This window comes from Staurois parvus, unplaced genomic scaffold, assembly GCF_062004578.1.
Source record: "Staurois parvus isolate SC_StPar_1 unplaced genomic scaffold, SC_StPar_1.0 ptg000549l, whole genome shotgun sequence".
Taxonomy (NCBI): Eukaryota; Metazoa; Chordata; class Amphibia; order Anura; family Ranidae; genus Staurois; species Staurois parvus.
In genome coordinates, this window is record NW_028318345.1 from 1,388,743 (window position 1) to 1,460,831 (window position 72,089).

The following is a 72,089-nucleotide window of genomic DNA, read 5'->3' on the forward strand; positions in this document are numbered from 1 at the left end:
GGGATGGGGACTCTACTGCTAGGGTGTGTGCTGGGGAGGTTGGTCTGTGTTGGGGGAGAGCCTGTACTGAAGTGTTTGTGCTCTGCAAGTGCCCTGAAACTGCCTGTAATGCAAGTGGTTGCTGCGCTCTATTGCAGGATCAAGGGGTTAAAGCAGGCAGGGAGTATGCCACTGATCCAAACTACAACATGTGGGCCAATCTGGACCACTGCAAGATTTTATCTGGCCCTCTGATGGAAGGGGGGGCTGTAATAAGGACTCTGATGTAAAGGGGACTCATGTAAGGAGTAGTCCATTGAACTATGATGCGTTCATTTACAACATTGTATTTCATTATTAGACCTGCGAATATCTGTGAAATATACAATGTGGCTGTCGTACTGAAGTTTGGAGACCCCTGAAGTACATCATGCTAGTGTTACTACAGAGAAATGTCATGCAGAACAACCTGTGGTAGTGGTTGGTGATCCCCTCCCTCAGATGACTATGTGCTCCCACTACATACAAAGGACTGGGGGCAGCTCCTCCCCGCTGCATTCAATGTACACTTGCTGTTCTCTTGCTAATCACGTTGTCTCTTCTTTACAAGCCTGCATAGTAATTGTCAGTGAAATCAATGAGGATGAATCGCCCGCCAGCCATCCATGTGACAACACCAATCCATTCCAGTCACTGTGCAGGGACTACATATCCAGCACTGGCGGCGGAGGGATCCCGAACACATGTAACCGGTTAGCGTCTCTGTCACCATGGAGACCAGGGAAGAGTCCGTATTCCTGCTGGTTTTTTGTTCCCCAAAACAAAACTATCGGGTCACCAGTTTGTTTTTTGTGCTCTCTGAGTTCTCTCTGATTTTATCAGTAATAAGGTGAGTTCTAGTGTGCTCTATGTAGGAGGCAGCAGTGCGGATGGACACGTGTAGTGAATACAGTGCAGTGTCCTGCGCTGCTGACAGGTGTGTACGGCCATGGCCATGTATATGGTGGACGATGTATTCAGGGGGGATATGCTGGAGAGGAAAGGCTCGCTCTACCTGCGATCAAACAACATGCACTATGACAAGCGCACCATGGTGTCTGGCTGGTAAGAGCAAACCTCCTGGCATGACGGGCTTTGAAGGGTTAATGTATCCAGGTCATGGCATAGTCAGGGGCGGACTGACAACTCATGGGGCCCCCGGGCAATAGGGGATCATGGGGCCCCTGTGTCCTTGCCCAAACTCAAAAAAGCCTATGAAAAAGGTACCAGGGGCATCTCATGGGGCCCCCTACTGACCCCGGGCCCTCGGGCAGTGCCCGAGTTTCCAAATGGTCAGTCCGCCCCTGGTCATAGTATGAGCATGGGGATTGGGTTGGATTCAAGCGAGACCTGAATTCAAAACATTGGAATTTGCTGTGTTCAGGGGCAGGGGCGGACTGACAACTCATGGGGCCCCCGGGCAATAGGGGATCATTGCCCAAACGAAAAAAAGCCTATGAAAAAGGCACCGGGGCATCTCATGTGGCCCCCTACTGACCCGGGGCCCTCGGGCAGTGCCAGAGTTTCTAAATGGTCAGTCCGCCCCTGTCCAGGGGTCTATTTACCACAAGGCAAACAAGACATTTGCCTAGGGTGACATTTCTCAGGGGGGCAGCACTGCTCCCTGGAAGAAGAGACAGAAGAAGGGACACATGCGGCATGGGGACCAGGTGGGGCTGCTTGACCATGTATGCAGAGCCTGACTCTCATTCCAGGGAATGTCTGGAGCTGTGAAGGTGAGTGTCTTTCTCTCGCTTGCTGGGGAAGGAGGGGGGGGGGGGGGGGGGTTGGCCGGTGTATGGAGGATGGTGATAGTGGAAGGCTTTCTCCGGGAGGGGGGGGGGTGTTGGTTGATGTCAGGCTCTCCCTTAGGCCTGGGTTCACACTGCTGCAGTGTGGTATACCGCATGTGATTCACACAGGGACCATGCTGGTGCAAATCACATGCAATTTATGTGCAGTGCAATTTGAGCCATACATTTTCCACACCAAAAAAGTGCAGGACCCTTTTTTGTCTGCATCAGAATCGGATCGCATGGGTGTTCACACCCATGCTACCCGATTCTGCACGTTTCATCACGTTTTGCGAACTGATTTCAGGGTGTCATTAACTTAAAATGCACACCCGCAGAAGTTCGTATGAACAGGGTGTGTTTATAATCGCATACAACTCTGTACTGCATCAGTGTGAACCCAAGCTAAAGCTTAAGTCTAAGCCTGGGTTAACACTTGTGCGGTGTAACATACCACATGTGATTCACACAGCAACCGCACCACATTCCTTTGTTAATCAGATGCGAATTCTGTGCGGTGCGATTTGAGCCATACTTTTTGTATGGCTCAAATCACACCACATTCGCACCAAAAAGGTGCAGGACCCTTTTGTTGGTCTGCAGTAGAATAGGATCACATGGGTATTCACACCTATGTGATCTGATGCTGCACATCTCACCATGTTTTGTGAACTGATTTCAGGGTGTCATTAACTTAAAATGGAAAAAAGCCCAGTTCTGTTAGGCCGCATATTTGTGCGTCAAGGGGTTAAACGTTGGATAGAGGCAGGAAGTGTTATAACCTCAACGGGGCGACTTCACTTCCTGTCCCATAGCCAAAACATTAATTGAGGGGGAATCTTTGTTTGTCCCCAGAAGTAGTGTCTCCATTGGAAGATTTCCCCTCTATTCTTGTTTTGGTGACCACACAAAATTTGGGATTTTCTCTCAGTCTCTGTGATAATGGTCACCAGGACAAATAGAGAGATTAAATCTCCCTAATGGGAAACAAACAGGATTAAAAAAAATCTGACAGGTGTTCTAATACTACAAAAAAAGTTCAGTATGAGGGCTGCATTGTGTATTTTACAAATATTTGCTGGTCAAAAAAATCCCCATCAGGGTACTTCTTACATCAGAGTTCCAACCAGAGTCCCCCTACATCATGCAATGCAAGCCGGGAAGGAATGTCTTGCAATGTAAGTTGGGAAGGAATGTGTTGCAATGCAAGCCGGGAAGGAATGTGTTGCAATGTAAGTTGGGAAGGAATGTGTTGCAATGCAAGCCGGGAAGGCATGTGTTGCAATGCAGGCCGGGAAGGAATGTCTTGCAATGCAAGCCGGGAAGGAATGTCTAGCAATGTAAGTTGGGAAGGAATGTGTTGCAATGCAAGCCGAGAAGGAATGTCTTGCAATGCAGGCCGGGAAGGAATGTGTTGCAATGCAAGCCGGGAAGGAATGTCTTGCAATGCAGGCCGGGAAGGAATGTCTTGCAATGCAAGCCGGGAAGGAATGTCTAGCAATGTAAGTTGGGAAGGAATGTGTTGCAGTGCAAGCCGGGAAGGAATGTGTTGCAATGTAAGCCGGGAAGCAATGTGTTGCAATGCAAGCCGGGAAGGAATGTCTTGCAATGTAAGTTGGGAAGGAATGTCTTGCAATGTAAGTTGGGAAGGAATGTGTTGCAATGCAATCCGGGATGGAATGTGTTGCAATGCAAGCCGGGAAGCAATGTGTTGCAATGCAAGCCGGGAAGCAATGTGTTGCAATGCAAGCCGGGAAGCAATGTGTTGCAATGCAAGCCGGGAAGCAATGTGTTGCAATGCAAGCCGGGAAGGAATGTCTTGCAATGCGAGCCGGGAAGGAATGTGTTGCAATGCGAGCCGGGAAGGAATGTCTTGCAATGCGAGCCGGGAAGGAATGTCTTGCAATGCGAGCCGGGAAGGAATGTCTTGCAATGCGAGCCTGGAAGGAATGTGTTGCAATGCAAGCCGGGAAGGAATGTGTTGCAATGCAAGCCGGGAAGGAATGTGTTGCAATGCAAGCCGGGAAGGAATGTGTTGCAATGCAATCTGCATTCAGTGGAGACCCTGCATGTTTCATTAAAGAGAACCTGTCACCTTAAAAACTTCACATTGTAAAAAAATAAAGTTACACCCAAGCACATATCATCCCCCCCAAGCAAATATTGAGGTCCCTCCCACCCGCACATATATGTACATACGAACGTAAACTCACACGTCAGGGGTGCCTACTTGTGACAACGTTGATTGCCATGCACATGTTACATATGGCTGCGCACTCCAGAGTGAGAGCAATAATTCTAGCACAAGACCTCCTAAACTGATGATCTGTAGGGGCTTTTGAATCATCTCCTATAGACAATATAGGGTACTGAAGTTTGTCGCCATTGCAGTGAAAGGGTAATCCTAAATCAGTGCACATTGAGGATATGCCACTGACTCTAGCTGCAGGCCAGATAGAATCTTGTAGCAAGCTGCATGCGGTCTGAGGGCCATATATTTGGAGACCCCTGGTCTAGGGGAACAAGTAAATAACTTTTACATCTTTAACCCTCCTTTCCTGCAGGTTGCCTTCAGGCTATAAGACTGGTCTCGGCCGCCCCTTCTCCCCCAGGTTTTGGTGGTCACAGTCCTTTGTTCTCTGAGGGACAGTTCACCACTGGAACGTAGGGGAGCACCAGCTGTTGTGGGAGTGGAGGATCAGGCAACTATACTTCTTTTCCCATCCCCTAGACCTAAATGAAAATGTAACTGTTGCAGTGCAGGGGCAGATCCATTACAAAGGAGTATTTTTATTTTCCCTGGAGCAGGACTTTAAAAATGTACCTGTTGTGTCTTGAATTGCTCTTGAAAAGTATCATTCACTTCCTGATACGTGATTGTGCCTAGGTACCTCCATTCGGTAGCCAGTATATCTGCAGTTAATGCAGTGTGAGAAAGCACTGTTTCTTTGACTGCTAATTTTCAGTAAATTTGGAGTCAAATTTGGTGATGTCACTACTGCTCTGCTCACTGTTCTCCTTACTGCAGAGGAAGCTTTACCCGAGGGCCTGCAGTGCAAGGATCCCTTGCTTCTGATTAATCAGTTCTGCACAGATCTTGCTGCTTCTTGAAATTACCCTACTTGTCATAAAATTACCTTTCATTAGGGAGGCAGATTTGACATGAGGAAGCAAACCCCTGCTTCCCAAACAAGATTGCCATCTACACAAAGACATAGTGGAGAACAAGGCTGTTATGTCAATTATTTGGAAAAGATCAGCTGAAGGGAGCCTATTGGCAATACTGTGGCTCTTAGAATTTGGGCCAAGATGAGCATTTTTTTTTTGTTAAAGGATAAGTTCACCTAAAAAAAAAAAAAAAGCATATTTTTTTTCAGGTAAAAAAATGTGCATTTATTATTTTTAGTTTCTGGAGCCTCTGAAGCACTGCATCAGAAATCAGCAGATCACTGGTACCATGCAGGTCTCCTGCAGACCTGTCTGTGTATCTGGGTGTCTGTACATCGTATAGAACTACAGTTGTGACCAAAATTATTCAACCCCCAATGCTGTAAAGGGGTTTAGGGACTATAGTGTACATTTGGAATTGTATTCAGAATCAAATCCTACAAGGACGTTGTAACTACCCAAATGCAACTAAAATGACATCAATTGTTTATGTAATACAGTAGTAAATGGTTCTTATGTGGTTTCTTCATTGCCACAATTATTCAACCCCTTAAAGACTACCACTCTGAAGAACAGAGGTTCATACAGGTGCTTTCCATCAGGTATTGAAAACACCTGTGGATGTCACCGAGCAGCAATCAAGCATAATAAGCACCAATTAGGCAGCTTTAAAATGACTGTGATACTCAGCTCCTTCTAGACATTTACTGGTGTGGTTACAAACATGGTGAAGGCAAGAGAATGGTCCAGGAAGACAAGAGAAGAGGTGATTTCTCTTCACAGGAAGGGCAATGGCTATAAGAAGATTGCAAAGATGTTAAACATACCAAGAGACACCTTAGGAAGCATCATTCGCAAATTCAAGGCAAAGGGCACTGTTGAAACGCTACCTGGTCGTGGCAGAAAGAAGATGCTGACTTCGACTGCTGTGCGCTACCTGAAGCGTAGAGTGGAGAGAAGTCCCCGTGTGACTGCTGAGGAACTGAGAAAAGATTTGTCAGATGTGGGTACAGAAGTTTCAGCCCAGACAATAAGACGCACACTGCGTAATGAAGGCCTCCGTGCCAGAACTCCCAGGCGTACCCCCTTGCTGTCTCCAAAGAATAAGAAGAGTCGACTGCAGTATGCCAAAAGCCATGTGGACAAACCACAAAAGTTGTGGGATAGTGTTCTGTGGACTGATGAAACAAAATTAGAACTGTTTGGGCCCATGGATCAACGCTATGTTTGGAGGAGGAAGAACAAGGCCTATGATGAAAAGAACACCTTGCCTACTGTGAAGCATGGTGGAGGGTCAATCATGCTTTGGGGCTGTTTTGCTTCTGCAGGTACAGGGAAGCTTCAGCGTGTGCAAGGTACCATGAATTCTCTTCAGTACCAGGAGATATTGGATGGAAACGTGATGCAGTCCGTCACACACCTGAGGCTTGGGAGACGTTGGACCTTTCAACAGGACAATGATCCCAAGCATGCCTCCAAGTCCACTAGAGCATGGTTGCAGAGGAAAGGCTGGAACATTTTGGAGTGGCCATCGCAGTCACCAGACTTAAATCCGATTGAGAACCTCTGGTGGGACTTAAAGAAAGCAGTTGCAGTGCGCAAGCCTAAGAATGTGACTGAACTGGAGGCCTTTGCCCATGAAGAATGGGCGAAGATACCCGTAGATCGCTGCAAGACACTTGTGTCAAGCTATGCTTCACGTTTAAAAGCTGTTATAACTGTAAAAGGATGCTGTACTAAGTACTAAGATTGAATGTCACTTGGGGGTTGAATAAAACTGATAATGCTGTGAGCACAGAAAAGACATTTGTGGTTATTTCATTATAACTGTTATGTTATATTTGTCTGACCTACAAGTGCCTCTTTAATGTAAATGTAAGCAAGATGACTGAATGATCAAAAGCAATGTCAAACTGGCCAAAACACTCAATTTCAGTGGGGGTTGAATAATTTTGGTCACAACTGTATATCCTAACCCTTGAATTGTATCATAACTGTACTGTCTCCCTTTATAATATTATGCACCACACAGACTGTTGGTGTTATATGAATCCTGCATGATATAATATCAGGACTTTTTTCATCCGGAACCTACTGGAAGGGGGTTCCTCTACCTCCGGTGCTAGCCCCTTGCCTACCACTCACTGCTGTCACTTGTACACACAGAAGCATAGCTTATGTATGTACAGGTGACAGGTTCCTCTGCCGGTAGTTCACACGCTGTTTTCCCAACAGTGTATACCTCTCTCTGTGATGTGCACACAGCCCTCCCTGCTTTGCATGAACCTGCACGCAGCCTATACAAGCCGCAAGTTGTAGCTGCCCCTGTCTCCTCTCTATGGTACTCTCTAGATGGAGGAGAGAGGATTTGGATGAGAAGGGATGCTTTGTACTGGAAAGGTGTGGTAGGTTTATTTGGAGGAGAGCTCTGTACCTGGGGTGGGAGGGTTGCTGAGAATTTTAGGTAAAATGACCTGTGAAATATGCAGTTGTTAACTCTGCACCCTGTACACAGCAAACTCCTAAGCCTTGCAGCCTGTACAAAGCACATTCTGAACACTGCATCTTGTACATTGTGCACTCTGAACCTTGCACTCTGTACTTAGTGCACTCCTAAGCCTTGCACCCTGCACGTAGCTCACTCCTTAGACCTGCACCCTGTACGTAGCTTACTCCTGAGACCTGCACTCTGTACGAAGCTCGCTCCTGAGACCTGCCCCCTGTCTGTAGCTCACTCCTGAGACCTGCACCCTGTACATAGTGCACTCTTTGACCTTGCACCCTGTACATAGCACACTCTTGAGTCCTGTACCCAGTACATAGTGCACTCCTGAACCTTGTGCACTGTACATAGCACACTCCTGAGCCTTGCCCCCTGTACACAGTGCACCCCTGAGCCTTGTGCCCTGTACATAGCACACTCTTGAACCCTGCACCCTGTATGTATAGAATGTAGGATGTCTTTTTGCTGGATTGGGGATGTTTTTTTACTGGATAGGGATGTCTCTTTGCTGAATATTTTGGGATGTCTCTTTGCTGGATTGGACTGTCTCTTTGCTGAATGTTTTGGAATGTCTTTGTTTCATTGGACTGTCTTTTTGCTAAATATATGGGGTTGTCTCTTTGTTGGATTTGGCTATCTCTTTGCTGGATTGGGTATGTCTCTTTGCTGAATATATGGGGATGTTCTCTTTGTTGATTGGGCAGTCTCTTTGCTAAATTGTTGAGGAAAGTGGAAAGATAGCGCTGGATCTGTTGGTTTATTATACTGGTATTGTTATCTTAAGTTATTAATGTTGCTGTAAATTATCTGGTTCCTGGGCAGGTAGCTTCTACACCCCAGAGGACCTCCACGGTCTCCTTGGTTTGTAGTGTAGTGTAAAAAGAGTTTAAATTGAAGAGCCACACCACTGCTAAGAGGTCCAGATACAACTTTATTCCATGAAAGGTCAGGGGTATATTTCAACAAGTGCCCCCTTCATCAGGGCTTGATTCTTTGCTGGATTGGGCTGTTTCTTTGTTGAATATATGGGCATGTGTCTGCTAGATTGGGGATGTCTCTTTGCTGAATTGGGCCATCTCTGTTGAATATATGGGGATATCTCTTTGTTGGACTGGGCTGTCTCTTTGCTGGATTGTGGATGTCTCTTTGCTGAATATGTGGAGATGTATCTTTGCTGAATATTTTGGGATGTCACTTTGCTGCATTGGGCTGTTTCTTTAGAGATATGGGGGTGTCTCCTTGCTGGATTGGCCCGTCTCTTTGCTGGATATATAGGGATGTCTCTTTGCTGAATATATGTGGATTTCTCTTTGCTGGATATATGGGGGCTGTCTCTTTGCTGAATATATGGGGGGCTGTTTATTGTTGCTGGATATGGGGGGGCTGTCTATTCTTGCTATAGTGGGTCTATTATTGCTTTTACTTCAATAACAAATTCTAGGGGCTAATGCTAGCCCCCAAATTATACTTGGTTCTCAGTACTCTAAAGGGGGCAATTCTTGGGACGGAGACAAGCATGACTTAAGGGAGAGGGGTGAGTTAATGTACCTTTTCTTTGAGAAAAAAAAGTCATGTATAATATAATATATATATAAATAATATTGTAAACAGAAACACTGTGGCCCCAATAAGTAATGGATAGACAGAGGAACAACTGATAAAACAAATGGATATGTTTTACAAAGCAACATCAGTGGGAGACAGTAAGCTAACCAAAGAGCATCTACCAAACCTTCTCCACCTCCTCTCTGGTAAAACTGGCCATCAATGGATACATTTCTTTTATTCAGCTCATGAACTAGACAATATGGATGTAGGAATCTGTACCATTGTATTCAGGCGCCATGGCACCTACTGCTGCTTGAATACCAAGCAATGACTGCAATTTTCCACCCAGGTGGTCAATTTTTGTGCAGCCAAGTGCTACAGGATTTAGCAGAGTGCAGCTCAAATTTGAACCATATTTGGCCAGCTTTAGTTTTTTTCATTCAGCGAGCTCTCTGGAATCCCTGTATTCTGACAGTGGCAACGGACACTGTCAGCATGCACTAATCATCAGCTGCAGCCAGTCAACAAGTTTTCCAGTATGCCTGTTCAGCAGAAGGTAACCAAATTTTTTTGTCGGGGCAGGGGGGGGTTTGTTGGCCACACACAGATCAAAATGCGGCTGGTGCAAATTCGGCTGTTCCTTTCGGAACTGGTGCATTTCAAGTTATCTTTTGACAGGTTAAGGCTTCTAAAGGGACCAGCTTAGGCACTACCCACTGGCCAGCCACAGAACTTTATTCTGTCCCAGGTTGCTCCATGCCTTTCATAATCCTAGTTTTCTCACATTTTACCATGCAGACTTGACTTTTTAATTGTAAAGCTAGGCAGATTACTTGTCATGTGTATTGTTAATGTTTACATATTGTTTATAATGTCTAAAGGCTAAGTTTGCCTTTAGAAACATATTATGCGTCCTCTGCCCTGCTGACCCCCCGTATACTTCCCTACTGACCCCTGTACGCTCCCCTGCTGACTGCCTGTCTTCTACCCTGCTGACCACTGTCCTCTGCCCTGCTGATCCCTGTCACCTCTCTGCTGACCCCTATCCTTTTCCCTACTGATTCTTGTACTCTCGCCTGCTGACCTCCCATCCTCTGCTCTGCTGACCCACTACACACTGCTGCTGACCCCTGTTCTTTGCCCTTCTGACCCCTATCCTCTGCCTTACTGACTCCTGTCCTCTTGCCTGCTGACCTCCCATCCTCTGCCTGCTGACCCACTGCACATTGCTCTGCTGCCCCCTGTCCTCTGCCCTGCTGACCCCCTGTATAATGCCCTGGTGACCTCCCATCCTCTGCCCCCTTGACATTTTTACTGCACCACCACATCAGACAGGCTAGATCCAGCCACGAGTAGCATTATAGCTGTGAAAGATCTCCCTCTGATTGGTGGTGCCATGAGAGAAGTGCTTCTGCAGTTCACTTTCACTGTGCCAGCGTGGAGATCAATGTGCCAGCACTCTATCTATCTATCTATCTATCTATCTATCTATCTATCTATCTATCTATCTATCTATCTATCCATCCATCCATCCATCTATCTATACAGTGTACTGTGTATGGGCTGTTTTCACTGCAGAAGGAAAACTGTTGTCACTCAGTGTGAAAAGAAAAGCATATACAATAGTTCAGCTGGCAGAATCAGCAGGTATTTGCAAAATATTCTTGGGTGTAACAAAGAGCTTTGTCTTACAGTTATGGACTGTCTGCTTCAAATAACTGATTTTATCATTTGATCTTATTTCTACTTTATAAGCAACCATATGCTGGTGTTGTGATGCTGCAAACTGATGACGCACGTCTTTGCTTTTTTCAGCCTGCTTGCAATCAACAAGACAGCCAGGTTCTAAATTGTGTAAATTGCATCTAATTTATACTATCGTGTTCTAAATATTTAGAGCGCTTCTAAGTATGTTTGATGTTTTCTAACACTTGTTTTGCTGTTATAGTCAGTAGTGCAACCCATTTATCACTGGTACTGAGTCAGTAAGTTCCATTTGCTTATATGGCTTCATAAGTCTGTGCAGCTAAACACCTACAATTACACAAACAACTATGTATTACATTAAAATACATTTCAGTGATATATATTTTTGTTTGCGACTTTAACTTTTGTTTCCATTTGGTTTCTTTTCTACACTAAGGCATCAAAATCGTGAAGCTGAACCTAAAGACTATGACGTTAGTGAAGTTCCTTTGGGCAAGAAGAATTTATGTCATTCTTCATATAGGAGATTTGGAAATGCAGATTCAGAGGTAAGTAGAAATATGACTTCATATAGCTACCCCCCTCCCCATGCACATTTTGAAATTTCAGTACATTTCTGTTATAATTCAAACCTCATAAGGGAAGACTGCAGGAAACAATCTTTTTAAATACTTTATTTCTTTATTGGGTGTTTTAAGATAAATCTGATAACATTTCAAGCATACAAACAACAATGTAACATTCTAGTATTATATCTTGTGTAAAAGAATGTTCTTCAGATATCGTATGTACTCTCCAGCGCCTCAGGATATGCACAGCCAAAAGGGAAGCCAAGGGTACCAGGACAGTGACAACCAAAGGAAATGTTCCAGGGGTGCAGCCCTCCTCAGATGAGGAAATCAGAGAAAACAGGTGGCGCACACACCTAGTGCATTATCCAAGGTTTATTGTAGGAATGAAATAATAAAAACATACTCACAAATGAAGCATGTATCTAAAAAGCATAGAAAAATGACAATGGCCACAACGGCAGGCAAGGTGTTCTCACTGTCAGTGCGGTCAAATGGCTGACGCGTTTCGGGGACGAATCCCCTGCCTCAGAGCTGATGACCAGCGAGGCTCTTTCTGTCCAACCTCTGATGACCAACCTCTGATGCTGATGTATGGACAGAAAGAGCCTCGCTGGTCATCAGCTCTGAGGCAGGGGATTCGTCCCCGAAACGCATCAGGATTTTTACCGCACTGACAGTGAGAACATCTTGCCTGCCGTTGTGGCCATTGTCATTTTTCTATGCTTTTTAGATACATGCTTTGTTTGTGAGTATGTTTTTATTATTTCATTCCTACAATAAACCTTGGATAATGCACTAGGTGTATGCGCCACCTGTTTTCTCTCTATCCAGTGGCTGATTTCCCCATCTGAGGAGGGCTGCACCCCTGAAGCATTTCCTTTGGTTGACACTGTCCTGGTACCCTTGGCTTCCCTTTTGGCTGTGCATATCCTGAGGCACTGGAGAGTGCATACGATATCCGAAGAACAGTCTTTTACACAAGATATATAATACTAGAATGTTACATTTGTTGTTTGTATGCTTGAAATGCACTAGGTGTGTGCGCCACCTGTTTTCTCTCTAAAAGACTGTTCTTGTTTGTAGATATGTAGATATTTAGTAGTTCTACTTATGCACAGAAAGTCTTATCATAAATAAAGGGGTCGGGAAGCATTACACCCTAAAAGTAGAACTCAAGCTAAAACCATGTTTTGTTTGGACAGAGTGGGTGTTGCTGTCCCCTTTCTCTGGCAGTGGTAGCCTTCCCAATTGTTTGCAGCTTGGCCAGTAAAAATCTAGCGTTGGGCTTCCCACAACTGCAGTGACCTCCCACATACTTCAGTGAGATGTACCCGTACTGCAAGTGTAAAATCCCAATAAAGTCTGTAGGATATTAGTGTGCAGGTGTGGGTCCCGCATGCGAGGCTTTCTTATTTCATACCAAAGGCAGTTGGCAGTTGCCTCCCAAAGACATTTATTACTCTCATTGACAACCAACACAGGGGCATTTTTTACTCCTAATAAACACTGATGTCATTGCAATTTTGTATTTCCTCTGTAGCATATTTTATTCCCATTGACCACTGGTGCATGAGCATTTTTACTCCTACTGACCTCTTAAGAAAGGACTTTTTTTTTTTTTACTACTAATGGCCAGTGATGCAGAGACATTTTTTTTTGTTTTTAACTTACCTATGACCCCATGCCATTTTATTATTTTAAACTTGTTTTTTGCACCAGGACATTTTTTTACTCCTACTGCCAACAGCCCTCAGTCCCCCAACAGTCTGATGGACAGTGAGCTGGCCCTTTGTGTAGAAATGTTGATGACCCCCACATTGGCATTACCAAATCAAGTATTCCTTGCTTCCCATCCATAACAATTGCTGCCCCAGGCTGTTAGTCTAGGTAAAAAATTCAAAAGACTACAGCTCCTCTTTGTGAGTGTGTTAAGTTTTAATTGAACATTTGGCATTGGAACACAGGGGATGCAGCCCGCCTTTGGCTTACATTTAAGAATTATGTTAGTATACATTGAAACCCTAGCTACAAAATCTCCTTATTACAGATAACCTGATGTTCTAGAACACCATCTCCATGGCCTTTCAAATATAGAGGTCAAGTATGAAACAGAACTAAACGAAATACCTGTGAGTAAGTAGCTCAGCCTGACTTTGTCTGGACCATCTAAATATCCTATTCCTATAGTACATAGACAAACGCAATATGTTTATATTTAGTACATAAACCATTGCAGTATTATTACATTATATATTATATTATATACAGTTAATAAGTGTGTGTATGTGTATATATATATATATATTTACAGTATATATATATATATATATATATGTATATATAGTAATAGTTGTCATCTTAGCAATAAATGACTACAAAAAGGAATTCCACTTATTTATTGCATTTCAGCCAATGAATCTAAGTGTTATCTCTGCCTAAAATACAGGAAAATATAAAGACATAATTGTTTCTAACCTTATCTGAGTTTTCCCTTCATTGTCTTTTGTTAACACTAGGGGGAGTACTAACACTTGATGCTAAAGAGGGTTATGATTACTCAGCTCCACATTTATTTTTAGTAGAGTTGGAACAAAGAATTGTCCTGTAAAATATTTTATAAATGTGCTAAGAAATATGTGGAACTGGCTAATTTTACAGTTTACTGCAAATGATTGAAAACATTCAGATGTAGCATATTATTAAGAGATGAAAATGTGCTATAATGGGATCTAAAATATCTTGGACTGTGTCTAAGTTTTTGTTGTTTTCAAAAAAATTTCTGTATTTTCTATGCTGGTTTAGCAAAGATTTTATCTGGCTCGAAAATATGTTCAAGTGTATATAAAAGTAGCAATGAATTTCACTTATTTGCTTCCTTTTGGTCTGCCAACATGTCATTGAAAGCATTTTTGTTATATCTATTTGATAGCTGATAAAAAATACTTGGTGATCTCACCTGAAATCCATTGGTGTCCTGTGCACTCTACAGTCATATCTCACGCAGTCTTAGGTGTCTGTCCTGGTTACCTATGTGAACTACAGAACACCCTCTGTATTAGAGAGGGAGGTTTTCTGTAGTCCTATTCACTTCCTGCCATAAGGTGACAGTGCTGCTTTCCCATAAATATAGTGTAGTGAGTGAGTATTTTCACCCTAGAAAAGGAAATGTGTTACTGACAAAATCACTAGGTGAAAATAAAGGGGGAAAAAGCCCAAAAAAGAAATCTAATGCAGCCACCACATCTAAAGACTGATAAGCTGCAATATAATATTTTTGTTTTTGGGTTTAGATACTTTTTTTTTTTGACAATTTTGTATATTAGTTATGAGGGGCAATGCCAAGCTGTAGTTTCTAAACCGAGCAAAATCCTCTCTTGTATTAAAAGAGGTATAGACTCCAGAGAGAGAGATATCATATTACCCTGTACACATCATTAGTAATACCTCATCTGGAATATGCAGTTCAATTTTGGGCACCAATTCACAAAAAGAACATTGGGGAACTGGAGAAAGTACAGAGAAGGGCAACCAAACTGATAAGAGGCATGGAGGAGCTCAGCTATGAGGAAAGATTAGAGGAACTGAATTTATTCTCTTGAGAAGAGGAAATTAAGGGGGATATGATCAACATGTATAAATACATCAGTGGTTCATACAGTGAACTCGGTGTAGAGTTGTTCATCCTGAGGTCATCAATGGTTCATATAGTGAACTCGGTGTAGACTTGTTCACCCTGAGGTCATCACAGAGGACAAGGGAGGCACTCTTTATGTCTGGAGGAAAAGAGTTTTAATCTTCAAATATGGAAAGTTTTCTTCACAGTAGGAGCTGTGAAAATGTGGAATAGACTCCCCAAAGAGTTGGTTCTGGCCAACTCAGTGAATTGCTTTAAAAAAGGCCTGGATTCTTTCCTAGATACACATAATATAACTGGATATTAACATTTATAGGTAAAGTTGATACAGGGAATATCTGATTGCCTCTCGGGGGATCAGGAAGGAAATTTTTCCCCTGTTGGAGCAAACTGGATCATGCTTTGCTGGGTTTTTTGCCTTCCTCTGGGTATAGGATTATAACTTGTTTTTTTGTTTTTTATATGGTTGAACTGAATGGACTTTTGTCTTTTTTCAGCTAGACTAACTATGTAATTATGTAACATGTGGAAGGTGGTGGAGCTTTTAAGGAGAAAGTGGGGGAGAAGATGGTGGCAGTGGAGGGGAGGGGGTTGCATCTAGAGGTCAAAGCTGAAGAGGGGTGCAAGTGAGATGTGGATGGGGGATACAGAGGTAACAGCTGTGGAGGAAGGCTGAACTATGGGCTCTGTGTGTAGTGCACCCCTGAACGCTGCACACTGTATGCAGCTCAACCCTGAACTCTGCACCATTTACTTAGCGCACCTCCAAACTCTGCACATAGTGCACCCCTAAACTCTGCATTCTTCACAACTCTGTGTGTAAACCCCCACCCGAATTCTGCACTCTGTACATAATGCACTCCTGGTATTTAATGTTCCTTTAAGACCCTCCCACTCTTAGTGAAATTTGACCACACCCACTAATACAGTTTGGAGGGTGTGTGTGGGAGGGGAGGGGGGTTTGGGGGGTTGTGCTTGAGATTCTGCATCTATTTTCTGAGAAAAAAATTAAATGAAAAAATTTACAAAATAAAATGTAAAATCAGCCCAAGACACATTACGTACTATCAATGTGATATGTACCTTGTGTTGCCGGCTCTTGCTTTAGTTGATGTCTTCCTCCATACAAATATTACACCATTTTGACATTCCTAGCAGTTTGGTTGATCATTCTTGTTTTGTATAGCCCAAGTTTACTCCATATGTATTTTTATTCAGGACTGGAACACTACAACACAACAGCATTTATCCCAGATTCAGTTAAAAGATGACTATCAAGTCAAAGAGGTCCCTAAGCAAATGATCAATGAGGACAACATCAGTATTCTAGATATTAAGAGGTAACCCTTTATTTGTAATTTTTATGGAATGGTGCTTTATGCTTAAATTAAAATTCCGGATACCTCGTATATTTTTTATTAGACATACAAGTATACAGTATATGTCTAAAATACATATATTTTTACTGTACTCCTTGCCAAGTTTACTGCTTCCCAGCCAGCTCATTGGGCAGAGGTGAACATATCGATTTCCTATCCAGTCTAAAGGCTGGAAATATAGAGTTGACAAAGTAAACTGAATTGCTTAAAGTGTGTATTTATCAAGAACCTTTCCTGAAGTTTGGATAGAGAAGGGTAATGGTTAGAACCCCTGTCAGGTTCTTTTTATGTTATGTGCCCCATTTTAAGATTTATCAACACTTGTCTGGAAACACAACAGGAAGTGAGACAAAATCTCTCCAAAATATGGGGAAAGCCCATATAAGACTTCCCCACACCTTCTGTTCCAGTAACAACTGTAATTTGTATGATTTCCCTTCACTTCCTCTCTGGGTCATCTGGGCTGGTAGATCTCCCCAACAGGGGCATAGACATAGACTTCCAACTTTTTCTCTCTCTATTCAAAACAAAACATAAAAAAGTTCAGGATACACTTTATTCAGGAACCGTCACCTGTCTTAGTGTGGAAGTGTGTGTACATCACAAAAATGGCTGCAGAGAATTACAAATCCTTTGACAGATAAAACATATATGATTGTGTTTAATGAGTTTGACTAGGTTCTGTTAGTGCACAATTCTCCATCTTTTTCAAAGCAGAACTTTTCCCAAAAGAGGAAGTTCCACTTGTTTTCCTCCCCCCCACTGCCACATTTGGCACTTTTATGGGGGGAGAGGGAGTGGGTACCTGGTTTTGACAGGTACCCACTCCCACATTTGGTCAAATGCGCCACGATGATCTGAACCAGAAGTTTGGCCCCCTCCATCCCCCATAGCCTTCTGGGACATTTCACAGGTCCCAGAAGGCTGCAGGACCATGCACACAGTGCAGCGCTTCGCGCATGCGTAGTATGAAACCAGGCAAGTCTAGGAAACTAGCCCAAGGCTTCACTGACGGTTTCCCTTAGCTAAGATGCCAGTGCCTGCACCTGAAGCCGATTGAAGAATCGGCTCAGGTGAGGACGTTGCTGGATCCCTGGACAGGTAAGTGTCCTTATATTAAAAGTCAGTAGTTATAGTATTTGTAGCTGCTGACCTTGATTTTTTTTGGGGGGAGCCTGGAGCTCCAATTTAAACTGTTTATTTAATCCGTTTATTTAGTCTGTGTGGAGAGCTGCAGATATATCTTGGGGGATGTAGAAATATCACTAAGGGGTTCAAGGCAAATCAGGGGACTTTGTGAGTGAGAGTGGAAGAAGGTGTGTGTCTGCAGGTCACATTCTAGGCTACACCTAAGCGCTGTAGTTTTTGCTGATGACTATATCCACATATTTTGTGCACTATGCATGCATAACCTGTGTTTTCCCATTATTCTGTACGCTATCCCCATTATTCATTATACTTTTCCCATTAATCTGTACGCTAAAGAAGAAAATACCAAAATGTCACAAGAACCATGTTGCAGCTCCAAGAAGTAACATACATGATTTATCCTTTTCAGGTCAACTGGATGTCCAGAAAAAGGATTCGGAGCTGTTTTGCCACACCATAATAAAGATCACATGAAAATGTGAGTTTACAGAATGTCAAAACTAAAAATTTCAAAATGTATTTTCTTTCTTGTCCATTAAGAGACACAGTTGTCTTTAACATTCATATTATACTGCCACCTACAGGAAGACTGGACACTGACAAACTGTACGGCAGTCCAGGATAACAGTTCCATGCCTCTTGGGAGGATGGACACAGGGCCGGAACAATGGGTAGGCAGGAGGGGTGGCTGCTCTGGGCACAGTGATATTATGCGAGGTGGGGGGCTGCTGCAATTTGTGTTGGAAGGGGGAATTTGGGGGGTGGCAGGGTGTAATAAATGTTCAAGGAGGAAAAGTTTGGGGGAGGCTAGGAGAGGAAATTTGGGAGGATTTTTTTGGGGAGGGGAGATGGGGAAGAGGATCTGTGCTAGGAGGCGGGATTTAAGGGGTTTGTGCTAGAAGTGATATGGTAGAGGGTGGAGGGGATTTGTGCTAAGAGGGGACATTTTTTGGGGGGGTATTTGTGCTAGGAGGGCAAATTTGGTGAGGGGGAGGATTTGTGCATTGGGGGAGGGGGATTTGTGTTGGGAGGGGTGGATTGGGAGTGGGGGGAGAGGATTTGTGCTCGGAGGAGAATTTTGAGGGGTAGAGGATTTGAGCTAGGAGGGGTAATTTTTTTGTGTAGGGAGGATTTGTGCTGGGGAGAAAGAGGCTTTGAGCTGGCAAGGGGATTTCAGTAGGATTTGTACTGGGAGGAGGGAGTATTTATGCTTAGAGGGTAAGCATGCAGATTAGTGCTTGGGGTTTTTTTTGTTTTTTTTTTTGAGGGGGGGGATTTTTGCTGACACATAATGCTTATACATCTTGGGGGGGGGGGGGGCACAGTTTGGCATGTTCATTTTGGCTTTAGATGTCCTTATTCCAGTGCTGGATGAACATCTTTTCTTTCTCTATTGAAAGATTAGCCTATTTTTGTTATTACTTCAGTCAAGACTTTTATCTACACTGTTGCTGGAGCTTGGTCTCTTAAAGCTATTCGGCACAGTGATCCTCAGGCTGACTTTTGAAAATGGCAAAGACTTATCTTGCATATGCTTTTCCTCTGTAGATATTGGAAACATCCTGTGTTTATTACTAGAGATGAGCGAATTATTCAAAAATTCGATTCGGCTGATTCGGCGAATTCGCGGAATAAATTCGATTCGAGTCGAATATATTCGCTGCGAATTTAACTTATAAAAAGGGTGTTTCTAGGCTTCAGAGAGCCTTTATATTAGTGCAGAACACTGTACCTTTAATTTAAATGCCCTTGGAGTCTGCTGGGGAAGAGAAATAATACTGTCAGTCAGTATGACATGCAGATGAGTGCCGTCGATCTTAGAATCCCCGCACACTTCACTCATTTGGGCAGTCACGGGAACAAAACCAGAGTGTGGAGCCACAGTGTGGCGGTGGAGGCAGCACCAATGGGAGGCCATACAGCACCCTATGACAAAATGGAACCCACCAGCAGTGTGAGGAGACCTGAAAGTGGCACATGGCAGAGTGTGGCGATGGAGACAGCAGCAATGGGAGGCCGTACAGGGACCCATGACACACTCTGGACCTGGCAGCAGCATGAGGAGGCGGTACAGGGGCCCATGACAGATTACGGGCCTGGCAGCAGCATGAGGAGTCAGTACGGGGGCCCATGGCAGATTACGGGCCTGGCAGCAGCAATGGGAGGCCCGTAATCTGCCAGCACCCTATGACAAAATGGAACCCACCAGCAGTGTGAGGAGACCTGAAAGTGGCACATGGCAGAGTGTGAACAGAGTCTGAACGAGCGGAAGATGCCAACGAGCAACAGCTCCCCTCAGCAGAGGTGTTGGAGCCTTGACTGGCTGATAGAGGGCGATTGACGTCGGGTGACGGAGCAAGTAACGGAGCGGGTGATGGAGCGGGGGCTGGGGCAGGCAGAACCGCCGTATCTTTATCACGGTTTTCCCAGGCCACCGAATGGCGACGCTGCATATGCTGACGCAACGCTGTAGTCCCAACATGGGCCCCCTGGCCACGCTTGACTTTCTGGCCACATAGTCGACATACGGCTACATTTACTTCCTTGGGCGGCTTGCCTAAAAATTGCCACACCGCCGAGTAGGAAACTTTGCCCCCGCTACTCCTCACTGGCTGACTGCTACTTCCTCCGTGCACACCGGCACCACTACTGGCCGTGGTGGTAGGCTGCAGTGGAGCTGGTGCTCTACTCCGTGGCCGTTTGCCTCCACTGACACTGCTGCGACCCTGCTGCCTCCTGGGCAACCCACCGACTGTTTTGCTCGCTGCCAAGCTGGCACCCTCTTCTCCTGATGATGCGGAAGCAATAGCCTGATGACGACGAGGCTGCCAAGTGCGATCAGCCTCATCATCATCAATTAGGGTCTCCGCCTCACTACTAGCCCCCTCGGCTGCGTGTGGGTCAGGAGACAGACCTGTCTCTACACCGGCTACCGAGCCACTCTCCTCGCCAGTACTTCTTCGCCTGGCTGCTGAAGAGGCGGATGTCTCCCCCCGTTCCTGACCGCCCTCTGTTAGCTCTTCCTCACTGTACAGTGGGGCTGAGCCCACAGCATGCGATACTTCGCTTGGTGAGGGAACACCAAAGGACAGGGGCAGGTAGAGGACACGTGATTTCAGTGGGCTTGCTCCCGGGCCATGCCAACTAACGGTTGTGTCTGACGTACCCACCGACCGTTGGCTGTAGGTGTCAGAGGTGACCTGGGAAGAGGAAGACGACCGAGCCAACCAATCGATGACGGCAGGGTTGTCGGTGGAGACACGACCGCTGGATGACACCGGGAGCACTGGCCTCTGGCTGCGACTAGTGCTGCCTCGACCCCTTCCTCTGCTGCCACATCTGCTCGCTCCTGAAACATTGCCTCCTCTGCCACTCCTCTGCGTGTTGTCTGACATACTCTTTAATTCAACGATTCTGTGTCCCTGAGTAACGATTCTGTGTCCCTGAGTAACAATTCTTGTCCCTGAGTAACGATTCTGTGTCCCTGAGTAACGATTCTGTGTCCCCGAGTAACGATTCTGTGTCCCCGAGTAACAATTCTGTGTCCCCGAGTAACAATTCTGTGTCCCTCAGTAACGATTCTGTGTCCCTGAGTAACGATTCTGTGTCCCTGAGTAACGATTCTGTGTCCCTGAGTAACAATTCTGTGTCCCTGAGTAACAATTCTGTGTCCCTCAGTAACGATTCTGTGTCCCTCAGTAACGATTCTGTGTCCCTGAGTAACGATTCTGTGTCCCTGAGTAACGATTCTGTGTCCCTGAGTAACGATTCTGTGTCCCTGAGTAACGATTCTGTGTCCCTGAGTAACGATTCTGTGTCTGTCCCTGAGTAACGATTCTGTGTCCCTGAGTAACAATTCTGTGTCCCTGAGTAACGATTCTGTGTCCCTGAGTAACGATTCTGTGTCCCTCAGTAACAATTCTGTGTCCCTCAGTAACAATTCTGTGTCCCTGAGTAACAATTCTGTGTCTGTCCCTGAGTAACGATTCTGTGTCCCTGAGTAACAATTCTGTGTCCCTGAGTAACAATTCTGTGTCCCTGAGTAACGATTCTGTGTCCCTAAGTAACGATTCTGTGGCCCTAAAGTCTCTGTGGCCCTAACTCTGTCCCTAATACACAGAGGTCTGTCTCTCTTGAATGACTGGAGGCTAATGGAGAATTCTAAGATGGCCGCAATTTATAGCTCCACCATTACACAGTGCTGGCTGGCTGGCTGCTGATTGGCTAATGCGATCACATGTCATGAATGAATGCATTATGGGTCAGCGCGCCTTGTCTGCGCGCCTTCCCAGAGATCCCCGCTCCGTCGCCACACATGTCGCCGCCATTTTTGGGAAAATTCGATTTGTGCATCCGAAGTTTGCTAATTTTCGGATTCGGCGCGAATCGAATTTTTCCTGATCTTCGAAACGAATTCCACTTCGCCATGTTCGATTTGCTCATCTCTATTTATTACCCTTGTATCCATTTGGCGCAGATGTGGTCTATTCCCAATGTCTTGTCTTAAAGTTGAACTAAATCCATTTGATTGATCAAGTTTTCCTCGGCATGCGGGAGTGCCCCAATTTTCAGAATGGGGTGCATTGTTAACCTTTGCAAACGCTTGGACAACATACATCTCCAATGCATGTATATGGGGGGGTGGTATCCCAGGGCAACTAATTAGAGTTTTACTCCCTGGCCCTCAGTTTTTCACCTCTAACCAGCCTGTGCTACTACACAGATTAGCAGATCTCCATCAAGGTTTCTTATGTCTTTTCAATCAAGGTGTCATTACCCCAGTTCCTGTGATAGGACAATTTCAGGGTTTTATTCCAACCTGTTCACCATTTCTAAACCGAAACAGAGGCATGTGTGCCATACTGTATTTAAAGCTCAGAATGTCTTCAGAAGTTCTGCATAGAATCCACCACCCTTAACCAGGGAAACTTCTGTGGACATCAAGAAAGCAAACCTACATGTCCTCATCTAGCATATCAACATTTCTTTCATATTTCTGTGGGCCCCCTACACTGCCAGTTCATGGCCTTGCTCTTTGGCCTCTTGTCTGCACTTTGGCTGTTCACCAAGATTCTGGCTCCAGTATTAGTCCTGGTGTGCATCCTCATTGTGGGATATCTAAAGCTGAAGTTATGTTTTAGTTATGTGTCATGGTGTGAAAGAAAAGGAGTGTTGAGCATGCAGCCCACCTGCTATGCTGGGACCAGTCCTCATTCCCTTTAGCATTGGGGAGGGGGGTGCTTTGAGAGGGCTCCCCACCAAAGCACTGGTTTCCTGATGCTGATGGGCACCGGGCTCTTCCGCACTCCTAATGCCCAGGAGGGGGTGCAGACAATGGAGGTTTACAGTGTGTCCCATCTACCTGCCCCTGATTGAGGGAGAATAGGTGTATGCTCCCTCCCTGATGAACAAGTTTTAGGGTCCCTCTGGACTCCTAAATGTAAACTTTAAAAAAAAACACAACGTACAAAATAAAAAATAATTTACCTTTTCAGAGTCCAGCAATCTCTGAAGATGTCTCATAGTGTTAAATTAAAGTGATATTAAAGGCATTCCCCGTCGACACTCCTGGCCCCTCCTTCCTGCCGAGTGCCCCCAGAGCAAGCAGCTTACTATTGGGTCACCCAAGCAGGCTCGCTCCTGAGCCACTGCTCTGCTTGTCCATACAGAAACGTGGCTTAGCCCCTCCCCCTCTCTCTCCTCATTGGCTCTCTGGCTGTGATTGACAGCAGTGGCTCCCGCTCTTGTCTCATCCATTGAGGAGGGAGGGTATGCAGAGAGCTGAGGGTCTTGTGCACATCGCTGAATCACGATAGGGCTCAGATAGGTATTAGGGGGTGCTGGGGAGCTGCTGTACACTGAACCTTGAGTCTTTACAACCACTTTAAGTATTGGACCTCCTTCCATTCTGCTCACTCTTGCTTGAGACCTGTCATATTTCCCACATTGAGCCTCTGTTTGATGTGCCCAGGGAACTCTGGGATGGAGATCCCTGTGACATCATTGCCCATATTTGGACTTGCACAAATAATCTAAAAAATATATATATTTTAGTTCTGCTTTAAATGGGTTGATCCATTTTATAAAAACCTGTGACACTGGCTACTCTAAGCTGTAGAAACCATACATTACCTTAGTGTGGCAGACAATGGAGAAACTAACTACCTTTCTACACATTTTTTATATTCTCATATGGCTTTTCCATGCCTGTCAGTTACTTAGAAAACAAACTGGCCTTTCTATCTTTTTTCCTATCTTATAACTAGCATAAAATGCCAGTTTAAAGAGGATTTGTTGTTACCATATAGTAAAAGTGTCAACTACAGTGCTTGCAATATGTAATGTTCCATTCAAATAATTGCTTGTTTGGATTATTACAGTTAATTCTGTGCAGACAAACCCACAGAAACTTCCAAACTGCATTTTCTTGTGGCCTACAATACAGTTTTTGAATGCATATCAGTTAGAGAAATAACATCAATTATTACTGCATTTTGTAGAGTAATCAAACACAATTGGACTAATGATGAAAATGTTAGATTTGCCTTTACCATAAACGATGAGTACACTGATCATTTACTGTGAGAATATAATTAGCAGTTAAAGTAACAAATTCATTCCCTCCCTAAGAAATGTGTCAGATCCAAATGATCTCACAAGTCATGCAGACATTTTAATGTATCAATAACAATAACACTGTTATTAAATGGGTAATGTAGTGTCAGAGTAAGAAAATTTAATATTTACTACTGCTTGTGCTTTTGTGCTTTTTATCTGTCATTAAAGTAAAAAAAATGGTAATAAGGGGCTTGCATGTCTTTTTTATTGTCACATAAAGTCCAACTCCAGCCAAAACATATTTCCAGATGAGATAGAAAATGGCTAGAACCACCTGCCTGTATCTCCTTTATTTCCTAGGTGATCACTGAGACAGAAAGTGCGGGGGATGCTTTTCAGGTGGGCATATACAGTAATAAATCAAGTGTGGTCACTGAGACAAGAACTGAAGGAAAACAACCCCAAATGAATAAAATGTTTACTGCTACTTTGCCCTCACTGGGGAGATTTCGCTCATTTTTATAATGCCTGTGACAACCTACCTTTCAGCTACAGTAAATTGCTGTTATTATTAACTATTCTTTCTAATAAAATATAAAGAAAAAAACATGGTATTATTAATAAATTAGGCTGAATGATCTTCTGTTTATTGTATAGACAAATGATTGTGTACACATTAGATGTGGAAAGCAAACTCATGTTCATCAGGGATGGAAGTTGCATTTTGTCTGTCTAGACTGCATGTCAGTCTCATGTCAGAAGCGTACATTTCTGATGACAGCTCTCTTTTCTGTCACCTTTCATCCCAGTTATATGGTAACTATTGAATAATACATTTACTGGCCTATAAAGTAGTGAGCACCGTGAATGACATCCTCTTCCTCTGATTACTGAGCTGTGCTATAATTTACAGCAGAGCTCCAGGAATTGATAACCTTTATTACACTAACCACTGCTAAATGTCCTCCCTATTTTCTCATTGTACCCGGTATAAAAACTACAATCAGTGTGATTTATGAGTGTGGCATGATCAATGTTTAACTTAAAATTCAACTAACAATTAGATTTTAATTAAAAATACTAGTGATGTTATAATGGCTTAAATAAAGTTATATTCAGGGCAATTCAAAGCTCATCTCTTTCAACTCATAACTCAAACTGTGCAGAATTAAAGGGACCTGATTTTTACCTTTTTAAAAAAATTGTAGATGTAAACAAGTTGACTTCTGTTATTTCTGTATTATTCCAAAAGATCAGAGTGTTATACCATGGTATACACAAATGCAACACCTCCTGCACTCAGGGACCCAGATCAGTAGGCAGCAGGGGCGGACTAACCATTTGGAAACTCGGGCACTGCCCGAGGGCCCGGGGTCAGTAGGAGGCACTATGAGATGCCCCTGGTACCTTTTTTCATAGGCTTTTTTGAGTTTGGGCAAGGACACAGGGGCCCCATGATCCCCTATTGCCCGGGGGCCCCATGAGTTGTCAGTCCGCCCCTGGTAGGCGGCCGATGGAACAATACTATTGGAGAGTATGGGAATTCATCCAGAACCGATCAAAGGCTGTGCAGCTCTAACAAAAAGCTGGGGAAGCTCTATACAAACTGTAGTGGAGAACAAAAGACAGAGCGCACTAACTTTATGCATTGCCTCAGTAAACAATTAATTGATTTATTGATTTAGGAGATATACCCACAAACGTAGTAGTAAAACAAGCATGTAAAATCCCAAATCGAACCACACGTTAAGGAGACATGTGCACATCCAATCAGAAGGGGAGACTCTCAGCGTGACTGTGACGCGTTTCAAAGGGGGGTCCCTTCTTCATCAGAGCTCTGATGAAGAAGGGACCCCCCTTTCAAAACAATTCAGCGTCAATCTGAGGGTCTCCCCTTCTGATGGGATGTGCACGTGTCTCCTTAACGCGTGGTTCGATTTGGGATTTTACATGCTTGTTTTACTACTACGTTTGTGGGTATATCTCCTAAATCAATAAATCAATTAATTGCTTACTGAGGCAATGCACAAGGTTGGTGCGCTCTGTCTTTTGTTCTCCACTACAGTTTTTATACCATGTTATCAACATGGGAAGGAAGAAAACTTACAGTACTACATTTTATTTACAGACTGAAAAGTGAAACGTTTAAGACTTAGATTGCTTCATCTGGATACAAATTGCAAAATAGCAAAAGTCACTTGTACTATGATTAAAACCAGTTCTATCAAGACTATGACATTTAAAAAAAAGTTCTTTATACAGTAGATATAAACACGTATTTCATTTATACATGTTGATTGTGATTACTTTGCTTTTTGCTCTACTTTGTAGACATCTGGACACAACATATGCTACAGACTATGTGGCCCCTTATAGTTGCACATCAACTTTAGTAAGTATTTCTTTTGATTTACATATCTATTTATTTCAGTTTGAAATATTACTGAAACTGGATTGTTGATATGTTTTGTTTTATGTAAGCAACTTTCGGACCTACATGACTAAAGGGTCAAATCACCCAATAGCGCTGTTTCATTTGTATGTCAAACCGGAGGGTTGAGCTACTTGTGGAATTCTTTTATCTCTTGGGGTCTTCAGCAGTGAGACCTCTCTGCTATAGTATTACCTTTGGATATCTGTGCCCCCACTTCCCCTTTTGCAACCTTCATAATATAAAATAAATGTAAAATCCAAAAGGCAAAGTTCAAGGACTTTGCAATGGCCATGGTAAGCAGACACACACACTGACACAGGACTCCTATAAATATAAGATTTCAATGGGGTATATTTACAAAAGGAGTAGGTGCTGCTCACTTAGCAAATAATTGTTACTGAATGGGGTGAAGCTGTGTTTTTATATACAATGTTAATGCCTATATTTGAAATGCTTTTTTTTTTTTTAAAGCAATTAATAGTCCAGTAATAAAGCAGCTTTGATGCATTATTTACCATCAGTCTGGCGCTTTCCCCACAGTAATTCTTTCCAGAGAATTTAAACATCTAATTGGTATAGTCATTTTTTTGTTCATTTAATGTTATAGGATTTTATTGAGTGTGTAATGGGAAGAAAAAAAATAGCTAATATAAACAAAATGCCTTATAGCATTTTAGATTAGAAGAAACAGACCAGGATAGACAACAGCTTTGACACAGGCTAGAAACAATAAGGTGGGATATAAGAATAACAATTGGGAAAAGTCTGAACAGGATGTTAAGTATTGACAGGGAGATAAAAGGAGTATGTAGGGGTTTTGATAAAGTATTGTCTGGTGTGATCAGAGACAGATGCTAAAGAAAAGGCCTTTCACTACCACACAGTCATAACATCACATGTACAGTTGCAAGAAAAAGTATGTGAACCCCGTGGGATTATGTGGAGTTTTGCATGAATTGGGCATAAAATGTGCTCTGAACGTCATCTAAGTCACAACAATAGAAGAGCACAGTCTGCTGAACATAATACTACACAAACATTAGATGTTGCCATGGTTTAATTGCACATAACATGTAAACATTCACAGTGCAGGGAGGAAAAAGTATGTGAGGCCCTAGCTTAATGACTTCTCCCAGAGCTAATTGGAGCCAGGAGTGAGCCAACCTTGACTCCAATCAGTGTAATGATATTGGATGTGTTGCTGACAGCTGTCCTGCCCTTAAAAAACAGACCTGTTTTGGGTTTACTGGTTTCAAGAACCACTGTCTGATGTGAACCATGCCTCGCAGAAAAGAGCTCTCAGAAGACCTACGATCAAGAATTGTTGACTTGCATGAAGCTGGAAAGGGTTACAAAAGTATCTCCAAAAGTCTTGATGTTCATGTGTCCACGGTAAGACAGACTGTCTACAAATGGAGAAAGTTTAGCACTGTTGCTACTCTCCCTAGGCGTGGTCGCCTGTAAAAATGACTGCAAGATACAACCAAAAATGTAAATGTATTTTATTGGAATTTTATGTGATAGACCAACACAAAGTGGCACATAATTGTGAAGTGGAAGGAAAATGATAAATGGTTTTAAAAAGTTTGTACAAATAAGTATCTAAAAAGTGTGGTGTGCATTTGTATTCAGCCCCTTTTACCCTTTATACCCCTAACTAAAATCTAGTGGAACTAATTGGCTTCAGAAGTCACTTAATTATTAAATAGAGTCCACCTGTGTGTAATTTTATCTCAGTATAAATACAGCTGTTCTGTGAAGCCCTCAGAGGTTTGTTAGAGAACATTAGTGAACAAACAGCATCATGAAGACCAAGGAACAGACCAGACACGTCAAAGATAAAGGGCCTGGCATGGATTGGTGGGGGGACCCCACGCCGCTTTTTCTTAATTTTTAATTGCCATCAATTCTTTTTTTTACATTCAGCTGTCAACGTGGATCACTCATTACATTACCACATGTTTTCACTACTATAATACAGGGTGCGGCAACATAACTTCCTTTTTTCAAAACGCAATAAAACCCATTTTATGAATCAGAATTGTTTTTATTGTCTTTAATAATGTAGGTACATATCTAAAGTTCTGTTTTACACAGTTTTGAAAATCATATCGGGTAGGTGACGTCCCCCATTGTCCATACACTGAATAAGCCGATTTCTGGCTTTTTTCATGACCCTTACCAGCATAGCAGCGGGTATGTTGGCAATTTTCACGCGGATGTTGGCCTTCAGGTCTTGTAGGGTCCTTGGACGGTTTACATAAACGCGGGATTTCAAAAAACCCCACAAAAAAAAGTCGCAAGGGGCCAAATTGGGGGAGCGGGCTGGCCACTCCAAATCGCCCCTTATTGAGATAAGGCGCTCTGGGAAGTGTTCCCTTAATACAGCCATTGATGCTCTTAAAGTGTGAGCCGTTGCTCCGTCCTGTTGGAACCAAATGTCCCCTGAGTCCAATTCATCAAGTCGTGGCAAAACAAATTCCTCCAACATGTTCACGTTCGAAAAGTAGGCCTCTACGGCAAACGCACGCTGCTCACTGTTCCAACGCATGATGATGACTGACCTGGAAGAGAACAAAAACTTTAGAACTACGCCTGTCGCCTGAGACCACTGCCGCCCCGCTATGGCTGCTACAGCCTGAATTGCATGCATTTCAAAAAAGGAAGTTATGTTGCTGCACCCTGTACATAACTTCATAAAATAACTCGGTATTTTAGTAGCATTTTTAGTGAATGCCAGCAAACTTTTTGAAAAACGCTGTGCGGTATCTTACCACATACTTGGATGGGGTAAGATAACGCTTTGCAACTTGTCCTCATAGTCCTACAATCCTCATGCCCTTCTCCACAGCATCCAAAGGAAATCTTTATTGCTTGGACATAGAGCCATTAGAGTATTCCTTTATGCTACAGCTCTGATCAGGAAGGGACACCATGCTTTCAATTCCACCATCCCAAGATGGTTAAGAAGTATGATCGCTAGAGCTTATTCCCTCAGGGAAAATCCCTTCCTGTGCTTTTATGCACCTATTCTACCAGATGGATGGGACTTTCATGACGGTTCAGAACCAGCTAAAGCTGTGTAAGGCAGTGACTTGTTCCTCTGTTTCTCTGTTCATACTTTCTCATGGTTCAACTAGGTGGATGTCCAATCTTCTGTGGAAGCAGCTTTCAGCCGCAAGGTTCTTGCAGCACCAGATCTTAGAATGTCATATGATGAGCTTGCTGGAGTAAAGCCCCAGAACTCTTATCTTTTAGGTGTGGGTTGTAAAGACACAGAGTTGATGAGGCAGCAAGTTGAGGGTGCTATGTTCAAGTGTGTGCATGTGAATAAATGTATTTTTTGGGGTGAGGACAATGCTGTGTTGACTGAGACAACAGTGAGTAACATTTTGTCCTGCGTTTTAGCTAACTAGGTTAGTTTAAATTGCAAAGGCAGAAAAATCTTAGTAAATGTTATGAGCTCAAAAATGTGTCAACCCATTGTGTTTCTCTCTTAAAATAGGACAACAGAGCAGTATAACAGCATCAGTGGGGCTTCTTCTCTCACGCTGAGTCAGCCCAATATCTGTTTTTAAAATAATTACAGTGAAAATATACATAATACACACACAAAGAGGAATTGTACATGCTTGTTAGACCACACAAGCTGTTGGCAGATATTTTCATATTTTATCTTTTAGGACATACAACCATAAATAATACCTAATATTTTTTTACAGTTCTTTTATTCTGGAAGCTTTTCAATTTCACTGTTTTCTTTTTAATTCTTTGAACTTTATTAGCAAGAGTATTTCTATTATCAAGTTGATTCTAACGGTGATTAGCCTGAAAGTTATTTGTTGCTGAAACATAATCATATCTGTGCTTGATGGCTTAATAGATGTTAAAGAGAACCAGTTTTACTCTAATGATTTCATTTAGATGCATCAAGTATTACCTACTAACTCGTCCAAAAATGACTTTTAATTTCCTTCCACCACTCCCTGATTACCATATAAAGCTTCATTATAATTGATGACTGGGCCTCTTTTATGAAATACTATTTTTTGTGCAGCCAAAGGTTAGTTTATTGTTCTGTCAGCCTAGTAATTCATCTTTTTGATTTGCTTACATAGTGACATGGAGGTAAAGTACGCTCCAAAGAAAACAAAATATGTTTGCAATGTTATTTTTCAGCATTGAAAATTAATTCTTAATGGGTGATGCTGCTTTGCTAATATGCAACAATGAGGATCATCCCTATTAGTTATGTATTGTTCAAGATACATTAAACCTCATCTCTGGGCAAATGTTTTAACCTTCTCTCCCGTCATCACAATCATTCAATTATGTTCTGTTTAGCTAATGGCACCATCACATGTCCTCCGCCAGTGCCTCTCCCTGGAGTAGAGACCAGTGATCCAGTTCCGAAGTCTATGAATTCCCCCCCTCCATCTTAACATCACAATCTAGCTGCCAGCCCTCATTGTGATATCATTTCACTGCTGCAGGCTTCTAGAGAAGCCTGGTTATGAGAAGACTCCGGAGCTTGCATGTCTTCTAATCATTGACTTAAGTTCCTTTAAAGGAATGTTCAGATATTTTATAAATCCAGCAATTAGTTAGAGGGCAGTAGGGACTCAATGGTAGCGGGGTGGCATTCCTGAAGATCAGCTTTAACTCCGCTTCATGTAACTGCACCTTGTAATACTACTTGATCTTTTAAATTACCTAAATATGACACATTATGGGGCAGTTGACATTTTTTGGGAATTTAGTTGAGGAATCCACCAGAGTCTATGGATATGCAGCACTGATCAATAGTCTACACTGATGCATCAAACAACTATTAATACCCTTGTTTATATTCAGTAACAACATTTCCATGTTATGGACAAAGCAAACATTAACTTTAAAGTAGCATATGTACTGCAAAACTGCAGATATTAAATGCAGCAAAAATCTGAAACAAAAGACTTTTGGTTATAAGCAGGCACAGAGGAGCCTTAAACGAGGTGTCTACATGTCCAATGTCTATCAAAATCCAAAAGGATGAGTGTTTATTCCTCAGTTTAGCAAGGTATTGAAGATGTCCCTCCTTTTGGCTGGTTTAAAGCACATGGAACACTTGCGTGCAATCTTTCCGGCAACAAACGTTCTGTGTCCAGAGCAAGACAAAATAGGGCCACACGGGGTCCCAATAAAAGAAAGAAACATGGAGCAAACACTTATAAAATAGGCACACAACATTCATACTTGCCTGCTTTCTCCCAATCATGAAATGTGCAGAAATAATAACTCTGCAGCAATTTTGGCATTTAGGAAGTGATACCCCCCTGGCAAAGCCAGCAGGGAAGCAAGGAAGCACATATAAGGCAGGTGAGTATTTTCCCAGCTATAGGATCACAAGTGTGACATCAGCCTAATACTGGTATTTATTCCAAGCTACATATAGGTGTGTAAGGCTTGTTAGCCATCATAAGTGCAGTGCTTGGGAACCATGGCTTCTGTTGAGTAGGGCTTGAGAACCAACAAAACGTGTAACCAGACAGGCTATGCTGATGTGGATTAAAAAAAACTAAAATACCATAAATAAACCAGTACAAATCACAGCACGGCAAATATATAAACAAGAAAAGTACCCAGTGAAATACTGTGTTGTATTCTTTTCAATGAATGCAAGGCATTTTTTGATTGGATGAGGTGGAAAGGAGGGGCCTTTGACATCACAATATGCCCTTGTCCAATCAGATATTGCCTTTTATCTTCTGAAGAGAATACAACACATTTCTGAATGGAGGAGATGGCAAGCAGCTCTCTGTGTTCAGTATACCAGATGGTACCAGATGGTAAGTCACTCACCTACAACCCCCTGGATGTGATGTGATATATTGATCATTACAGGTAACCAAGCTGGTCCAATGTAAACTTTAAAAAGAGATTGGTCTTTTTGCCTAGGTTTACATCTGTGTGGGTTTGTGCAAGCATGGCTACGGGGGCAATATCGCTTCTAATGCAAACGATTACTTACTTTTTTTCACTATACACCATTACATCTGTTGATATTTTTATTGAATAAATAATTGAAAAGGTACATTTTTCTTGTGTTTGTATTCAAGTATATAAACTTTATCTTTAGTCATTGTTGAACATGGTGATAAAGTCGATAAGTTTCAAGGGGTGTACTTAATTTTTCAAATGACGGTAGATGAAGAATGAAGGCCATATTGTATGTTGGTAACAATCCACTTCCTGCCCTCCCAGCATGAAAATATAATGTACATGTTTGAATTCTCAGAGCATGCTTGTGTATGTAAGTGCCAAAATCTCAACAGCACCTTTCTTTTTTCCCTGCTGGGAAAAGGGGACAGTAGGCTATCAGCTGCAAAATGGAACCCTGGCTGATGTTTGATGTTTCTTTTTTTTTTACCAATGATGGTGACCAAGGGAGACCTGCTGCATTTTAAGTTGTCCCAGAGACAGCATGATTGCTGTCTAATCTTATTGACAAGAACCAGGCTTTATACATCTGTCTGGAATTTCAGTAACAAGATCTCCGCAGCAAGCTTCATTGATACCGTATTTTTATTCTACATTAAGAACAATGCAATAACAGGAATAGGGCCCTATGTTCTGAAAATTAGGAAACTGGATATGCTGCTGGGGAACTCTCTAATTTGAGGTCCCAAAGGACATAAAAATAAATTGAATGATACTGTATGTTTTCATCATAGTTCAGTTTCATGAAATATCAGGGTGTGTGTACATTTTTGAAGCAGAAATATATTAACAGTAAGTGAGCAAACAGAGTTTAGGATTTTCCTGTTGTCATGGAGAGTTGTACTGTTCAGAAAAAAATGCACTTGGGAATTGGGAGTATTCATGTCTATTTTTATTGTAAGGATTTCACTTAAAGGCAATTGTTGGTGCTCTGGAGCTGATCCTCAGATCTTCATGTAGCTAAGTCGGTAAATAAGCGATAAATGCAGCATGAAACCCTGGAGGGAGAACATGAGAATAGATTCAAGGAAAACTTTGCCTTATTAACTTTTTTTTAACTTTCCGTACTTTCTATCCCCTTTTATTTCTTCAAGCAATGCAGATTTTACGATTGAACTGTATAATGATTTGTTTGTTAACTGTTAATTTACTCAGCATTTTAAAATGCTTTAAGAAAATGTATGTATGTGTTTATCTAACAGAAAGTTCCAGAAGTCCCAAACTACTCTGCAGCCTACAAGAAATGCCATTCCCAGTTTACAGACAATGCAGATTATAGAAGGCATGGTAGAAACACCTGGCAAGATGAAAGTGGCATGTATGCCAATGGTCAAATGAAGCAACTTGTGTTCAAGCCAACCTGCCCTTTAACACCGCACCTGTGAAGATAACATGCACAGCATGGCCATCCATCTGTTCTCACTGAAATAAAAGAACACTTTTTTAATAATGAGAAAACTAGCCTTGAAATGAAGTGAAATTACACATTTTAGTAACCAGTATCCTGCAGCAGGATCTCCTGATCCCATTCCCTTCATGACCAGTATGTCAGTATGATTTTTGTCAAATTATTATTATACAGGATTTATATAGCGCAAACAGTTTGCTCAGCACTTTACAATATAACGGGAGACAATACAGCAACTATACAGTTCAATACAAGAGGGATAGGAGGGCCCTGCTCCTTGAATTATTTGTAGAATCCAAAAGAATTTCTGTGCCCTATGCAAATCTGTTTTTTTAAAGGTTTTAGAGAACACTGTCTTTACAATAAACTGTTTCAGTGTCATAGACTTCAGACTTTGCATAATTAAATTTTAAAAAATAAATTTTCCTTGTGTAATGTAATAAGTAATATAGTAAGTCATAAGTTAAAAAAATATAACTAAGGTTTGCAGCGGGCATATGAGAGTTGGGAATTGTTCACGTTGACACTTTACCCTTAGGGTCCATTCACACTAGAATGCAGTGCTGGAAAGCCGAGGTACTGCGGGGCTTCCTGCACCACATTCCAATTGCAATGACCTTGCCACCTGCTGCGGGGGTCACTTCAAAGTTATGGACACCCCAAATAAAGGTTGCAAAAGCATTGCGTTTACCTGCACTGGATCACATGGTACAGAAGTACCATGCAATGTGGTTGCATTGCATTTCAAAAAGTAGTTCATGCACTTCTTTTGGTGTGGTGCGATTTTAGCTCATTCAAAATTAATAGGGCTGAAATCGCACTGCATGGAACTGCATATGAAGCATACAGGAACTGCGCAGCATTCTTTTGTAATTCACATGCAGTTCCTACTGTGAATGGGCCCATGACACAGAGAGTATCAAAATACACCTTTACCATCGTAAACATGGAGCTATCATTGCTGTCTTGCGATTTGGAAGATGCTTGCTTTGTAATGTAACCTTTCTGGCTTCGATAGTGTTCGTCGTTGATTTGGAACAATTATGCAGATTACTGCTTGCTATACTCTGAATTTCCACATATGCATATTTTTTTCGGTTCATGGCTCAAATAGAAATCAAACCACTGGGACAACATAACAACCATGCTACTAGCTTTTTAGAAGGAGGTAATCAATGGCAGCTCCCATAGCCCTCTCAAGAAACATTTATTCTTTAGGAGTTAGGATTTGGACAAACATCTATGCAAGATATCATACCTAACAATGACTCAAATATTGCACTGAATTAAAAAAACAAACAAACAGAAAGCAGCTGACTTTTAGATACAATACAAGAGGTGTATATGAGAATATGAGCTTGTATACTTCTCACACTGTGCACATCTAGTACCAGTATATTGAAATGCATCCAGCAGCAGTGAATGTTCCACTGAGGGACCAGCATGGGGCAAACATGACTTAAAAGAACATTGACATTAGCTGCTGTCTTATGGTCTCCGTTATGGAACCTAATGGTGCCCAAGAAGATTCCATCCACTATGAACTTGTATCATAATGGCTGGAGGCAGTGGTGTATTTAGGTTTAATGCTGCCCTAGGCAACTCAAAAATCGGCTCTCCCCCCCCCCCCTTGGAGAGACCCTGACACTGACAAATCCCCCCCCCCATGATAGGAGCCTGACATTGACCAACAACACCTTCCCACCCAAGAGAGCCTTCCACTACCACTGCCTCCCATACACTGGCAACCCCCCACCCCAGCGAGAGAGAAGACATTCACCTTCACAGCTCCGGACATCCCTGGAAACAAGAGTCAGGCTCTGCATACACCATAAAACAGCCCGCAGCCTCTCTCAGTTCCCACCTGGTCCCCATGCGGCATGTGTCCTTTCTTCCATCCCTTCTTTTGGGGGGCAGCGCTGTCCCCCTGAAAAATGCCGCCGTAGTCAAATGCCTTGTGGTAAATACATCCCTGGCTGGAGGGCCGCAAGTATGTAAACTACCCGCCATGCTGATATTATCCATATAACATTCTAGAAGAAGGTCCTAAAACTAAAGCATCCATTGAAATCTCGAGTCCATGTTGGGGTTTATTGGTGCTGGGGGGAGACTTACAGAAAAATTGAGAGAAATACATAGGCTGTTATTGCTGACCTTTTTCTGAAAATGCTACTTGTCTGCCTGTTTCTGGCTTCAGTACATCCCAATACATTAAACAGGTTCTTTCAACAGTTAAAAATACATCTAGGGGGCCTATTTTCTTTAACAATCCTAAGTTGGATCGTATTAATGCGGAAGAGTTCATGTCCAACATCTTTCCCAGCCCCCCACAGTAGTGTCCTCTGTCCCCCTTTACATCACCCCCACTGTAGTGTCCTGTACCCACCAATGCTGCATCCTTTTCCCCCCTCCCTCCACAGTAGTGTCCTGTACCCCCCAAAGCAACATCCTCTGCCTCCCTTCATACCAAATCCCCCCACTGTCGTATCCTCTGCCCCCTTCCCCCCAGTAGTGTCCTGTACCCCCCAAATCAGTGTCCTTTGCCCCCTTCACATCACCCCCCCCACTGTGTAGTGTCCTCTACCCTGCCCCATATCAGTGTTCTCTGCCATCAAATCCCTCAAAGCAGTGTCCGCTGTCCTTTTCTCATCAAAATCCCCCCACTGTAGTTTATTCTTTCCACCCTCCAACAGTGTCCCCTGTGTACCCCCTCCCACGGTGTCTCTTAAGCCCCCCCTCCCACAGAGTCTCCTGCGTCCCCCCTTCCACAGTGTCCCCTCTGCCCTCCCTTCCACAGTGTCTCCTAAGCCCCCCTCCCACAGAGTCTCCTGTGTCCCCCCTCCCACAGTGTCTCCTAAACCCCCCTCCCACAAGTCTCCTGTGTCCCCCCACCCAGGGGGGAAGGTGGGAGCAGGAGCTGACAGAGATCATAATACCAAGCTGGTGATTGGTTGCTAGGACAGCCTAGCAAGCAATCACTGAGCAGCTTCGAGCCCTGACCTCGCCCTCCATCCAGCACTATGCTGCCTCCTGCTCTCCGCTCCGCCGATAACATGAGAGTGGTGGAGGCTGGGGGAAGGCAAAACCACAACCAGGATCGACCTGTCGGCTCCCCGCAGTCGACTGGTCAATCACGGTTGACGGGTTGCCGACCCTTGCCATAGAGCTTTCATAGTAGTAAGACGTAGACTGTAGCATTTTGGAACAAAGTCAAAATTAACTGAATGGGGAGGTTGTTTATATCAAATGCTTTTTATCTGATGTGCCAGGCTGGGCAAACAGTGTTTTCCTTGCATTTCATTTAAACAAACAAAAAAAAAATGCTATTGTTGAATGTGAAGGAAGCAGATTGGACATATCACTTGTGGGGCTCCCTTTGCACTGCAGGGGTTAAATGCTCAATTTTTCTAAAGCCATGGCTTGAATTCTGAAAAAAATTTCTTTCAAAAAACCTTCGTTCTCTTTGTTCAAATTTCACACCATTAGTGGGCCACAGCCATGGCCAATTTTCGAGCGACCATCAAATTTTAGTGATTGGCCATGTTGGAAATTTTTTTAAACATGAACAAATTTCTAATCAGTGATGTGAGACTCATGCGAGAAATGTAATTGAAAGAGAAATGAGCATGAGCTATGACCTGGAAAGAAAAGAAAATTCTTGGCCACGAAAATTCTTTTCTGTAGCAGCATGAGGTGAAATTAAAGGCTTGGTTGGTCAAATTTCAAAATCAGTGGTGGCATAATTGAATTGCAAAATGCACAAAATGTCCTATTTTCTAAAGACAATTAGTTCAGAATTCGACCCATGTATGGCCTGCATTAGGAACACATAAATAGCAACTATATTTACCTCAAGCCAGCCATACATGGGTCAAATTCCAAAAAAAGTTTCTATCGAAAATTATCGTTTGAATTTCGCACCATTAGTGAGCCACAGCAACGACTGATTTTCAAGCAACTATTGATTTGAGTGATCAGGCATGTTGGAAACATCTTGCAAAACAAATGAATTTTCGAATCATTGATGGGAGAATCATGCCAGAAATGTAATTTAAAAAGAAATGAGCGAGAGCTGTGACCTGGAAAAAAGAAGATTCTTGGCCATGCAAATTCCTTTCTGTAGTAACGTGAACTTGAAGGCTTGGTTGGTCGAATTCTGAAATCAATGGTAGCACCAATGGATTACAAAATGCATGAAATTTCAGATTTTCTAAAGAAAAGTGGAATTCGACCCATGTATGGCCTGCATTACTCCATGCTCTCCCAGGCCTTCTCCAGCTGGACAACTGGTCTCCCGAGTCCACTTCTCTCCACTTCTCTGTTGTTCACAGGCATTCTGACATAATCAAGTACAATGCAGGAACAACAATCTTGCATTGTAGGTGCAAACACCAAGGACCCACTGACAACCCAGTGCATTGGAGAGCAAAGAAGACCCAGCACTAGCATTTGAGTCTTACGGAGCTGAGAACCCCACTGCAAGGGTAAGGCAGCCCATTCATTGAAATTTTTTTTCCATTCAACCAGCAGGTTCAACAGACTCAGTGTGGATGGGGGAATCACTCCTGCAGAATTATTATATTCTGACAGTGTTTCCAGGTATAGCCTTCAGGACTGATCGTTCGGGAAACACCTGAAAGGTTGGTTGTACACAAGTCTCTGTTGAACAAGCCACATTTTGATCTAAATATGGCCAACTTAATGTTTTTCTCAAGTGTTCAGCTTTAAACATTTTGTATATCCGAAATATATCAGCACATGCTATGCATCTAATTTATTTGAAGCTACAGAGGTATGCATAATACAAATTATCCCTCTCTGTCTGTGCCTAAAACTGTGCTAATGGGAACATGTAATTACCACAGAAATGAAAACCAATATCATATTTCCAGTAAAAAAGACTTATACTGAGCTGTGGTAAAACAAATGTGAGGTCACAGTAGGGCAGTGTTTTTCTTTTCAGTCTCCAGGATTTTTTAATTGTGCAGGTTTTCAGGATTTATCATCAGCATAGTGCAATTACATCAACTAGAAATCGAATATGTCATATGAGGAGAGATGTGGAAGACTGCTACAGACTGAAGGAAAACTGTATCTAGCATGCACAGAGGTGAAAGGGCTCAGCAGATGTTTGCACACTGGTCACATGCTTGCACTTAATTTGTTGGAAAGAGAAACTGTTTGTGTTCCTGACAGCAACCAATAAGACTTATTAATTTATTTACAAACCTGCACTATACAAATTGCTTCTCAAATCTACTAGACATACAATATACACTGCTCAAAAATATTAAAGGAACACATTTTAATCAGAGTATAGCATCAAGTCAATTAAACTCCTGGGATATTGATCTGGTCAGTTAATTAGCAGAGGGGGTTGTTAATTAGTTGCAACTGCTTTGGTGTTAATGAAATTAAAAACAGATGCACTAGATGGGCAACAATGAGATGACCACCAAAACAGGAATTGTTTTACAGGTGGAGGCCACTGACATTTTTCCCTATTCATCTGTTATGACTGTTTTTCACTAGATTTGCATTTGGTTAGGGTCAGTGTCACTACTGGTAGCATGAGGCAATACCTGGACCCTACAGAGGTTGCACAGGCAGTCCAACTCCTCCAGGATGCCACTGCCAGAAGGTTTGCAGTGTCTCCCAGCACAGTCTCAAGAGCATGGAGGAGATTCCAGGAGACAGACAGTTACTCTAGGAGAGCTGGACAGAGCCATAGGAGGTCCTTCACCCATCAACAGGAATGGTATCTGCTCCTTTGTACAAGGAAGAACAGGATGAGAACTGTCAGAGCCCTACAAAATAACCTCCAGCAGGCCGCTGGTGTGAAGGTCTCTGACCAAACAATCAGAAACAGACTTCATGAGGGGGGCCTAAGGGCCTGACGTCCTCTAGTGGGCCCTGCGCTCACTGCCCAACACTATAGAGCTTGATTGGCATTTGCCATTGAACACCAGAATTGGCAGGTCCGCCACTGGCACTCTGTGCTTTTCACAGATGAGAGCAGGTGTAACAGACGTGAAAGGGTCTGGAGAAGCCATGGAGAAAGTTATGCTGCCTGTAACATCGTTCTGAATGATCATTTTGGTGGTGGGTCAGTGATGGTCTGGGAAGGCATATCCATAGGGGGACGCACAGACATTTACAGGCTAGACAATGCACCCTGGCTGCCATTAGGTATCGGGAAGAAATCCTTGGACCCATTGTCAGACCCTATGCTGGTGCAGTGGGTCCTGGGTTCCTCCTGGTGCAAACAATGCCTGGCCTCATGTGGCAAGAGTATGCAGGCAGTTCCTGGAGGATGAAGGAATTGATATGGCCCCATGCTCGCCTGACCTAAATCCAATAGAATACCCTGGAACATCATGTTTCAGACCATCCGACGCCACCAGCATCCACATCAGACTGGTAAGGAGCTCCATGATGCCCTGGTCCAGATCTGGGAGGAAATACCCCAGAACATCATCCGTTGTCTCATTAGAAGCATGCCCTGACATTGTCAGGCATGCAAACAAGCACTTGGGGGCCATACAAACTACTGAGTACCATTTTGAGTTGCTGCAATAAAATTTTAGCAAAATTGACTAGATTGCTGTGTAATTCTTTCACTTTGATTTTAGGGTTATCTTTGAATGCAGTCCTCTGTACGGTGATAATTTTCATTTCCATCAAACGATGGGGCATCCTAATGTTCCTAACACTTTTCCCAGTCCATATCAGTATAGATATCCAGCATGATATTTTTCCCCATTGGGATCTGATGTGTTTTCAAGGTGTTATATATATATTAGCCAACACTAACTCCCAGATAATGGGAAGGGTTAGGCTGGTTATGAAAATGCTGTCACTAAGGGGTCTATTTATGAAGAAAAAATTGAATAGCTTTTTGCCCAACAAAAATTCATGTGCATTTGTTCTGAGCAAGTCAACCAGCTGTTGTGAGAATAGAGCAAAATGAAAAGTTCTTAGTGTATTTTCTCTTCTGGTTCAATGTTCTCTAGAATACAAATAACATAAATCAGCAGGCAATTGCTCTCACTGGTGGATGGAACAAGGACTAGTACATTGTAGTTGTCAATATTATAGTTCTGTCAATTCCAACAATTTTATTATGCTAGGTTCACATCTGTGCAGGTGATGTGCCTCTGTGGGACACCACCTGTTCCTGCAGCCATAACCACTAGCACAGAAATACACAGAGATGTGTGCGGGTGCCATTAATTCTAATAGCATGCCGCACGCACTGGAAAGTGTTCCTGCACTAGGAACTGCAGCCAGCACTTACGGGTACAGTGCGAACTGCAATTCCAAAAATAGGACAGGGACCTTTTCCCTGCATTTCAGGAGGCATGGCAGCCCATTCAAATTCAAATGGACTGCAGTGCCCATGCAAAATATTGCTCACATAGCCGCATCAGTGTAAACCTAGCCTTATAGTGCTGCAAATAGATAAATTAGCCACAGAAGTATTGCAAATAATAATCCCATATTTTAGTGCTAATGATTGCCTTTGGCAGATAGAAACAATGTTTCGAAACAGTCAAAGTAATATACTCCCTGTCATAATGATTCATGCAGCCTCCTGATTCTGGGAACCTGTACAGCCCAATCTGGGCAACTCAATAGCCAGGAAGCTGAGTTAAAATCTGTGCCATGACAGACTGTGAGTCTGAGCTGAATCAGGAGGTCTTAAGTGATACTAAAGGCTGATTTTTTTTTAATAAAAAACATGTAATACTTACCTGCTCTGTGCAGTGGTTTTGAGATGGGGGCACCTGAGCAGGCTCACTCCCTAGCTGCTGCTCTTTTTGTCCATTCAGACACAGAGCACAGCTTGGCCCCTGCTCTGTCCTCATTCGCTCACTGGCTGTGATTGCCATTGGCTCCTGCTGCTCTCGTGCACACCACTGGATCGCGATGGGGCTCAGGTAAGTATTAAGGGTGGCTGGGGGGCTGCTGCACACAGCAGGTTTTTTACCTTCATGCATAGAATGCATAAAGGTAAAAAACTTTGAGCCTTCACAACCACTTTAACACTTTGCACTGTTTTGTGTTCTGTGTTACGGTGGGAACCCCTTGGAAAGAAAAACTTTCTGTACAAGAATTTTTCTTTTAACTGTTTTACCTCTCACATCTGTATACCCCCTATGGACCAGAGCTATTACATTTCTGCTTTGGACCTGTTTATTCGGCAATAACTTTGTCACTACTAAAGATAACAAGGTAATACATGTATTTTTTTTAAAGGACAAACAAGACTTTTTTTCATAATATTGTCTTACAACATTTTTTTTTGTTGCAAGCCTTATACAATAAAATGCAACAAAACATAATTTTTTTTTTTTGAGCGGTTTTAGCTTATAAAGAAATAGTGTTACTGCATTTTATTCTTTAATCCTTTAATTTGTCCTGTTCAAAACGACCCTAAAATTACGAATCTGGTACAAACCATTGCAAAGGTAGTTACAAATGAAATAAAGTGGGTTTTTTTTCAATTTTGTGATTTTTTTGAAATGGGAATTCTGTAAACATGTTACACGTGTAAAAATATGAACAATCAAAACAAATAACAAAACACATTTTTGGCATGTTCTGGTGCATTTTTATGCATTTTTTACGCATTCCAGTGCGTTTTTGATGCTTTCCAGTTCATTTTTCCCTCTCTCTTTTTCTTCAATTTAAATAGGGACATGTGCATTTCAGTGCATTTTTAGTGTCTTTTGGTGCATTCCAGTGCATTTTGGTGCACCATTCTGGTGCATTTTTTATGCATTTTACTTCATTCCAGTACAGTTTTGTGCAGGAAAAATGCAGCCTGTTCTACTTTTTTTTTTTTGCATCTGGAATGAACTGCAAACACTGATGTGAATTATGACATTGATAACCATATAATCTACTTTCTGTGTGTTTTGGATGCAGAAAAAAAGCAACTGAAATGCATGTAGTGTGAACTGGCCCTTAATGTAAAAGTTAATACAACAGAAACAAAAACAAATTTGCCGAAAAATAATAGTTGATGAGAAAAGGAGACTAAGGAGTTAATTAGAGCTGATTAGCGTACACTAAGGGTTAGAAAGGAGTTAAACAAAGAAACATTTTATTAAAAAAAAAAACTTTTTTTTTTAATTATTAAGTTGCTCTAAGGTGATAGTATTATAGTGTAGATACTGTTTAATTTACATTACCCCTTCTATTTCTGTATATTTATGATGGCACTGTAATTATTTTAATAAAAAACGAAACATCTAAGTTCCGATTTCCTCATTGATATACAGCTGTCACATGACCCAGCTCTTTCCCAGTCTATCTGCAGGGAAACAGTGGCAGAGGAGCTTCTAGTCCTCTGCTGCTGGTCACATGTTCAAAATGAAAAAAGCCTTTGCAATACAGAGTAAAAATAAATACATAGTATCAATAAACTGTTTAAAATTGGCATACATATATATATTTGAAATCAAATCTTTAATATTTTGTGGAAATAACATTACGAGGGTGGATTTCTGGCAGTCACAGGCTGTGTCACATCCCTTCAGCCTGTGTCTTAGAATAATAAGGAGGTGATTCCTCCATTAATCTACATATAATATCTCACCTCCATTGTGTTTAGCTGGTTAGTGGGCATGGAGGAGGAAGGAGGGAGTGGGCTGCCATATACCACTGTGTATATGTCCACATTTGTGAGTCACATGGGCTGCTCAGAAATGATAGGGAGGAAATAGCATAGAAACTCACTGAAAACAGCATGGGCAAAGTTGTCACTACAGCTGCAAAATCCCTAGCTGAATTGGGGACATGAACAGAAGGCGGAGATAGGGATCAGCAGGATCAACCAGGATTTAGCAGAATACACAAAACAAATCTCATGGTGACTGATTGAGTATGAACAGCATATAATACAGCATGTATTGATAGTTATTTATGATATGGGTTTAGTGACACTTTAACTAACATCATTTGCAGATCTACAGTAAATTCAACCCTTTGATCTGTAGATGAATGAACAGAAAGATACAAAACTAACAATATGTAACTCTCTATCTTTGTATAATCGTGGTCTGGAGCAGTGTTGTTTATAAATACTGTCAGGCTGCTTTTTTTTAACTACAGCTGCCAACTGCTCACCTGAGTATATTGTAATGCCGGCTAAGATTATTCATGGCCCATAATTTTGGTATACTGGGGGGTCGCAGAAGCAGGGCAGAGAGACTGGATGTGCAACACATACCCTGTGTACAATAATAAAGTTTCCTAGGGCATGTGTAGTATGCCCAAAGTCAGCAACTAGTTGAAGGATAAGTTCATCTTTGGAACATTTTGCATGTTCCACCCATATTTAAGGTGGAGCATGTAACATGTTCCAGCTCCTGTCTCCTCTCCTTTCCATACCCCCCTCCCTGTGACAGTGTGTAAGGGATTTTCTCCATGTGGGGTGTGGGGCTCTGGCCAAATGGCCACATCATTAATTCACAGAATTGAGTGAATGAATGAACTACATCTATTATTGACCTCTGTGAATGACAGCTTGTAGTTCTCAATTAACTGCGAGGGTGCTGGTGAATATCCTCACAGCTTATTGATTCTTCCTGACATTCAGTAACTGTCTGTCTGTACAAGGTGCAGGCAGACAGCTGTACTGTTTGCAGGAGCCTGGCATTGCGCCTGACTCTGCTGACAGTCTACAAACCAAAAATAATAAATGTACATTTTTTTGCTCAGCTGACTTTGTGGGAAAGATGTTGCCTACTGATGATGAAGCTCTTCTTCCTTTGAGACGGTTGCTGTGCAGGAAGCATGACTCACAGACCATTGGTCAGAGTTACTACAGCCCATTCTAGTGGTAAAGTTTTGAGCAACTTACAGCTGATGGGCTAAAGTCGCAATAATTATGACAAGTTTAAAGCAGAAATTCTGCTAGAAGAAAAGATTCAGTGTGATTACGAAAGCCAGCAATTCTCAGATGAGAAAAAAATCAATCTTTGCTAGCAACAAATAGGTGTGCAGTTCCTGAGAAGCTGCAACTCTACAGTCCAAGAAAGGTATGGATTATTCTCAGCATCCTGTAAATTAACAAGTGGAATATAGGCCAGTACTGCCCTTGGCATATTGCTTTTTGGAGCACAGTGTTGTAGTTAGCCTTATGCTGTGGGATATCACAGGATATGCTGCTGAACGAGGGTCTCTATCTGCATGCTCAGGTTCATGTACCTGCAAACATCCCTGGCAATGGTGATAGAGTCCCAGTTAAGCATGCAGGAGGTGCCAAGGCCAGGTTGCACCTGCTACTGTTGTAATCTTTGGCCTTAAAAGTGGAATGAATATCAGGTTCAGGGAAAGAGGAGATGACAGTTTATTTACAACCCCAGCGCTCCAAAAGAAGGGAGACGAAACGTTAGTTGATGAGTGGTAAGACTTTCTTAAAGTGGCTCTAGAGCCAGAAGGTTTTTTTTTTGCACTACCTGCATTTGGATAAACAAAAAAAACCCTTCCTCTAGTTATTCCCTGCACCCCCTCCCTAAATACGTTCCTGAGGTCTGCATTGATCCAGCATTGTGCCTGTTTGCATCAGTGCTGGTTCCCTCTCTCCCCTTTCACAGGCTCAGAGACAGCAGTGTGAGCCATTGGCTCCTGCTGCTGTCAATCAAATGCTGTAAGGAGTGAGTGGGGGGCAGGGGCGAGCTGCACTGCATGTGAACACGCTGGTGCTCCATCATAGGAAGTGGATTGCTATGGAGGCGCATGGAGAAGAGAAACTGAGAGCACTGGTGCAGGACCCTTGAAGAGGATTTTCAGAGCTGCTCTGTGCGATACCATTTCACAGAACAGGTAACTATAAAATGTTTTTTATTTTTAAATGATATGCCTTTACAACAGTGTTAACGGAGAAGAGAGATTCATTTTTCAGTCATTAGAAAGAGTGGCAATGAAACTTTCTGCCATAAAGTCGGAGGTGTGGGATCTGCTAGTTACAGTATTTGGAGAGTGATTTTCTTCTGTTCAGTTCTCTATTGGGGAGGCAAGGGTTAAAATTGAATCCTGAAATGTGATGTGTAATGATTTAAAAACCTCTGCTTGTAAACCAGAGTCGTTAAAGTGGTATTAAACCCAAAACCAAAAATGCAATATATTGCAGTTTACGAATCTTTAGATGTGATGCGAGCAGAGGTACCTCCAATCTGGAAAGAAATGGGGAGAAATGATTCTGGAGAGAAGCCATACAAGTCTTGTAGTGGGTAGGCTTGTTTTAGTCCTAGTCCAGACATGGTAGGAGAGTACCTATGTTGGCAATAGATGAAAGAAACAGTGCCAAACGTTGCAGACCTAATGAGGACAGGGTAAGGTTACAAGTTACTGGTCCTTGCTGTGGAGTTCCTGTGTTCTGACCTCTTTGGTAGAAGTTGGAAAATGGATGGACTGTCACTGTCTTAACAGGCAGATAATGACTGGTTCAGCAGTAAAAGTTGGACATTGTGCCACAAAGGGGAATCCGCCTTGTTGGACAGGCCACTCCTTCCCAGTAGAGTCGTGCTTTGGAAAGCAGTGTGTCTGTGTGCACAAACACACAGGGAGACACACACTTAGCCTGACCGTTGTCTGATGAGAAGTTAGTGGGTCACTGTCTTGTACAGCGGGGGGGGGGGGGGGGGGGCAGTGTTTGAATAGGCAGGCAGACTGTACTGCCCAAGTTGATCGACTCAAAAACCAGAAAGCTGTGTTTTAGTGTGTGTGGTTTCGAGAGGACCAAAAAAGCCAGGTCTCTGAAAGCATTGCATTGTGTTGTGCTCTGTTGGTGAGAACCCCTGTGAAGGAAGACATTCTATACTAGACCTTTCCTTTAAATAAAATTGAGCAAAAAAGCTGTAAAAATGCAATTTGATCTGTTTATTTCATTCCTTGAAAGCTCTACACTTAAGTAAAAGTCTGGGCTAACACTATCTAAACTTAAACCTGCTCCGATCCCCATTCTAAGCCCTATACTAATTATCCTGGAAAGGAAAGGGAAGAGGAGGGACAGCAGAGAATGGATGCCTCATGATAATTCTATGTGTAAGGGAATTCCTGTACGGAGACTGGCACATAGAAATGCGCATGCGCGCATAGAAATGAGCACGGGTGCATTGCTAATAGAAATGAGCATAGGCTCACGCATGCGTGCACACGGGAGCACGCACACGGGAGCGTGTCCACAGTTTCTGGTGCCAGACGGACTATCTAAATGAGGCTCTTACTCTCTGTTAGTGCTGACTGGTCTTCAGCTAATTCCCCATGTCCTGCTGTATCCTGTGTGTATCCGTTACCAACCTGGCTTGCCATTGACCTGCTCTTGGATTCCGTTTATGCTTCTGCTCATTGGTTTCTAATCCTGGCTTCCTCCTGATCTTGTCCCTGTCTGATGTTCCAATACCTCATTGCCTGCTCATTGCTGACCCTGGCTATTACTCTGACTACTCTTCCGGCTCCAGTTTGGCTCTACAGTCCTGCCAAGTGCTTGTCCTGGCTATCCATTATATCATCTCCGATTGTCATGGTGTGTTCTAGCCTCACACTTATCAGAAGTTCCGCCACATATCCAGATCTTGCAGTTCAAGTGGAGTGCCTCCTTAACCTCAGGTGGCTGTTCCGGGATCTGCTCTGTTCCTGACTGGATGCCCTGCTTGATTCACCGAGGCTACACCACCAGCCGCAAGTTCTACAATCAATACCCACAGACACTTGTGTTTCTCCTGTCCCTCGGCACCATCTGTTCCACCTTCAATGGGGCCTGGATTGGAGATACAAGAGATGGTGACCTTGTCAATTCAGACTTCTATCAGGTACGTGACACTATGGGTGTCATCAACACCCAGGCATTGCAGTTGTGGTCACTGCTTTCTCCTCTTCACTGAAGCTGGCTGCTGTGGATATCTTGTGACCATACTGGAGCACCCTTAGAATAGGTAAAGACATTTTTCCTTTACAGGATGGTTAGTATAGGGCTTAAAAAGAGGGTGGGAGCAGGTTTAAGCCTAGATAGTATTAGCCTGGACTTCCACTTTATAGTTAAATGCCCAATATACTGTATATGTGTATATATATATATATATATATATATATATATATACAGTGAGGAACAGAAGTATTTGAACACCCTGCGATTTTGCAAGTTCTCCCACTTAGAAATCATGGAGGGGTCTGAAATTCACATTGTAGGTGCATTCCCACTCTGAGAGACAGAACTGAAAAAAAAATACAGGAAATCACATTGTATGATTTTTAAAGAATTTATTTGTCTTGCACTGCTGAACGTAAGTATTTGAACACCTGAGAAAATCAGTGTTAATATTTGGTACAGAAGCCTTTGTTTGCAATTACAGAGATCAAACGTTTCCTGTAGTTCTTGACCAGGTTTGCACACACTGCAACAGGGATTTTGGCCCACTCCTCCACACAGGTCTCCTCTAGATCTGTCAGGTTTCGGGGCTGTCGCTGAGCAACATGGAGTTTCAGCTCCCTCCAAAGATGTTCTATTGGATTTAGGTCTGGAGACTGGCTAGGCCACTACAGAACCTTGATATGCTTCTTACGGAGCCACTCCTTGGTTATCCTGGCTGTGTGCTTCGGGTCGTTGTCATGTTGGAAGACCCAGCCATGACCCATCTTCAATGCTCTGACTGAGGGAAGGAGGTTGTTGCTCAAAATCTCACAATAAATGGCCCCATTCATGCTCTCCTTAATACAGTACAGTCGTCCTGTCCCCTTCACAGAAAAGCACCCCCAAAGCATGATGTTACCACCCCCATGCTTCACAGTAGGGATGGTGTTCTTGGGATGCAACTCATCCTTCTTTTTCCTCCAAACACGACGAGTGAAGTTTAGACCAAAAAGTTCTACTTTGGTCTCATCTGACCACATGACTTTCTCCCATGCCTCCTCTGGATCATCCAGATGGTCATTGGCAAACTTCAGACGGGCCTGGACATGTGATGACTTGAGCAGGGGAACCTTCCGTGCAATGCATGATTTGAAACCATGACGGCATAGTGTTTTACCGACAGTGACCTTTAAAACTGTGGTCCCAGCTCTCTTCATGTCATTGACCAGCTCCTCCCTTGTAGTTCTGGGCTGGTTCCCCACCTTTCTTATCATCAGTGATACCCCATGAGGTGAGATCTTGCATGGAGCCCCAGTCCGAGGGAGACTGACAGTCATCTTTAGCCTCTTCCATTTTCTAACAATTGCTCCAACAGTTGATCTATTTTCACCAAGCTGCTTGGCAATTGCCCCGTAGCCCTTTCCAGCCTTGTGGAGGTCCACAATTTTGTCTCTGGTGTCTTTTGACAGCTCTGTGGTCTTGCCCATGGTAGTAGTCTGACTGACTGTGGGGTGGACAGGTGTCTTTAAAGAGCTCAGACAGGTGCTACTAAGTTAGAATAATGAGTGGAGTAGAGGTGGACTTTTTAAAGGCACAGTAACAGGTCTTTGAGAGCCAGAATTCTTGCTGTTTCTTAGGTGTTCAAATACTTATGTTCAGCAGTGCAAGACAAATAAATTCTTTAAAAATCATACAATGTGATTTCGTGAATTATTTTTTTTTTTAAATTCTGTCTCTCAGAGTGGGAATGCACCTACAATGTGAATTTCAGACCCCTCCATGATTTCTAAGTGGGAGAACTTGCAAAATCACAGGGTGTTCAAATACTTCTGTTCCTCACTGTATATATATATATATATATATATATATATATACATACAGTGTCTCACAGAAGTGAGTACACCCCTCACATTTTTGTAAATATTTGATTCTATCTTTTCATGTGACAACACTGAAGAAATGACACTTTGCTACAATGTAAAGTAGTGTGTACAGCTTGTATAACAGTGTAAATTTGCTGTCCCCTCAAAATAACTCAACACACAGCCATTAATGTCTAAACCTAAGTGAAAACGTCTGAAAATCAGATCGTTCTACTAGAGTGCACACACGGTTGTATCTTTTTTAGCTTGTTATGTTATCTTGATCATCGTAGAGACAACTTTTCCGCTCCAGACAAATTTTTGTGAATACACAGCATTGAAATGTCACATCTTTAGATACGAAGCCATGAAACGCCTCATGCATGCTGATACCTGAGCTGAAGCTCATCCTAGCCTAATGAAGTAATCTGTATTCTGTACATCAATAAAATTTATAGGCCTGGGTTTCAAGCAATCAAGTAGGCTCACAGAAAGTTATATGGAGGGAGAAGCCTTCAGATTGACTGGTAATTAATTTCATTGTCCCACTGGACATTGATGGATTAGGTTAGCACTTACTTTTCTCCTGTCACACAAATCACACCTAGCTTTATTGACTTTGACATTGCTGCAAAACCATTGGTCCCAGGAACATAACAGGGGGAACTCGCATTTCCATAAGGGAAATGTAAAATTGAATTCAAAACAGATATAATGAAAGCACTCTTTAATGCCATTATATAACTAAAAATCATACATTTATAGTTAAATACTGACAGTATAAGTACTTTTATGTACTGAGAACTATATCTTTATATAGATTTTTATAATCTTCAACTTTAGATTGAGAGAGGGAAGGGAAGACAGAGTCTATCAGGCCTTGTTGTATTGCATAGTGCTGTTAAACTACACTTGGGTGTTTCTTACAATTGAGGTGTGCCTGAAGATGACCGCTTCTTCATTGTCTAATCAGAAAGTATGGATAATGAAGTGATAAAGGAATCAAGACTTAAAGTAGAACTTTAGGCAAAAAATGTTTTTCGTTTTGGATAGAACAAGCGAAGGTTATAACCTGTCAGGTTTTTTCATGCCATCTGTGTTCCGCTGGGGTGATTTACTTTCGCTTCCAGTCCCTTACCAAAAACAAGAAGTGAGAGGAAATCTCTGCAAATTCCATTGGAAGATTTCTCTTCTATTACTTTTCTGGTGACAACCCAAAAATGGGATTTTATTTTAGTTTTACTTTCAATAATAATGGTAAACAGGACAAACATAGAGGGTGATTCTCCTTACCAGTGGCACAGACAGCAATAAAAACTGACAGGTGTTTTAATCTATCTCCACTCTATAGAAAACTAAAGAAAAGTTTTGCCTTTAGTTATACTTTAACCACCTCCCGCCCACCATATAGTACAATGACAGGTGCAAGGCGGTTCTCTCATTCTAGGAGGACGTCATATGACGTCCTCCCATTCTCACCGCGCATGCACGGCTCTGGGAGCGCGCAGTGTGGCAATCGATGGTGCGCTGTGTCCCTCGGACACAGCAGATCACCAATCCACGGAAAGAGCCGAAGATGTCGGCTTGGTCATATGATCAGCTGTGTCTAATCACAGCTGATCACATGTAAACAGGGAAATGTCGGTTATTGGCATTTCTCTCCTCACAATCTGTCACGCTGACAGTTCGAGAGGAGAGGAGAGCCGGTAATGATGATCAGTGTAGCCCCAGCAGTGCCACCTGTCAGTGTCCATCAGTGCCATGTGTCAGTGCTCATCCATGCCACCTGCCAGTGCCCATCAGTGCCACATTTCAGTGCCTACCAGTGCACATCAATGCCACATATCAGTGCCCATCTGAGCTGCCTTTCAGTGTCACCCATCAGTGCCAGTCAGTGCCACCTATCAATGCCAGTCAGTGCCACCTATCAGTGCTGCCAATCAGTGCCACCTATCAGTGCCCATCAGTGCTGCTTATCAGTGCCGCCTAACAGTGCCAGTCAGCGCCACCTAACAGTGCCAGTCAGTGCTGCATATCAGTTCCAGTCAGTGCCGCCTAACAGTGCCAGTCAGTGCTGCCTAACAGTGCCAGTCAGTGCCACCTAACAGTGCCAGTCAGTGCCGCCTATCAGTGCCAGTCAGTGCCGCCTATCAGTGCCATATATGAGTGCTGCCTTTCAGTGCCCATCAGTGATGCTTGTCAGTGCCCATCAGTGCCACCTACCAGTGCCTCCTCATCAGTGTCCATCAGTGCCACCTATCAGTGTCCATCAGTGCAGCCTATCAGTGCCCATCACTACAGCCTCATTAGCGCACATCATTGAAGGAGAAAAATCACTTATTTACAAAATTTTATAACAAAAACTAAGAAAAAAAATTTTTTTTTTCAAAATTTTCACTGGTTTTTGGTTTGTTTAAGAAAAAATAAAAAACCCTGAGGTGATTAAATACCACCAAAATAAAGCTCTATCTGTCACAAAAAAATTATAAAAATTTCATATGGGTGCATGATCGCGCAATTGTCATTCAAAGTGTGACAGCGCTGAAAGCTGGAAATTGGCCTGGGCAGGAAGGGGGTATAAGTGCCCGGTGGGCTAGTGGTTAAAATAGAACTCTGATAAGGTTATGGACAATACAAGATTTACATATTTGTAAAAAGTTTAGTGCACCCCTGAAGAAGCCAAGGAGCGAATAAGCTCTCTGAGACTAATCTGGTATAGGAACTATTCCACTTTAATCACTCTGACACACCCTACTCAATAAATTAGATAACACCAAATGGAATAGAAACAGTTTTTCTATTAATTTCAAACAGCTCAAATGATAATAAAGTAGCACAACCAATGAACAAAGGAATGCAAGGACCCTACAGAAACCTTCTATGCTACAGTTGTTTGTGAAAAATAAGGCAAAGAATGACCGGGAGCGGGTTGCACCAGACACTTAGATCAGCTTAAACTGTAACAGGGTCACAAGAGGTGCAATAATGGCAGCTAGAAGATTTTGTACCAAGCCCTGTTTAGGCTACACCACCATCAAGGCCCTTGGAGTGACACAGGTATGTTCAAGTCTGCCTGCAGAACTGTATACACATTAAACAACCTCCAATGAAAAAAGTAAGGCTTGTTTGGTAAAGTCTGTGGGGAAGAATTGGGAGGTAGATAAAACAAAGGAAAGAAAGAATTTTGTCTTGCCAGCTTAGTTGGGGTCCCTATGGTGGTGCAAAATGGTGACGTTTAATGATTCTCACTCACGTAAAAGAGAATTATAGCTCAAGTTATTTTGGCTATACTTCTCCTGGAGATCACAGGAGTGCAGTTCGTTCTGCACTCCTATGACTCGTTTTCAGCTGACAGTGGGCTAAAGCTGATGTCAATTACCTGAACCAGGCTCTGAAAAGATCCTGACCATATGGTTTGCATCCACCCAGAAGCCTGGACCGGCACCTGGCCCAGCCTCTCAGTGAGCTGCTGAGAGCCTGAGCCAGCTGCTTATTTCCCCTGCACAGCCCAACGCTCCAGTGAGTGCTGGAGTGACAAAGCAGAGAGCCGGTGATTGACAGAGGAGAACTGGGCAAGCAGTGATGTTTTATTGCTTAGTTCTCTTTGTAGAGCTGATGAGGGACAGATGCAGCATTGGTTTAATGCTGCATACACCTAGGTGAGTATAAATGTTTGTTTCTTTCAAAAGCCACACTTTTCTGTCAAATCCAGGAGGACAACTATAGCAACACAGGTGAATAGAGGAGGGTCTAACCTCCTCAAACCAGAAGAACTCAAACCAGTCACAGATCTACAATAAGTTTTGACAAGGAATGGGAATGATCAAAACAGTGATACTGAGTTAGAAAGTGTGGATCTGGGGGATTGCGACAGTAGCCTTGGGAATAGACTGAATGGGCTGGATGTCTCCCAAAGGGTGGTTAGGTAAGGCAGTGATATGCTAGAGTATCATTTTCTGCTGTACAGTGCAAAGAATGGGTTAACAACCCTCTCACCAAACTCCTGCGCTTCAGCTGTAGATTCTGGTGGCAGATGTTTCCTTCAGGAACTGATGCAATGACTCCGGCAAACCCATTTGGTACTTCTGAAAGGAAGCAGACTGTCAGTCCCTTTGGACAGAGAGGCAACACTGGGAGCCATTGGCTCCTGCTGCTGTTAATTACAGCCAGTGAGAAGGGAGTGGGGGGGAGCGAGCTGCCCTCTGTGGGTGTCAATGGACACACAGAGCCAGCTCAGGAGTGAGCATACACTAGTGTCTCCATAGCAGGCTCCTTGCTATGGGGGCACTCGGCAGGGGGGAGGAGGCAGGAGAACTGGAAGGGGACCTGAGAAGAGGAGGATCAGGGCTGCTCTATGCAAAACCAATGCACAGAGCAGGTAAGTATAACGTTTGTTATTTTAAAAAAATCTTTAGAATCACTTGAAAGCGCTAGTAAACTCTAGAAAAAAAAAGTTTTCCCCTGCAAGACAAAAGCATAATGTACTAGTATGCATCACATACTAGCATATTATGTGAAACTTACCTCAAAATGAAGCCCTCCAGCGGTGCACTGTCATCTCTGACAAGGCTTCCATCTTCACTTGGTCCTTCTTCTGGGTTTGCAGGCTTCGGCGGCTTGAATGGCTGAGTCGCACTGTTGTCACTCCAATGCATGCATGTGGGAGTCACTTTTTTGGCACACAGCTCTGAAGGAGGCTTCCTTCAGAGCACATGCACTGGTGCTCTACACAGGTAAATATCTCCTAAACATTGCACATTTAGGAGATACCTACAGGTAAGCCTTATTATACGTACAAGTAAAACAGACTTTAATACTGCTTTAAGAGCACTATAGAAAAGAAAAATTAAATAAAAGTGAATAATGTTTTTAAAAAGAGAAAATTTTGGTCTTCTGATGCAGGACTCTGAAGGAGGGACAAGTAGCAAAGGGGCAGTTGACAATTAAAAAAATAAATAAATAAATATTGGTCCTCCAAAGCAGAAAGTTGAGGGAAGAGGGACCAACAGAAAGGGAGAACAGAACACACCTGAGCTGTACAAGAAATGCACAAGGTATCATTGAACATTTAGTCCATTTGCATATGGTCAGATGATGACTATATGATTTGCACAGTGTGTACTCCAAGACCAGAAATTCAGGGATGTCAATAGATATGTTTTAGAGGATAATTACAAAAAAACCCTCTGAAAGTATAGATAATAAAGTGCCGCTAGAAGGAATCATGAATTAAAGTAGTCCTAAAACCTGGACATTATTATACCTTAATGCATTTCCTTCATTAAGGTATAATACTGGATGTCCCAGTGTCTGTATTGTTCCTTCACCACCACTATACTCACCTGAATCCAAACTTGATCCAGCGCTGTGCCTGTCTGCAGCAGCTCTCTCCTCTCTCTCTGCTCACAGAGGCAGCAGCCATTGGCTCCTGCTGCTGTCAATCAAATCCTATGAGCAGTGAGCAGGGGGCAGGGCTAAGTCGCACTGTATATGTCAATGGATCGAGCCCACAGTTGTATCTTCATAGCAAGTGGTTTGCTATGGGGGCACAAAAATAAGAGGAGGAGCCATGACAGCCAGGAGAGGACGCAAAAAAGAGGAGGTTCACGGACGCTCTTTGCAAAACCATTGCACAGAGCAAGTATAACATGTTTTTTATGTTATTAGAAAAAAAAAAAACCTTTTACAAGCATTTTAACCCCGTGCCCCACTGCCTTCTGGCCCTTTAACAGGTTCTAAATGTTGGGAGGCAGAGGAGGGAATTCCAATCATGTGACCGCTGTGATTGGCAGTCACAGCAGTCACATGATCGGAAAGCTCCCAATCGCAAGTATGCATCGGTAGCTTTCTGGTACCTGCCTTTTACTGTGCTGGGAGCATGCATGGAGCACATATTACTATGTTTTTATGGCTGACTGTAGTTTTGTTTTAACCCCTTCAAGCCAACGTAACACAAATATGCCGCCTCACAGAACTGGGCTTTTTTTTGTGGGGCCTCATATTTGAGTACCTGCCTTTCTGCTGGGAGTGCGCCGCACAGCGCGCTCCCAGCACAAAGGCCGAGGTGTCACTGAAAGCCCCGGGTCCCATTCTAATGATCGGGACCCAGGACTCCCGATTCCAGTTCACATAATCACTGTGATAGCCTCTGATTGGCTATCACAGTGATCAGTCACTGTACAGCCCGCCCCCCTTGTTTTTTTTCTCTCTCTATGATTGGAAGAAAGAGATACATTGTATCTCTCTAACTCCTGGCATAGAGGGGGAAAAAAAGTTTGTAAAAAAAAAAGATAAATATTAAAAAATAAAATAAAAAAATTAAGTAAAAATACCTAGATCAAGGTTTGATCTAGTTCATTGCCAGGGTAAGTGTTTGGGTCAAGGTCAGGGTCAAAGGTCAGGATTTAAAAAAACTATTTGTCAGCAATGTCAGTTAGTGTCAGTGTATTTTAGGTAAAAACAAAACAAAATGTGCACTATTGTTTCTGGGCTGTACTACGGGTACAAATAACACACATATATGGTATCACTGCAATCGTCGACAGCTGGAAAATTTATTTTGGGTTGCTCTTTGATGGTAGGTTATATTAGTAACAAAAAGCACACAGCTAAATTAAAAAAAAAAACATTTTGTTTTACTATTTTGGGCCAGTTTTCCTTTGATAATAAAAAACAATCAGGAGATATCCATTACCATTTACCACCAAATGAAAGCCCAATTTGTCCTGGAAAAAACAAATTATAATCCACCTGGATGTACAAAGTAGTTGTGATGATATGTATGGTTTTACTATCACATGTCAACGTTGCAGAATTGTGCTTAGGCATTAAGATTTGTTTTACTCTTAGGCATGAAGGGGTTAAGCATATTTTTGAATCAGATGGGTGGGTAGCATTACCCTAGTTTTTGGGTGGTTGATGAACTGTGCACGTGAAAGATACTTGCCTTTGCAACAGGAAGTAGGACATACAGTATATATATGTAAGAAATAATACAGAGACCTTGAGATAATCGATTTTGCCTGGAGTTCCTCTATCACCCTTTTTTCACAGTATCCATGGAACTTTTCAACAGTAAATATAACATGCTAATTAGGCTGTATAGAACTGGGCAGATTGGAAATCTGTAAGAGTAAGTTGTAATGTCATGATATTCTTCTGGGACACATTCTAAAGTTAAATTAGGAGACCAAGATGACCTATGGGACTGGGTTACAAAACTAGCGCCACCTGGAGCAAATTGCCAGCAGTCACATGCAGAGTTGACTGAGTAATACCCACAGGAATTCCTCAATTGAGTAGAGCTTGCCACAAGCCATTCCGCTAGTGCAGATGTTCATGCTGGCATAACAGAAGAAGAATGACTTTCAACTAAACAGGAAAATCAGATGCACATCAAGTTATGAAAGAAAGCTGCAATTAGAGTGCAACTGAGGAGAGTTAGGCTCCTTGGAGAACATATTTCATATACACTGAGTCCTGTGATGAAACTGAAAATGTACAGACGATGCTTTGCTTGATCTTTTGAAAATAACACAGCCTGAGCTGACCTGTTTCTTTCCTGTCTGTGAATCTCTTACAAATGTACAGATATTTCTTTATAGTAAGCATGAAAAATGCCTTTACTGTCTTTGCCTTCTTAATACACTGGGTCTGTTGTCTGTTGGCCTGATCCAATGGTTTTCTATACCAGTGACGCAGAACAGGTATGAAATCCTGTATACATCCTGACTTTACCTAGCAGCACATATGTTTCAGGTCTGTGTATCAGTGCATTGAAACTAGAGACAGCCAGGCAACTAGCATTGGTAGCCTCTGTATTTATTCCAGTGCAGGTTTCATAAACTAATGGATCTCTGCATTTATGAATAGATCATTAAATGTATTTTTAAAATGCACTGTAGGAAGCATAAGTACCTAAGGTTCTCTTTCTATTTGACTTATGCTATACCCCTTTACAACAGCACTCAAACTGGGAGAGGAAGAGGTAGCATTGGGGGCCAATCAGGTGTGATGCATGCAAATGTGTTGACAAAGAGATAGGAGGAGAGAGCACAATTGCCAGAGCAATGACTTCAGTCTGCTGCTGCTCCTTTACTGTCAAATTAAAAGGCTGGGGGGGGAGACATGTTGGGCAGGTGGGTGATACTCCCTCCATGTTCCCCTCCTCGTTGGGTGCCAAGTGTTGGTCACGTGAGAGGCCTACCCCAGGTGGGTTCTTCTGGGCTACACTAGGCATCTAGAACAGGGCCACTATCTTACACATGGTGTACCTTTTCTTGGGCCATGCTCATCAATGCCCCAGGACAAGGCAGGGGTCGCTTTGGGGAAATTGCAAGTTAAGAGATGGCCGAAAATGGTGTACACTTAAACAATATACTGTCCTTCAGTTAACTGTCCCCGTGTCAATGTACACCTTCACTGTAACTTGTTGCATTTAGGACTGACGCACTGAGCTGATGGCTGCTCCACCTGTCCAGCGTATCTTTACTACCTCACTCCCAGTAATGGAATGGAGCCCTGCGGAGCATCTAGCACTCTCTCCATACGTGCTCTGGTAACTCTTCCTTTTCCATACCTATGACCAGGCCAGGAACCTTTGAGCGCGGATCTGCTCCCGTTGCTATGGGAGATGGACCATCAGGGGAGATAATGCCGAAAACACTCACGACAGGCTGCTTACTAGACATTCGTTAATCTTGGTAACCACCTCCTTACAGTCTATACTGTGTTAACTCTTATGGAGCTGTCTCCATACCCCAATGTGCTTTACTGACCCAAGTTGTAGACTAAGTGAAGAATGTGCCAGTTACTTACAAACAGTCCTTAAGCGACTTCAGACCAGGCAAGGACAAAGTTTCAAAAGCTTTATTGAAAAACTTGGTCATTCCAGATAACAACTGTAACAGCCTTTTCCTAATGTCCCTAATCCCTAACTCAGACTTGTGGCTGCCCCAGCGTACCTGCAAAGGCAAGAGCCATTATTGACAGAGTCCATGATGGCAGTATCCAGGGCTGGTATCTTCAGGGCAGACTATAGATTCCAGCAGTCTCCCTACATTTGAGATGATTCCTGAAGTCATGTGACAAATCAGCAGGAACTCCGGACTCGGCATGACAGACAGGAACTAGTCAAAAGCTAAGAGTAAGACTAGACTCAGACCAAAGCATCAGCTGGACATTACATCTTGCTGCCTGCCTGTGTCTTCTTTCCTTTACCACAGACTGTGTGTTTCTGAGCAGAGCTCTCACCCCTTTTATTAATGGCACAGGGAGAGAGGCAGAGCTCAGCAGAAAGTGTGGGAAACTGGGTTTGCTCCTTCCCTAACAGCTGGAGCAGCAGCTGTCTCACTAACCAGCATTTAAACCTGCTTACTACACCTGGAAGTGGCACTATCGAGTTGGCTGTACTGTGTGATGGGGCTGTGTAAATCTCAAGATTGAATGGACAGAAATACAATTCCTTTGGCAGGTGAACCAGTTACATTTAATGTATTACATCTGTGTATGTAGCTGTTTGCCTGGAGTTCAGCATACATTATTAGTATATTGTAAACTTAAAGTGGTAATAAACCCAAAATGAAATGTATTTGCAGCTTACGAATCCTTAGATGTGGTGGCTGCATCTGTTTTCTTTTCTTTGGCTTTAGCCTTCACTTCTTTGGCTTTTTTCCTGTTTCACCTGGAGATGTGGCCAGTAACACATCTCTTGTATTAGTGAGACACCACTCTGGAGGAATGAGCATTGAGGAGGCACAGTAAACTGCAGCATTGTCCATCTGAGGGGAAGGGAGTATTAAATGTACAGTATTAGCATATTTAACCATTTCCATATCGGGCACTTTTACTCCCTTCCTGCCCAGGCCATTTTTCAGGTTTCAGCGCTCTCACACTTTGAATGACAATTGCGCGGTCATACAACATTCCACCCAAACTAAAATTTTATCATTTTGTTCACACAACGAGAGGTTTCTTTTGGGGGTATTTAATCACCGCTGGAGTTTTTATTTTTTGCTAAATTAACAAAAAAAGACAGAACATTTTGAAAAAAAAACACTTTTTTTTGTTTCTGTTATATAAGTTTGCAAATAAATAATTGTTCTTCATAAATTTAGGCCGAGATGTATTCTACTACATGTCTTTGGTGAAAATAACCCAAATTAGGATGTATTTTTTAGTTTGTAGGAAAGTTATAGAGTTCACAAACTATGGTATAGATCTGAATATTGATCAGTCCTGAATTACTGACAGCCAATCTAATTTCTTGAGGTCCAAGAATGTCAGAATAGTACAGATATCCCCCAAATGACCGCTTTTTGCAAAGTAGACAGTCCGACGTACTTCATAAGAGGCATGGCGAGTTTTTTGAAGTTGTATTTTTTTTGTCATAATTTTTCAGAAAATGAAAAAATTAAAAAAAAATATTTTCACTATTCTTTTTTTACATACTGTCACTAGTGCAGTACAGCATCATCATATAACTGGCATGGCAGTGATCAGGGACACTGACTGGTGACAGTCTGAAAAAAAATATATATATATTTTTTAAATTTTTTTTAATTTTTATAGTATTTTTAATTTTTTTATTACATTTTGTTTCTTTTTTTAAGATTTTTTTTTCATATTTCACTATGTCCAAAGTAGTACAATGTTACCAAAGTAACATTGTACTACTTTGGGGAAGTGATCAGTATTTTTTTTTTTTTTTACACAATTTGCTTATAGCAAAGAATTACTTTGCTATATGCAAGCATTTACCTGAATGACATCGATTCATTCAGGGTTTTTTTTTTTTTTTTTGTGCTTAGCTGTAATTTGGCCACAGATAATCACATGACATGTGCATGTGATCGCTGTGACCATTCACAGCTAGACACTAATATACAATGGATGGCATGACTGAAGCCATCCATTGTATACAACTGTCATGTGACCTGCTGTGATTGGTCACAGCAGGTCACATGGTAAGGGGCAACAGGGGCCTGTACTCAGATCTGTCATCGGCCGTGTCCGAGGTACACGGCCGGTGATAGATCGCCCCGCTGCGCGGCTCTGCAAACGTGAAAGCTGCTCATGCCCGGGAGGACGCCATATGGCGTCCACCCGGAATTCTACAGCATTTTGCCGGCCGCCAAACGGCTATTGGCAGGGCGGCTATTGGTTAAGAACAGTGACTAATTGAAACCAAACTCCAGCTAAAACTTTATAATCAGTTACAGTAAACAGTTTTTTTTTCCTTTTGGGATAAAAGTTTTACACGAATAAATAAAAGCTGATCATTTTAACCACCCTTACCAGTGTTAACTGATCTGCCTAATCAAGGATGCCCTTTTTCTCCACTGCTTTTTGTTATCTCCCTGGAACCACTTCTAGCGAATGTTGAAAATGTATATATGTAAAAGTAATCTCGTTAGGGAATGTAGAACATAAGGTCATAGCTTATGTGGATGATATGTTATTTTATGTTATGAACCCTAGAGTAACGTTACCCAACTTAATTATAATTTTACAATATTATGGTAAATTATTAAACTTGGAAATTAATCCCTCAAAATCAGAGATATTAAATATTACAGTTCAAAAGTTAGAAAAACAGAGCTTGCAGGAAGCTTTCCCCTTTGCATGGAAAGAGAGAGAATAAAGTTATTTAGTAGTAAAGCTTACCCCTTCCTTGAAAAATCTCTATCAAATAAATTTTATTTCATTAATAAATGAAGTAAAGGAAGCATTGAGGAAAATATCTGTAGGGTCACTTTCATGGATGGGCCACTTAAATATTATAAAAATGGTTAAAATTCCAAAGATCCTGTATAGGTTTCACATGGTTCCAATACATTTGCCGGAGTCCTTTTTTAAGCTTATAAGAGGAATGATAAGTAAATTTATATGGGTAAATAAAAAAAAATCAAGGGTTGGCTATGAAGTATTATGTAGGGATAGAGTGAATGGGGGATTAGGTGTGCCGGACTTCAGGAGATACTATCGTTCTGTGCTGATCTCATGAATAGTAGAGTGGATTCACAATACACAAGGGAAAATATGGGTAAAAAATGGAAAATACAAGTGGGTCACAGTTAGATAAAATAGTATGGCTTCCACAACAGTATCAAATTTTTCTGAAAACGCAAGTACTTTAACACGGAATGTTATAAGAGAATGGGATAAAATACACAAGCAAATGGGATGGGAGTATAATTCACTATTAATTCCATTGGAAGGAACATATTTTTTCCTCTGGGGAAAGAGGGTATTGCAGGTACAGTAAATGGATAAAAGATAAAAATGCACGTTTAAAGGATATCACTGAAATGGGGGAATTGCTTCCTTTTTTAGAATTAAAAAATAGGAAGGATTTGCTTTGTAGGTTAGATGAGTACCACCAACTGAGGCATTTTGTAACAACTCTCCCGTAGCCATTAAGGGCAGTGGAGAGTATATACAACATTGGAACGATTTTTTAGTCAAGAGATAATACTCAAACATGTAACTTCTTGTATTTATAAGATCTTTACTAATATAGCGGAATCTGTCTCTCCACCATATCTGGAGAAGTGGGAAAAAGAGTTTGGAACAAAATTAGAGGAGCAAGATAAAAAGAAAATATTTAGACTGGCACATAGTGCTGTAATTTTGAATATAATAGAAATTAATTATAAATGTCTAGTAAGATGGTACTGTAAACCTAGTGAAGCACACAAACAATGAACACAGAATTCACATTTATGTTGGAGGGGGTGTGGGTTTGAAGGAACTACAGGTGAAACTCAAAAAAGTAGAATATTGTCAATTTATTTCAGTAATGCAACTTAAAAGGTGAAACTAATATATGAGATAGACTCATTACATGCAAAGCAAGATAGTTCAAGCCGTGATTTGTCATATTTGTGATGATTATGGCTTACAGCTCATGAAAACCCCAAATCCACAATCTCAGAAAATTAGAATATTGTGAAAAGGTGCAATATTCTAGGCTCAAAGTGTCCCACTCTAATCAGCTAATTAAGCCATAACACCTGCAAAGGGTTCCTGAGCCTTTAAATGGTCTCTCAGTCTGGTTCAGTAGGAATCACAATCATGGGAAAGACTGCTGACCTGACAGTTGTGCAGAAAACCATCATTGACACCCTCCATAAGGAGGGAAATCCTCAAAAGGTAATTGCAAAAGAAGCTGGATGTTCCCAAAGTGCTGTATCAAAGCACATTAATAGAAAGTTATGTGGAAGGGAAAAGTGTGGAAGTAAAAGGTGCACAAGCAGCAGGGATGACCGCAGCCTGGAGAGGATTGTCAGGAAAAGGCCATTCAAAAGTGTTGGGGACTTTCACAAGGAGTGGACTGAGGCTGGAGTCAGTGCATCAAGAGCCACCACACACAGACGGATCCTGGACTGGGGCTTCAAATGTCATATTCCTCTTGTCAAGCCGCTCCTGAACAACAAACGTCAGAAGCATCTTACCTGGGCTAAAGAAAAACAGACCTGGTCTGTTGCTCAGTGGTCCAAAGTCCTCTTTTCTGATGAGAGCAACTTTTGCATCTCATTTGGAAACCAAGGACCCAGAGTATGGAGGAAGAATGGAGAGGCACACACTGCAAGATACTTGAAGTCCAGTGTGAAGTTTCCACAGTCTGTGTGGATTTGGGGAGCCATGTCATCTGCTGGTGTTGGTCCACTGTGCTTCATTAAGTCCAGGGTCAACGCAGCCGTCTACCAGGAGATTTTGGAGCACTTCATGCTTCCTTCCGCAGACGAGCTTTATGGGGATGCTGACTTCATTTTCCAACAGGACTTGGCACCTGCCCACACTGCCAAAAGCACCAAAACCTGGTTCAATGACCGTGGGATTACTGTGCTTGAATGGCCAGCAAACTTGCCTGAGTTTAGGTTAGGGTGACCTGGGGGGAGGAGAGAGGGGAGGAGGGGGGGAAGGTGGAGGGGGGGTTTGTTCTAAGAATTTTGATATTGAAAATGCACTGTTGTATTATGTGAAATAATGTATGTTTTAAAAATTAATAAAAGATATAATAAAAAAAAATGGTCTGCCTAATCCCTGTAAACTGGTACATTCTGCCGTAGAGTATGAGATTTTATAAAACAACAGATTTGCTGACTAGATCAGCAGATAGAAGTAAAAGAAAGAAAACCTATAAATGAAAATATATATGGCCATCACATCTAAGAATTGGTAAGCTACAATGTAATAAATGTTTGTGTTTGGGTTTAATACACCTTTAAAGGACAGCTTTACTAAAAGTATAATTGTCCTTTAATCCTTTGTGCTCATATATAGTACATTTGTTTCTTGACATTTTTTAAAGCTGACATTTAGCTAAAAAAAGAATCCCTACAGCTTTAGTTAAATTACTTACCTGTAATGATGCACAGGATATCACACATTGTGCAGGCTGCTGGATACTGGAGAAATCTTCACTGCAGGGATCTCTTCGTGTCTCTGAACCTCTGGTGCTTTGATCTTCAGTTAGAACAGCAGTACAGATGATTCCACAGGGACATGTCCCCTCCTTCCTCCTCCATGGAGAAAAGTTCTTTCACTGCTTGTAATATGATCTGTAAATGGGAAAGGGGAAACCTGTTTCTGATCAGAATCTGCCCCATTCACAGATCATGTTACAGGCAATGAAATCAGTGAAAGATCTTTTCTCAGTTAGAGAGCAGGAGTGGCGTGTCCCTATTAGGCCACCAGTACTGCTGTTCTGCCTGAAAACCAAAGCTGGTAACTATTCCAGCACTGGAAGTTCAGCAACAGGAAGAGCACAGAGATCCTTGCAGTGAAGAGTTCCCTAGGATGCTTAAAAAGGTACAAGAGCTAATCTGCCACATTTGTCGTGAAAATCAGTAGACTTTTCTATGCATGCAGTGCAAAAATTTGCACAAATGCACAACAATGCCGCACAATTTTGCTGCATTCACAAAATGCTAAATGTGAACATGGCCCTAGAGATCATATTCAGGAAATATTGTCACATTTGTATTATAATTTGTAGTTTAATATTTATTTAAAACCAAAGACCCTTCTGATAGTTTAGTAGTACTTATATTTATATACTATATACTTTCGTACTGCACATTTAGTAAATTGCCATAGCAGTTTTATTTTTCATGGAGTTCACACTTCATACCATAATATTGTTTTTCATTAATAACAAGGGAACAAAAACATATAGCCAAACCTTAGGCTTGGCTTTTATCTTGATATCTTAACTTCAACATCAAAAGGGGACACTTGTGATTAAATTGCTTAAGGCTTGAGTTCTCTTGAGAGTAATTTACTTACCACATATTGCTGTTATGTATCATTGCTCATATATTATTGCTTACTTAGGCTGTATGAATGCATCTTACAAATACATGAATAAGCATAATGAAAAGTTAAAGCCAAACTCCAGGATTACCTTTACCCCCCCCCCCCATCCTCCTCTTACTGATCACTGGTTTAAAACAAAAACCCTATCTAAATGGCCATTTCACTTGCCTTAAAGTGAAGCTCCACCCAAAAGGGGAAGTTCCGCTTTAAGCCTTTGTGTCCCCCGCTCCCCATTAAGGATTGGCACCTTTGGGGAGCGGGTACCCGAATTCGACAGGTACCCGCTCCCACTTCTGCTGCGATCGCCTAGGCAATCGGAAGTGGAAGTTGTCCTCCTACCCTCCCTCCCAGTAGTCTTCTGGGACATGTAACAGGTCCCAGAAGGCTATGGAGCCATTCACAAAGTGCAGCGCTTCTCGAGCATGCGCAGTGGGCACCCGGCTGTGAAGCCGCAAACTGTCACAGCCAGGTGCCCACACTGAAGCGCCAGGGAGAGAAGACAGTCGGTGAAACCAGCGGTTGTGAGGACACTGCTGGACTGAGGGACAGGTAAGTGGCTGTATTTTAAAAGTCAGTAGCTCCAGGTTTAACTTGTGGTCTCATGATCCTTCCGCACCAAGTTTTTCTCCTCTTCTGTTTACATGTATATCCTTTTTCCAGGTGTCCACATCACTGCTTGCTTAATGTGGACATTTCCTGTTGGTGGTGGCAAAGCTTTCAGGAGGCAGAGCCCTTGATCATTAGAATATGTACACGGGGCAGTGAGGCGACTGGTCCATAAAGGGACAAAGAGTGGTGCACAGTGGCCAGTCTTCAAAGAAGAAGAGAAGTAAATCACTATTCCCCATATAGGAAACCGTGAACTTCAGTGAATACACCGCTACAAAGATGTGGCTGGTGGGAATAAGGAGTAAGGTAAGTATTGCATAATGCACTATTGAATTTATTTATTTTTTATGAAGTTGGGCTTTAATAAAATGTTCATAAAATGTACAACATAAAAGAATATGTTTGGTACTTTATAAATAGATGATAGAAATGATAATACCTGGTCCTGATGATGGAGAAAAATTCTTCCAGGCCTATCAACTTCTAACAGTTCAGCTACATTATCTCCTTAAAGCAGAAATAAAAGACAACAATTAATGCAACTCTGTCATCATTAATACATCATTAAATGTATTTTTAAATTGTGTACAAATGTGAAACTGACCTGGTATCAGCCTCTTGCCATCCCTGTATAGCAGAGCAGGTGTGTGAAAGGAAGCAGCAGCACAAAGAACCTATCAGTTCATAAGCTGACAAGCTTACCTAAGGACAGAACAGAGTGACAGAGAGATGAGCTCATCACCAAGCTATTTCTCCTTTCACTGTCCAGTCAGAGACTAGGGGTATATCCAGCATGACTTGGACTAAGTGGAAATGGGTTAAATGATGATGCCCATCAGAATGAGGACACCTAGGAGCAGTAAAAAATTACTGCCAGAGAATTCTCTGGACTGAAGGGAAATATTGCAACAAAATCTTTTTTTTCAATTTTACCTTTGAATAGGCTATTCATTTATATCTTGTTATTTTTGACTGGAGCTCTGCTTTATGAAAATGGTGTAGTATTTTACACAGTTATTGCTAGGGCCTGTGTCATTGGGCTTTTGTTCACGTCAAAACTGCCTCTCTCCCTTTAAACGTTTATGGGAATGCAAAAGCGGCTTAAAGGAGATGAAATGCAGTTAAGAAGACAACTGCAAATCAAATTAATTCCAAATGATCTCAAAAGCATAGCAAACTGATGTTGATGATGCATTATTCCAGCAACATAAACCCAATGACTGTTGACACAAGCCCTTACTTTTAGTAAAAAAAAATGTGTGTAATTACCTATTTTTTATCCCCTCCAGTTACATGGTCATGCAGCTCCAGCCTCCGTTTTTCAGTGAGTATTGGAGAGAGGAGGAAGTGTGGACAACATCTGGACTGTAGGAGTCAATGGGGGATGCTTTGAGCTTCCAGAATTCTCAGCCATTGTTGAGCTTTCCCTGTGCCAGAGCTGCAGTATCACAAGTGGATTAAAAATAATTAAAGTGTTTGTAAAGGCTCAAGGTTTTTTACCTTCATGCATTCTATGTATGCAGCAGTGCCCCCAGCCCCCTCAATACTTACCTGAGCCTCATTGCAATCCAGCGATGTGAACGACAGTCTCGGCTGTCCCAGGTCTCTGCCTCCTCATTGGCTGAGACAGTAAGTGGGAACCATTGGTGCTTCCTTGTGAAGAGGAGTAAAAAGTCCCCACTGCAGCCCCTGGCCACACCCTGCCAGCCAGTTCTGGAAACCGTAGTCAATGCAGAAGGTGCTGTGCAGCCTGACCCGCATGGTAAGCGGAGAGTACTTGGAGCGGAGCTTCAGCCTGGGATGAAGGAGGAGGCAGGAAAGAGGGAGAGTGGGAGGGGAGCCTGAGTCGCTGCATTATGGGCCTTTGGGTTGTATCTGCCCCCTGGGCCTAAAGTTGCCAGTCAGCCCCTGGGATACACCCTAACTGGTGAAGATCCTGACCCAAATTTTGAGAATCCTTCTGTAGAAGGCACCTGAGTTTGGAACAAATCATTGGTGCCAAAATGCACAACAACACCTACAATGTACTCTTGACTAGCTTTCTTGACAGTATTTAAAATATTTATTTATTACAGGTACTTATATAGCACCATCAATTTACGCCGCACTTTACATATATATTGTGCATTCACATCAGTCCCTAACCCTCAAGAGGTGTACAATCTAAGGTCCCTAACTTACATTCATACCTACACATACTAGGGACAATTTAGACAGGAGCCAATTAACCTACCAGCATGTCTTTGGAGTGTGGGAGGAAACGCACACAGGCACAGAGAGAACATGAAAACTCCAGGTGGGTGGTGCCATGGTTGGGATTTGAACCAATGACCCTGGTGCTGTCAGGTGGAAGTGCTGACCATTTAGCCACTGTGCTGTCTTATGCGGCAGCCTTGTGATGTACTACAGCTTCAGCCTACCTTTTGCAGGCACCAGTGAACGCATTCTCTGGGTCCTCACTTGGGATCAATAAGCCCCACCCACAAGCTGAAGCAGTAAAACTGACAGCCAGGTCCAAGAAGAACTTTGTAATTTGTATTTGAGTTAGGCTGTAATTTTCAAAAATGTAACGACAAAAATTTTCTTCCTTGTAGTTGGGAATTCTAAGGGTTAGGAAATGTGCTATGAGGTGTGCCCTTCCCTTGATTCATTAGGTTGATTTGTTTGTGTGTGTGTATTTCCTAACATCCTGTTAGTAATGCCTATACTTCAAAGCAGCAAATTAGCTAAGGGCTTGTTTTCAATTACTTTAAATAGCAGAAAGGGGGCAGCTGACAAGCATTCAGGAAGCGATACTGCCGCCTCTTGAATGCCTGTTTTTTTTCACAGCCAAATGGGCTTTTTTGATGGGAATACTGCACTTCAACTGGGAGACTAGTATTTGACTCGCGGTTGCTGAGCAGTCCCATTCACAATATTTGACGATCAGCAGTGGTACTGCCCACTGAACACGACAGAGGGGATCAATTTCTATACCGCAAAGCATCCTGGCCATTGCATGTATATTGCAATCCTAGCCACCTTTGCAACTTAAGGGGTGTGATAAAAATGCAGCTCAGCCATCTATTTCTACCTCCCCTAACTGCAAGTGTGAACTAGGCTTCAAACTACATTCATTTTATTTATATGTTAGATTAAATATTCACATGCTTAAAATAATTGAAATGTTTTCAGAGGTATTTTTCAGACATACTGTACGTACATAGAACCAGTATAAATTGTTAAATAAATAGAACTAAAAGCATTTTTTTTTTAAAGTTTGGCTAGATTGAGAGTAATAACCCCTGGGAGTTTTTTCCCCATCTATGTCTCATTGGGGAGATTTTCCTTCACTTTCTGTCCCATAGCCAAACCAGGAATTAAAGGAAATCCCTCCAAAGTGAGGGAATTCCTCTGATTGTCACCAGGGTCACCAGAACTAGATTTTCCCCTTATTACTGTTCTGGAAAAAAACATAAAATTTGGGATTTGCTTTCACTTTCAAGTTTGGTGAGAATGGAAAACATGATAGAGAGGGTGAATCTCCCTAATGGGGACCCAGACAGTCATAAATGCCTGGCAGGTGTTCTAATCCATCTCCACTCTATCCAAAATGAAAAGAAAAGCTTTGCCTTTACAACCACACTGTGCTTGTGATCACTTGATAACTTAGGAAGACTGCTCAGTACAATACCTATTCAGCTACAGTGACCAAACCTTACAAATTAATGACATTTTTTCAACTATAATTTTTAATGGGGTGAGGGGAGCATGGGATACCCCAAAACTGATGATCTGAACATTTTGAGGACTCCTCTATCTTGGTGAACTGCACAAAATGTCACACAGACACTCTAATGCTGACAGGGGACCAAGACTTTTCTCAAAAGTCCATAAGTTGCACACAGTCACTAATCTCCAGCACCAGGGTCATCTACTCAGATGGACTCAGGATCATCGGCTGCCTTCTTCTGGTATCTACTGGACACTCTCCAGAACTCACACTAGCATAGGACAGCTAGACACTTTTTTTCCCAACCTCCTCTTTGTACTCTGGTGAGCTTCTCCAGACCTAAGCCCTGGTTCACACTGATGCGATCTGGAATTTGCAGCATTTTCTATGCGAATTCCGCACAGCATCAGAATCGCACCCCATTCAAGCGAACCGCTGCGGGTGTGTATGTTACGTTAACAACATCCCAAAAGGGGCTTGCAAAACTGGTGGGATGTGCAGAATCGAATCACATAGGTGTGAATACCAATGAGATCCGATTCTAGTGCAGACCCAAAAAATTGTCCTGCACCTTTTTGGTGCGGGTGCGTTGCGATTAGAGCCATACAAAATGGCTCCAATCGCACTGCACACAAATCGCATGTGATTTGCACAGGAATGCGGTGCGGTTCCTGTGCGAATCACATGCAATATACTGCACCACATATATGTGAACCCAGGCTAAATTAATTCCAGGACTAGGCTTTGCGATTAGGCCCCCTGAAGCTCAATCTCTTCTAAATGGCACCTTCAGCAATCCTGCCCTAGGAGTCTCCTCCAACAGTTCTGTACCCAGAAACTCTCCTACTTCTGTCTCAGGCTTCTGGCTATTTATGGGCTCTCCCACCACCTACTGGGTACACATTCCCAGGGATTGACTGGAGTTCCATAAATATTCAGGCTGCTTACTCTGTTTTTCCTCCCACTATAATTCTAGAATCCTGTAGAATACAAGGGGAAGCAATCAGAGGAGCAACCTCTAAGACATTGAGGAAGCCTAAATAATCAACTCCTGCTCCACTGATTACAGAGGAGCTAACTAAATTTTCCTATCAACCTGCACTACTCTAGGGGGGTGCTACATAATGTATAGTGTGTGTGTTGAATCATATGTTCCCATAAACAGACTAAGCGTGGAAGAGCATTATTATCGTTAAAAAGCACAATGCAGAATTCTGGGGATAATATCAAGATCATCTATGCAAAATAAAACAAAGTAGCTGCATAACAATTTTGTTCTCCATATTATACACTTCAATATTAGATGGAGAAATGAGTATTGCAGGATGAATGATTTGGCTCTTGGCTGCTAACGTCTGTCATGCATTCAGCTTACATTTCTCTCCATAGCTGAACAACTGTGTTCTGCAGCTGCTGCTGCCCCCGGATGTCCATTTGTGAAATATTTTCCAGAAGTAGCATCTAGATCTGTTGATATTTGTTTGCCAGATTTCTTTGTTGGTTGCTTTGCCTGTTTATCTTCTGTTTTGTCTTGCTGCTGTCCTGATTGGCACTGGTTTGGGGTCTTTCTGCCAATCCTCTGTCTTGGGATTCTAAACATTTACTTTCCAGTAAAGAATTGCAGATGTTTTAATTCCACAAAAATTCAGAAGTGATCCACATGCATATAATCAGGGGCTACTGTACATAATGTAAAGGCTTATATCTGAGATTGGCAATCCGTGTCTCTACAAATGTTGTTTGTCTACTAACAGTTTGGTTCCTCTATAAAATTTGGAAGAGATGAGATATTGCCTATTGCCATGAGACAGATATGTTTACTGTAATTTTCTAATCTGTGTTAAAATGATTGTAGACACTTTACTTTCTCATTTTTTCCCTAAATCAGTCCCACTATGCTTGTTTTACACATGGACCTGAACTGAATTAGTGAAGATTTTGTATTATATAGGAACCATCAAGAAAAGTAAATTGTGCCTAAGCAGTTCTCTGAAAGATTAGCTCTGCTGACCTATAACATCTAATCATGTTCAAGCAAAAATACTTAAAGTATATGTAAACACTCATCTTGTAAAACAACCCATTCAGTTCAAAATAGATGTCAAAGGCAAACACTTGTGTATTTAATGTGTGTATATATATATATATATATATATATATATATATACAATATATATATGAGGTAACTGGCTAATGTCCTGTCTACAGTGACCAGATGTCAGATTACCAGTGAAGTCTGGTTGAAATAACCAGCTCAAAGTATGCTTGAAGTTCAGGCTAACAACTTGCCTCTGAAGACCAACTAGAAATGAACAAGTTTCCCCATTAGTAGCATATCCTCCGTGGGTGCAACATGTGCAGTGCACATGGGCCCCAAGGGGGGGGGGCATTGTGCTCTCACCCACAGGGCACCAATGGATGATACAAAGCCGCATTTGTCACTCTTTTGCTCCTGTCACCATGGCACTGGTACTGGCTGCTGATGCCCATCTCTGCCCAGTGTCCAATGCTGTGAAAATTATTGGGTCCTAGGACTGCCTAGCATCCTAACAACCAATCAAGTACAAGCACAGTCGCCGGCTGTAACTTCCTCCTCCCTGCTCTGCCTCCAAGTGCCCCACCTTCTGGCTTTCACCCTGCCGGCAAAGGAGCCAACTAAGGTGAGGGAACTACGTCGGTCACTCTCTGATAAGGAGAGAGTGGAAGAGGAGGGACACAGACTGGCAGCATGTGTGTGTTACTCCAGTAGCCAAGGAGATGGGGTGTCTTCTCATGCAGTCATGCTCAGTCATGCTGTGTGGGAGGCACTGGGGAGCACATACAAAATGGGTGTCCAGCCCTCTATGCAGGGATTTGTAGTCCCATGGAGGG

General features: G+C 42.4%; 1 protein-coding gene across 1 annotated transcript; it reads left to right on the plus strand.

Annotated features, from left to right (window-relative positions):
- Positions 1-964: 964 nt before the first annotated feature.
- On the plus strand, positions 965-34,238 carry CFAP95 (cilia and flagella associated protein 95). Its single transcript, XM_089691028.1, has 6 exons — positions 965-1,083; positions 11,174-11,285; positions 16,162-16,283; positions 17,881-17,949; positions 26,361-26,421; positions 33,648-34,238. The coding sequence occupies exons 1-6, from the start codon at positions 968-970 to the stop codon at positions 33,828-33,830; spliced, it is 663 nt and encodes a 220-aa protein (XP_089547154.1). The 5' UTR covers positions 965-967; the 3' UTR covers positions 33,831-34,238.
- Positions 34,239-72,089: the final 37,851 nt, after the last annotated feature.

Bases quoted from the DNA above. Each gene is read 5' to 3' on its own strand.
- CFAP95 (XM_089691028.1), top strand. From the start codon at position 968: ATGGCCATGTATATGGTGGACGATGTATTCAGGGGGGATATGCTGGAG. The intron at 1,084-11,173 runs GTAAGAGCAAAC...TTCTACACTAAG, and splicing joins CGCACCATGGTGTCTGGCTG to GCATCAAAATCGTGAAGCTG. The intron at 11,286-16,161 runs GTAAGTAGAAAT...ATTTTTATTCAG, and splicing joins TTGGAAATGCAGATTCAGAG to GACTGGAACACTACAACACA.